Source organism: Pleurodeles waltl, chromosome 5 (assembly GCF_031143425.1).
Source record: "Pleurodeles waltl isolate 20211129_DDA chromosome 5, aPleWal1.hap1.20221129, whole genome shotgun sequence".
NCBI classification, from domain to species: domain Eukaryota; kingdom Metazoa; phylum Chordata; class Amphibia; order Caudata; family Salamandridae; genus Pleurodeles; species Pleurodeles waltl.
The window spans coordinates 1027977012-1028049100 of NC_090444.1; positions in this window are offsets into that span (position 1 = coordinate 1027977012).

The window sequence follows — 72089 nt, forward strand, 5'->3', positions numbered from 1 at the left end:
GTCATTGAGAGTGTTCTACCTCAGATCATCCAACTTTCTAATTGCTAGTTGCTGAGTCTTGCAATGTGTGACCCACAAAAACTGATCCTGCTACATATGGCCCTGCGTAACACATTTCTGGTGCAATGATAACACCGGTGCCCTTGCATTCTCTAAATGATGATCAGCTAAGACACTGTCAGCATACCATATTTCAATGTTTTGGGACAGGAAAGTGGGCTATCCATGTTTAGCGCTACATTGTCATCATTACACAAACACTACCAATGGGGCATTTGTTACCTACATACAACTGTGCCACATCTGTTAAGGACCACTGAATGCACACTAATTGCTGACTGAAAATTGACCCACATGTCCATCACACAGTTAATCATTGTCCCTTGATGCACAAGCCACAATACCTGAGTCACTAATATTGCAGTGCACCAGGGAAGTGCCATTGCAATTGTCACTCAATTACAAATCATGACATGGAGTACCATATGAAATGGATTAGCCACAAATCTTTGTAGTCAGGTTTAGCACCACATGGTTGTTAGGCCCAGTGCATGTGTGCATATCTGTGTCTATTACTCACTGGAGTGGCAGTGTCAATGCATGTTTGCAGTGGTATTTCTGTTAGAGTGTCTACATGCAGGATTGGCAGCTCACTCATATAAAATGTCACACACTGTGATATGTTGTCCACACGTTTGTACAGTGATGCATGTGCATCCATGTGTCCCAAACAACACTGACCCCTTATGATTAGCAACTGCATACCATCTTGCCAATTACATTTAGAAATCAATGGTCTTAGGTGCCTTGAAGTTGACTCATATGATAAAGATTAGTCGGCCTGGCCCATGTGAAGTACTTGCTGAATTTGCATTCTGACACATTGCACTACATAAATGCAAAGATCAGTTTATTTGGGACACACCTTGTTGTGCTTTGCTGTGCTGTTAAATACTTGATGTTTATGCCGCGTTGCCATGTCATTCCTCAGTCACAATGTATCATCTGTACTGTGAGTTGGATTGCATGTGCAGTTTGAGGGAGAGGGTTAGATTATCATTTGTATATGCATCACACAATGATGACACTAATGGTTGCCTGTCTAATTTTTACAGCTGCCAACATGAATGCCGCTGAGATAAGGGAGTTCCAGAGGCGGGCAGTGAGGTACAGGCACATCTTGAATGTGGAGTCTGGGTGCAGAAGGATGGCAAGACGCTATTGTAGAGAGAGAGCCAGAGGAGCATGGCAGCTTTCAGCCAAGGGGGACAGACATTGGCCACAACAGGTATACCCACCACCACGACTGCAGCCAGTGGCCACCAGTACATCAGCCCCATCTGCTGCACCCTCATCCTCGGGAACAACAGCCACAACAGCTGCTGCACCTTCAATTACAGCACCCCCAACCACGGCACCTGCAGGAGCAACTATGTCAGGAACACAGACCACCACAACAGCTGCTTTGGACATTGCCGCAATAACACAGCTACAGAGGGACATGAGAAAAGTCCTAAAGAAGATTGACATTCTCCAGCGAGACATGGGCAGGAATAGCCGGAGGGTAAAATCAATTAAAAAAAACTCTGAAGAGGGCAAACCTCTGAGCTCCTGCCTTACCTCACCGCTAATTCTGTCCCCTCCCTCCTTATGTGACATGGGCTGGTGCTACCAAGTACTCCTACTGGTGAAGTTGATCTATTCCACATCTTTATCCTCTGATGTATGTGTTGTCTCCTCTGCCCTTGATGGTGGTGGTGGTGGGGTTGAGGGGGGAACACACACTTCAGTGGTTGTAGAAGTGGACTCCAAATTCCCAGCAGCTGTCATCTGTGGAACTAGATATGGCATAACTGCAGCATGGAAGAGCTGCTGATTATTGAGTATGGCAGCAACATCCCTGTGGTAGGCAGCCATGTCTGCCCTGAGGGAGTCCAGCTTGTTGTCATGCATGCAGCTGGAAGATTGGGAGGGCAGGTGTTGTTGCAACTCCTTCACATCAGTGGTGAGGTCCCTCACACACTGTTGGACTCCTTGCAGTTGTGAGTGGGTGACTTGTATGGCTGCTGACTGTTCTGCGGATGTCATCATGCACATGCACATCCCCTCAAGGCTGGCTGCCGTAGTTTGCATCCCCACCCGCACCTTCTTGGCCAACTCCCGCTGTACTCCGACAACTGTCCTCTCAAAGGTGGTCCCAGTGTCATCAGAGTCCTCAGCTGTGTTTGAGCTGGCAGGTCATACAATTGAGGTGGTGGGTGGATCCTCTGGGATGGCTGCTACATGTGTGCTCCTCCTAGCGACTGGAGGTGGTATCTAGAGGGTTCCCAGGACATCTTGGAGGGTTTCCTGGCTGATGGTGGTCAGCTGGTCATCCATGTCATCAGGGTAGTCCAGGACAGACAGATCCACAAGAGAGCCATCGTCCTCTGCAATGAGATATTATACAATTACTGTGTCTGTGTTGTGGCAGTTGTAATGTGACGTCACTGGCTTCCTATTGGTGGTACATTGTAATCTGGGTTCCCATTCATTGTTCCTGTCATTAATGGTTGCAGTCTCTCAGGCCCATGCCCCACCTGCATGTCACATGTAGTGTTGGCAGTTGGGGGATTTATCTGCGTCACACCTTCTAGGTGTGGTTTCTGTCCAAATTGTGGCTTGCCACCTTCTTGTCCCAATCAACCCTCCCTCTGCTACCATTAGCATGGTGAGGCCTTGCAATGCTTATTGGTTTGCTGATGCCACATGCACCACACATAAAAATTTGTCTCTGTCCCAGTCTATCATTTTTCACATACACCTATACGGTGTGAGACCTAGCACCATACCATGTATTGCATTTCCACGAAACAATACAGGTGTCACCATTGGTAGTTTCTCATGTTGATGTTTGCGTATATGTGTGCTGCGTTGCATTGAACTGATGGGCCATGTCAGAGTTCCATTTTCTCTTATGACTGTGCGGGTGTGTTTTCCTAGCTACACACATATGTCCTCCCCCTCAATGCAGTTGTCTAAGCACTATGACACCTGAGATGTTGCATGGTGGCATTGCAGCTATTGTGACACAGGCACAGGGGTAGACCTGGGAATGGGCAGCATAGGTATGAGATTACTACTGTGTACTTCATTATGTTTGTAACAGTGCCTGATGTTTATTGAGCCTCTGGACATGAGCATTTGACAGGATTTGCACTTGGGTAGGGATTGATGGGGTTTGATCACATAGTCATACAGATCCCTCATTTTGGGTGTGTTTGTGCCATGGGAACCTAACTGCCATTTCCTATTTGACCAGCACACACAGCACAGGTAGTAGGTGCAAGTGTTGTCAATGGTAAATGCCGCTTGAGCAAACGGCCTGAGACTGGGCATTGTCCCCTAGCTTATATTCTGACAATACCAGCTGTCCTGTGACAGCAGCCCAGTTTTACGTTCTTCCCTGCCCTCCTGGTCTGCTCCAGCATTTCCAGCAGCCTTGGCATGGAGGTGTACCCCCATGCAAAGGTTGTTGGTGTTGTGTTGTGCTGTGCCACTGGATGCCCGTGCACAGCCCATGCACCTTGCCGTGCCGTTCCCCTTTGCCCTTTCCACTGCCTGATTTTCGGGGCAGACATGCATTGTGTAGTAGATATGTGTCTCCCCCTTCTTGCACTTGACATTTAGGCATTTTGGCCCCCATGCAACTTACCCTGCTTGTGTAGTTTCCTGGTAGCCTGCGCTGTCCTGCAATTCCTGTGACGATCTCCTCCAGGATGACAGCTGCAACCATCTCCTCCATCTCGTCCAGGTCCTCTTGCGGTGCTGGACTTCCACCTCCAGTCTGCAGTGCTGCCTTCCTGTTCCTTGCCATTTTCTCCTTTGCCCTGCGTTTGCAGTCATGCCAGCGTTTCTTACACTTGGTGACTGTTCTCCTGACCTTTGCCACACTGTTAATCTTGTCCACAATTTGTTGCCAAATTGCCTCTCTCCTCCCGATTGGCAATTTAGAGGTGATGAATAATTGATGCTGGTGCTCCGTCACCTCTGATCAGTATTTCATGCTCCTCTGCGCTGAAGCGACACTTTCTCTTCTTATCTCTCCCCTGGGTCGTGTCTGTGTCCTCCTGGCGGGTTCCTGGTTGATTGAGGTCTCCCTGGGGTCTCTCCTGGCTTCTGGGATCCATTTTGGTGCTCCTTTGCACTGTTTGCCTCGTTTGCGTCGCTTTTTGACTCTATTGCTGTGAAAAATGGCACATATCCGTTTTCCGACGTTTTTCCTTGTCACAAACCGGATTAGAGTCATTTTTCCTGCGTTAACGTCATTTTGCCGTACGACAAGGCACAATCGTTAGCGTCAGAAAAAATGATTCTAACCTGTTCTTAGCTCCACTGTGTGTCAAAGTATAAATTTGAATCCCGGGTAGCGTTAAGAAATGGTGCTAGCCAGCGCAAAAAAAAATTACGCAAAACTGAGTTAGCGCAGTTGTGCATCAAAAAGTAAAAATCTGGGCCTGAGTTTGTACGAACTCCAGCAAATAATATTTGTTCTTGAGCAGCCTAACTCTGGCATATTTTCCATTGCTTCAAAAATTCATATAAAGCAATGTACCAGCAACGTACCAATGAAGAACTAAAATGTGTAAGGGACCCGTCTTTCAAGAATAATTTGTATGGTCAGGAGCACTGAAGATTTTATTCAGAGTTGTTTTCTACATGAGCTCCTCTTTCACAAAATACCTACTGCTATGTGGTATTTTTATTTCTCAGCCAGTGTGCATACTTACAAGGACACAGCTTCAACAAACATTACATGTCTGGAGCCGTGGGGAATTGTGTAAGGTGAGATATATTCGTTGAGCGGTATCACACGAAAAGGTATGGGCCCTTATGGAGATGCAATGTCATCTCTCTGTAATGAGCCCTTCTAAGGCTTCATATGAGTGTAAACTAGGAGCGTATCATGGGTGACTCGTCGCCCTGACTGAAGAATGTGCCAACCATACTCCCTGTTATATCAGTATGTTTAGCTGTGCTGTATCCGAACAGTCTCTATGGCAACTGCAGTGATAGTCTGCGGGAAAGCAGATGGCGGTGGCACTTCGGACTCCATTTGTAAGGATCATAACTCATGATGCTGATTTCCTAAAAACATCTGCTGGGAGCTTTAATTGATATCTCTTAATTAGAATGTGTTGTCGGTTGTATAATTTTCTCTACTTAAGAAGGACGGCCTACAAGTGATTGAGCCTAACGATGGCAACGAGTACTTTCCTCTCCATGCATTGATGTATGAGATTGATGTATGAGTTTTTTTTAATTGAAAGAGACTTTTAGGCCTTTCCCTTGAAACTATACAACAGAATAATTATCCAAATGATACAATATTGTTTATACGTTTTTTTAGAAACTTATTGAAATGCATTCATTATTTGTTATTTATTTATGATGTCTCGAATTGAATTTCTGCAGAATGTCTGCAGAATTTGTATTGCTGTTCATCTCTTTTATGATAATGTGCCGTGCTTCCATTGATGACCTCGAATGCGGTCTATATCAATACATTGAAAATGCAATACAGTTACAAATTTCTGCTATTTTTGTAGGCTAAGCTACTGAAATGCCTACATATGGTTCTGTGGTAATTGTAAAATTGGGGTGCAAACATTGTGCTGTGATTTGGGGCTACATGTACGAAAGATTTTATTTGCGACTCGCATTTTGCGAGTCACAACACCTTATGTTGACAATGTCAATGACACTGTTCGCGACTCGCAAGGGGGTCGCAAATGCCCAACCTCATGAATATTCATAAGGAAGGTCGCAATTTGCGACCCCCTTGGGAATGGCCGCCCTCACAGGGATGGTGGCCTGCTGGAGACAGCAGACCACCATGTAGGTGACTGCTTTTAAATAAAGCAGTTTTTTTTAAATGCAGCCCGTTTTCCTCAAAGGAAAACGAGATGCATTTCAAAAACAAAAAATTAAAACTTTTCTTTTTATTTTTTCAGAGCAGGCAGTGGTCCGTAGGAACACTGCCTGCTCTGAAAAAATGTTTTTACTGCCATTCACAAAGGGGAAAGGGTCCCCTGGGGACCCCTTCCCGTTTGCGAATGGGTTAACACCAGTGTGACACTGGTGCTAACTGCAATTGTTTTGCGATCACAAAACAATCATACATGGGACTGCGACTTCCAATTAGGAAGGGAACAACCCTTCCTAATTGCGACTCGCAATCCCTTTTTTTGCGATTCAGTCAATAGTTTAACGAATTGCAAAAATGGGTCTAAACATACCAAAGTGCATTTTGCTCATAGCAAATGGCCCGATTCACTGTTTACAATGTGCGAAATGCAACGTACATGTGGCCCTTGAAATCATGGATCTCGTGCAAATTGCGCTCCCTCCCACCATGTACGAGTTGCAAAGATCATGTCAGCGCATTATTCTACACTGTAAGTGCCAAATATACCTGAATCGGGTGCAAAGACCAGCCCATTAATAGGCACAAATTGTATTTTCCGAATTCACAGAGGCACTGAAAACGTGGCTGATAGTCACTCAATCGGCAAACAATGCAGCAGTACCAGGCCCTTAAACTGGCACATAATTTTTATGTTGGTGTTGTCTAATTTATAATCATTCCTGTTCCAAAAAAATATAGGCCCATATTTAAAGGAAAATGACGGAGCACAACGCTGCGCCAAAATTGGCAGTGCACGCGCCGTCATTTTCACAATGCAGGGATGCGCCGTATTTAATTGAAAACGGCGCACCCCTGTGTTGTCCCCTGTGCTGGCAATACATTTAGCTGCCAGCACCAACACATGCATCTTTACATCATCGTGGAAGGATGTCTGTGTTGAGGGGTTTTATTGTTTATGTGCAGGAAGGTGTCCAACCCCAAACACCAATGGCGTTATGGCACTTCTGTGTGTAATGCAAAATGCAGCACACACAGAAGTGCCAAAGTGTAATTTTGAAATTGTTGTTTATGTGCAGGGAGGGACACCTTCCCGCACATAAACAATTATGTCTGGAATTTTGCTCTTTATATGTGTGCTGCAAAATGCAGCACACATGGAAAAAGTAAAAAAAATGAGGAGGAATAAAAGTATTCCTCCTTATTGCGCCTTGCAGCATTAGATTTTGGCGCTACCTCAGGCTTACGAAAAATCATAAATCTGAGGCAGCAACAAAATGCAATGGGTGTTGCAGTCGCACACCCACAACAACACCCACTGCATGCCCCTTCCACGCAAAGGCCTGCGTGTGAAGAAGCCGTATTTACAAGGTGGCGTTAAGCCACATAAAGTAGCTTATCGCCACCTTGTAAATAAGACTCAGGGCATTGTGCCACTGGAGCGTTATGAAAAGTGACGTTCTGGTGGCACTGTGGGATCATAAAGATGCCCACAGTATTTGCTGTGTTCATGAGTGGATTACCATTTCTCAAAACGTTGTTTATTGTGTGAGATTTCAAAACCCCCTATAACCTCAGTCATGAATATTTTCACATTAAACACCTTATTTTGCCAATTAATATGTATTTAATCTTAAATGTGTATGTATTTCTATTTTTTCATTTTATTCAATTGCCCGTAACTGGATGGTTGTCTATCTTAGATGTCTCCTCTTCATTTGAGTGGGTTCTTCTGTAATTGTTTTATTTTATTTTTTGTGTATGTCCTTCCAAGGAGCATTTAGCTCTTACAGAGTTCTGATTGGTTGACATGTGTGCTTCCATTGGTGATGTTTGCATTCTGGGACCTATATTTTCTTTCCCTGCAAACACTTGATGGGAGTGCATGTATTTTCTTGCCTGCCTATGCATGTGTGGTTCGCACAAAGAAATAGGTTTGTTTTATTTGAGCAAACCCTTTAAAAAATTACAGTCACAGATGTGCATGCATCCAAGGCCATATTTTAGTGGGTGTGTCAAATATTACAAATACAATTAACGCTGGCCAATATGGATGCACTGGGCAACTGCAGCTATCTATGAATGAGTTTGTTCAAGTAATACAAATGCATTCAAATATGGTTGCCATGGATGCACACATCCATGGTGGCCATCTTCAAATGCATTTCTAATCATAAAACAAACCCATTTAAAGATAGCTGCCACAGATGTGCACACACCAAACCTATATCTCACAAAAAATATATTGGGAACATATAGGTTTCACTGTTTTGACTTATTGCCTTTGCCAATGCCTGTTATTTCAGCTGCTGGTCTTTCAATTTTGCTGTTAGTGTTTGCTATGTTAGAAATGGTATCTCGAGTTGGCAGTCAGTTTACGCTCTGTCCAAGTAGGAACCCTCACTCTAGTCAGAGTAAGAGAGATACACAGCTCAGATAACCCCTGCTCACCTCCTTGGTAGCTTGGCACAAGCAGTCAGGCTTATCTCAGGGGCAATGTGTAAACTATTTGCACAAACACACACAGTAACACAGTGAAAACACCACAAAGGACTCCACACTAGTTTAGGAAAATATCCAATGTTTATCTAAATCAAAGAAGACCAAAACAACAAAACTCCAACATACACAAGCAAAGATATGAATTTTTTAAGTAAAATGAGTCTCAATCCATAGAATCCTTAGAAATCAATGGATACGTGGTTTTAGCACAATGTACTTGGTATGGGTAAAAAATAAAGACGCATGGGAGAAAAAGCGTCAGAAAAGCAAGTGATGCGTCGATTTCTACTCGCAAGTGAGGCAGTGCGTCAATTCTTTCTCCACTGGGCAAGCGATACGTAGATTCTTTCCTCACAGGGAAGGGATGCGTCAATTTCCAGACAAGGAACCTCAGGTCCGTGCGGTGATTTTGGCACCCCAGTTGGTGTGTGGAAAATTCTGATGCGCTGTGCGAAGAGTCCGCCTTGAAAACAGGTGCTGTGTTGATTCTCCAGCCATGAGGCATGCCCTGCGTCAGATTTTCAGCCATGGGAAAGGCGCTGCATCCACGGGCACACAGCAGATGTGGGTTTTCCCTCGCAGGCTATCAGCCTCCACTTCTAGGGGACTGGATTTGGCATCACATAGCAAGTCAGGGCTCCCAGCAGAAGAGCCGAGGCACTGGCAGATTAAAGCCCTCATTACGACTGTGGCGGTCTTTTTACAAGACCACCAAAGTTGCAGGCGTCAGAAAACCTCCAGTACAAGAGGTCTTCCAACCACCATATTACAAGTACTGCAAGATTTCCTCCACATTTTGGGTGGAAATCCTCCAGTAGTCGTGCTGGCGGTGGGGGGCACATGGGCTGTTCCACCACCGGACCTGCCCCGCAAAAAGGACTCTACCAGCCGTATTACGACCTGTAATACGGCCTGGCGGTGTCCTGTTGGCAGGGCACTGCCGGCGGTGGAAGTGCCCGTTCCCGGCCAGACGACCTTCTCGCCAGACAAGATAAGTCAGGTGTCCAATAGGGGAGGGAGGGTGGGGGTGTTGTGTGTGCATGTGTGAGTGGGTGTTGTCTGTGTGTGTGTATGCGTGTGTGTATGCATGCTTGTATGCATGTATGAATGGTGAAGTGAGTGCATGTATGAATGTTTGTGAGTGAATGCGTGTATGTCAGTGTTGGTGAATGAGTGTATGGTGGGTGTGTGACTGAGTGTATGCAGGGGTGGGAGGTGCTGCACTAAAAGGGGTTGGGGAAGGGGGTGCTGTACTAGAATGGGGGTAGGGGAGTGGGGGGCACCGTTCTGGTAGGGGGGTGGGTGTTCTTGTATGGAGAGGGGTGGGGGGTATTGGCCTTGCAGGGTGGGGTGGGGGAGTCGTCTGCTGGTGACAAGAAAGACATTTTGTGTTACCAGTAGCCTTTCTGCAAGGGTTTTCATGGCAGTGCTACCTCCCCAGAAACCCTGGTGGAAAGCTGACTCCTAATACCACCAACGGTGTTCATTGGAACATCGGGTCGGAGATGCTAATCTCCGGCCTGGCGGGTCCAATCTCCCTGCCGATACAGGTGGGGATGTGGCGGGTTGGCCACTCATAATTTGGCGGTCTTCACCGCTGGCCCGTCAGCGGTGAGACCCCCACAGTGGCCCTGGCGGACAGAAGACTACCAGGGTCATAATGAGGGCCTAAGTCTTTGATATCCCTGAGACTTCATAATAGGGGCAAGCTCAGTCCAATCCCTTCGAGAAACTTCACAGCAGGTTTTGAGACAGCAAAGACCAGTCCTTTCCCTCTTCAGGAAGAAGCAGCAGCAACAGGCCACCACAGCAAAGCAACAGGCAGAGTGGCAGGTCCACCTCAAGCATCAAGCTCTTCTCCTTGGCAGAGGTTCCTCTTGATCCAGAAGTAATCTAAAAGTCTAGGGTTTTGGGTCTACTACTTATACTCATTTCTACCTTTGAAGTAGTCAAACTTCCAAGGAATGTCTTTGTAGTGCACAAGACCCTGCCTCTTCATTGTCCTGCCCCAGACACACACTGGGGGGGTTGGAGACTATATTGTCTGAGGGCAGGCATAGCCCTTGCAAGCGCAGGTGTCAGCTCCTCCCTCCCACTCTAGCCCAGGAAGAGCAATCAGGATATGCAGGACACACCTCAGCTTCCTTTGTGTCAACATCTAGAGTGATTTCACAAACAGCCCAACTGTCAGTCTGACCCAGACGTATATTCAGCAGCCAAGCAGAGGCACAGAATAATTAAGCCAGAAATTGCCCACTTTTTAAAAGTGGCATTTTTAAACAGACAATCTGAAAAACAACTTTACCAAAACAAGTATTTTTAAATTGTGAGTTCAAAGACCCCAAACTCCACATCTCTATCTGACACTGCACTTAAAAGATACGTAAAGACAATCCCTATGTTAACCTATGGGAGAGAAAGGCCACACCAGTACATGTCCTACCTTTTAAATACATTCCGCCCTGCCCCTGGGGCTACCTGGGGCCTACCTTAGGGGAGACTTACATGTAGTAAAAGGGAAGGTTTGGGCCTGGCAACTTGGTATACATGCCAATCGAATTGGCATTGCAAAACTGTGCACACAGACCTGAGACATGTTTACAAGACTATTCATGTGGGTGGAACAATCAGTGCTGCAGGCCCACTAATCGCATTTGATTTACAGGTCCTGGGCACACATGGTGCACTATACTAGGGGCTTACCAGTAAATCAAATGTGCCAAACATGAAAAACCAATTACCAATATCCTGTAGACAGAGAGCACTTGCACTTTAGCACTAGTTAGTGGGGGAAAGTGCCCAGAGTATCAAAACCAGCAAAAACTATTTGCAGCAGAGGGTCAAAAACAATAGGTCAAAAGCAAAAAGTACAGGGACACACCGCCAAGAGCTGCCAGGTCTAACACTGTCCTTCTCACTTTGTTTTCTTTACTTTTAAACTGTATTTGAAGATGATAAGTATCAGTTTTATCTTGTTTCTAGAGCAGCCTATGGTGACATTTGGGCAGATTTTTTAAGGTTTTGTACTAGTGCTAAGTCCAGCGCAGCGGCACAAACTCTTGCTAGCATATTTATCATTTTCTCTAGGCACTGTAGCTCACACCAACCAAGATAAGTCTAGATAGACCTTAAATCAACCACGTGGTTCAAAGGGAAATGTACTGAGATGAAACACAATAGCTGAGATTTGGATCAAAATTGCATATGTCAAAGACCAAAGAAGGCAAAAATACCTTACAAGAGACAAAGCACTACTGCAACAACCCCAAGGAAAGTCAATAAGGCCTATTTTTCAAAATATATTCTTGAAGCAACTACCAGGAATTGTCTAGCACATGTGCCCTAAAAAAGTAACCCTTTTTCATAGCAACAGTACTGTGAAGGCCTCTTCATGTTTTCAAGACCAAGGTTGCCAAAATCCAGAAACTGAAGGCAAACTGAGATGGTGCAGGGACCGATTAAGAATAAGGGGGTACTCTGGCCCTGAGTAACATATGGAAACAAACAAAATCCCTCTATCAATAGAAAATCTAATTAGGCAATACAAACTCACCGGATATTTCAGAAGAGATGGCAATAATGGAACTCAGAAGCTAGATAAGTAGTTTGCAGACCAGCTGGTGTTATGGAACCAATACGCCCAATGTTCATGGAGAGTAGGACCCTAACTGCAAAAATTGGCAGTACTGCAACAGAACAAAGGACACACAAACCACACAAGAAAGAAAAGAACAAATGCAGAGGATACAGTACGGTGACAAACTGAGCGAGAGCCATACAACTGATAGAAAGTTGGCAGACTCCACCTTTCAAGTGGCATCCTTTTTATAAGAACCAGAAAGCACTTGGCTAACTGTACCAACCCTGACCAGGAACTGCAACTTTTTGACCATCTGTGTCTCTGGGTAGGCAAGTCATCAAGAGCCAGTCCTTCACATTCTCCAGTAGTTCCCAGCCTTTTGTGTGTTTGTCAGACATAATGAAGTCTTGCACTTGTGCCTCCTTTCCTGTATTCCCCTTGATAAAATCTAGACACTCCCTGGTCGAGAATAAAAAACTGCCCTTGTCTCTATTTTAATTTTATCTATTATGTGGCCCACACAGTTCTACATGATAGGTTTCAATAATAGGCAGTCAGTTTGAGGCTGCATTGAGTCCATAGATCTCTCTAGAATCAATCTTGAATTAAGGATTCAACCATTTAAATCATACATGTGCCCAGTGCTTATGGAATTCCTCAAGGCTCACCAGTGTAGTGCTTTCTCTGTAACATTGACATACAGGCCTTGGCACTGATCTTTAAGCAACACCAGGAAGCATTGCAAATACATGTTAATGACACACAAATCCACTCCTGATTAGATAACCGAACGGAGAACCTCACCAATATCACAGTTTGCATAGACCTTTTGCTCAATTGGATGAATGGGAGATTCCTGTGCACCTATTTTGCCAGGACCGAGAAACTAGTATTGGTGGTACAGACTTAATTCACCTATTTCAGCTGGTCATCAAGTCTTGGAACCCTGCCACCCACCTCAATAATTGTAAGGGACCTTGAGATTTTTATCCTGATCTTTTTTAGGATTTTGAGGTCAACCACAGAACTGAATTGACAAAAGCCCTCATCTTGGCATGTGTCAAGTACTGTTATGTCATCTACTCCAGACTGTCATCCTCAGCCTCCCACAGCCCTGCACACTCACAATCACACCTCACGCATCACTCCCTTGGCCAAAGCACAGCCCACATTGTCCTGCTTTCTTATCAAACATGCAGTTGTGATCTGAGTCCTACTGACAGACCTCTCAATGGACCTCCTTTTTGTAACTGCAGCCTTGCTCACCCAGATGTCGACCCCAACATCACTGGGCCTCCCCATCAGATTCAAGAAAAAAAGTCAAGATAGAACTTGCAAACCTGGAGGCGGACTCGCCATCATCCATAAAGATTACATCAGCTTCTCTACTACCTCTGCAAACTCTGACAGCAACCTGGCCTTTAAATTACAAATCACCAACAACATCACCCCAGACTGAGCTCTCCTCTAACGACCACCTGCACCATGGGCCAACTTTGGAAACACTATCATGGAACTCATCACCTCCTGGTACACAGCTCCAGCTCCTTCACCCGCCTACAAGCCTCAACTCACATCTGTAAGACTTCACAGACCTGAACACCCCAAAGCTCCTGGACATCCTCAACTCTCTTTGACTGAGCTCATCCACACCACAGGACATCTCCTCAACCGTATCTTTATGAACTTCAACAGCATCACAGTAGATTAACCCCCACACACACACCTGGCAGGATCAATCCCTGGTCTGCTTTAAAATGCACATCTCCCACCAATGTGGACCCAGAACATCCAAGACCACATGGAGAAACTGGAACAGACTATTAGAAGAAGCCTGGATCACAGAACTCCAAATCAACCATCCACAGCCACAAGAAGACCTCATGCAATCCATCACACAACTCAATGCCTGGATCACCTTCTTCTCTTGCTCCCTGGCCCCAATCAAATCTCCTCTTCTTTGATAACAACTTCACTAGCAAGTTGGTGTACAGAAGATCTTAGGCTCTACAAGAACTACTTCAAGCAGCTGGAAGCCTTTGAAGGCACACAAATGATGCTTATGACTGATGGACTTTCAAATTAGCCCTCCTAGACTCCCATCCTCAAATTTAAAGACACCAAGCACTCAACTCTGACTGACAGAATCACAAACAGCTCCAACAACAACTAAAAAATCTTCACAATTATCAAAGCTTCCCCGCCCATGCTGACTGTTGCATCATCCCATCACAGAATCTCTGAAACCAGCTTTCCTACTTCTTGCATGAAAAAATCACCAATATGTACATCAACTTTGCCAGCCAACTGGACCCATTCTCCCTCATTGTTAGAGAAGATGCAAGATATGATCTACCCTAGAACTGCCCTGAAATTTTGGCACATGATCTTGATTACAGAAACAACCTCAAGCATATGATCCATTGACTCTGGTGCCCTTTCAGACACCAGCCCTCACTTTACCTTCACCAGAGGACTCGACCTCATCTGCTGCATGTTCACCAAATACTCAACAACTCCCTCACCTGTGCCCCCTTGCCTGAAGTGTGGAAGCATGCCACCATTCTTCACCCCCTGAAGAAAGCCCTGGCTGATACTAAGATACTGTCTAATGACCGACCTATGTACCTGCTTCCCTGTCTAGCAAAATTCCTTGAAAATCACATAAACATATAGGCCCTCATTATGAGGCTGGCGGTCATGAGACTGCCAGGCTCTCTGTGTCAGTCCTTCTGCCATGGAGCCGGCAGTAAGGACTGCCACATTTCGAGTTGTGGGGTTTGGCAGACGCCAAGGCTCCACAAATCCACCTGACCTGCCGGTGCGGTTAAACCGCTGCAGCCGGTAATAAGCACCTCCAACCCAGTGGCAGGCCTCAGCCTGCCGGCCAGATTACGGGACTGCAAACTGCCAGGCTTTCCCTGGCGGCCCCCTGCATGAAAGCCCTGGCAGTCACGCACCCGGCAACAGGAATCTCCATTCCTGTAGCTGGCACACACATGCACACATGTCCCCACACATGCAGACATCCCCCCCACCTGTCCATACACTCATACACACCGCCAGCCCTTCACACATGCATGCATTCACATACACACCCATTCAGCATACGCATACATCAACACAGGCACCCCCACTCACTCGAAACATGCACTTAGCCATCCCCACTCACTCACAGACATGCACTCAGACACCCCCATTCACTCGCATTCATCCACACAGACACCCGCATACACACGCACATACATGCACACACGCATTCACATTCACTCGCATGCACACACACATTTACCACCCAACCCTCCGCAGACATACAAACACGTACCCAACCACACAGACACCCCCGGCCTTTTCGGACGTCCACTTACCTTCTCCATCAAGGAGGATGTCCAGGAGGGGAAGGGTCCTAGCGGTCTGGCATCACCAGCACCACCACGCCAGCAGGACTCAGTCAAGCCGTATTACGGCTTGTAATACCGCAGGCGGAGTCTTGCTGGCATGGCGGTGCTGGAGATGCACCTACCGCTTCAGAGTCGGACTTCCACCCAGAAATGTGCAGAAGTCCTCCAAGAACTCCTAATGTGGTGGACAAACGACCACCAGCACTGGTGGTCTTTTGCCTGCAGCGGCTTCAGCGGTCGTCGTAATGAGGGCCATAACTATTGGACCACCTCAGCAACAACCACCCCTCTCAATTGGACATTAGGGCCAACCACAGAACTGAAACCACCCTCAAAGCCACCACTGATGATATTCACATACTCATGGAAAGAAGGGACACAGCGGCACTCATCCTGTTTGACTTCTCTGTAGCCAACCCACCAACAACTCACACCGCATTTTCATTCAATACCACAACAACTCCAGAATAAGAGGACCTGTGCTCCAATTGATTTTCTTCTTCCTCACAGGACACATATAGTCAGTCAGCCTGGTACCTTATACCTCCACAGGGTCCATGAAGTCCCCCAGGGATCCTCGCTTAGCTCTACTCTCTTGAACATATACATGATATCACTTGTCGGCAACATCAGATTCCAATGGATCAACATCATCTCCTATGTGGAGGACGCCCAACTCATCTACTCGCTCTCCGACAACACGTCCCACATCGGGACCACCTTCCCTATTGCATGGCTGAAGTCACCAACTGGATGAAGGTCAACTGTTTTAAGCTCATCTCCCACAGAACAAAAGTGGTACTCTTCTGAAAGGACACCACTCTTTGGACTCCAGCCTGAAGGGCAACTGAACTTGATCAAGCACCTAACACCTCCAATCAAGAAAGGAACCTTGCTCATTCTGGTTGACAAACAACTCTTAATGACCGGCTAAGTCAACATTGTGACATCCTCTTGCTTACACACCCTCAGACTTCTCACGAAAGATCTTCAAGTGGCTCCCCCTCAACATCCAGAGAACAGTCACCCGGGCCCTGAGATGGAGGAATGGATCCATCCTTTAATAGTCAATTTAATCAAGCAAAGGGTTCTAGGTTTCATTATTAGTAGATGTAACACCACAATTCTCCTGATATGAAAGGTGTGGAAGACCAACATATATAGGTTCATACAGGATATTACGGTGATTATTAATGTGGCTATCGCAAGCCTCCCATTGGTCCCCATGCACACAGTATCCTCTGCTGCATGCTGCTAGTACCCGGGGCTTCACTGCTATTGACCTTTGCTCCAATATATATTCAATCCCTATACATAGAGAGAGCCAGTACCCCTTCTTTTTTATATTCTCTGGATCCCAACTTTCATGGACTTGTCTCCCACAAGGATTTAAAGAATCCCCTTTGTTGGAAATGGCCTTTCTGCAGGGTCATCCCCAGACTTTTTGCCTTCCTCCTTCTCTTTTTCTGACGTCATTTTTGCTGGCTTTAGGACTAATCTGTGCTAAAGTACATATGCTCTCTCCTTAACACATGGTAACATCGGATCATACCCAATTGGACTATTTAATTTACTTATAAGTCCCTGGTAGAGTGCACTATATGTGCCCAGGGCCTGTAGATTACATGCTACTGGTGGGCCTGCAGCACTGGTTGTGCCACCTACTTAAGTAGCCCCTTAACCCTGTCTCAGGCCTGCCATTGCAAGGCATGTGTGTGCAGTTTCACTGCCATTTCGACTTGGCATTTAAAAGTTCTTGTCAAGCCTAAAACTCCCCTTTTTCTACACATAAGACACCCCTAAGGTAGGCCCTAGGTAGCCCCTAGGGCAGGGTGCTGTGTAGACAAAAGGCAGGACATGTACCTGGGTAGTTTACATGTCCTGGCAGTGTAAAACTTCTAAATTCGTTTTTACACTGCTGTGAGACCTGCTCCCTTCATTGGCTAACATTGGGGCTGCCCTCATACATTGTTTGAGTGGTAGCTGCTGATCTGAAGGGAGAAGGAAGGTCATATTTAGTATGGCCAGAATGGTGACACAAACTTCTACTGACTGGTGAAGTTGGAATTTATCTTACTATTTTAGAAATGCTACTTTTAGAAAGTGTGCATTTCTCTACACTTAGGGGGTCATTTTGACCTCAGCGGTCTTTTGCCAAGACCCCTGAGGGACCCAGTGGTGGCGGTTTGCCGCTCGGCGTATTATGACCGTTGGCAGCTCTCCGTCCTTTTTCGGACGGAGAGCCGCCAACAGCCATACTGGCGGGCGGCGGGGAAGTGGAGGTTGCTCCACCTCCACGTCAACAGAACACCGCCCACCGAATCACGTCCTGGCGGTGTTCTGTTGACGGTGTGGTTTTGGCGGAGCAGCCCCCATGGATCCCGTCCCCTCCCGGAGGATCGACGGACCAGGTGAGTCGATCGTCCGTTAGGGGAAGGGGGTGGGGGGTGGGGGGGTGTTGTGTGTTGTGTGGGTGCATGGGGGTGTGCGTGTGTGTATGTACTGGGGGGGTGTGAGTGTGTGTATGCTTGCGGTGGTGTTGTGAGGTTGGGAATGAGTGCGTGTATGACTGTAGGTATGTCTATATGGTTGTGTGCATGTATGTTTGAATGTGGGTGTGGGTGTCTGACTGTGTGTGTGGATGTTGGCATGTATGTCGGTGTGTGTGCGTGTATGTGTGTTGGTGGTGCCTGCGTGCGTGTCGTGTGTGTATGAGTGATGTGATGTTGGGGGTCGGGGTGGGGAGGGGGGTCCTGCCACTTTGGGGGGTGGCAGGAGTGGTGGGGGGTGTGGGAGGTGGTCGGGCTGGGGGTGGGGGGTTGTGGAGACCCCTATCAGTGGCAGGGAAAGAATTCCCTTGCACTGATAGTGCTTACCGCCATGGATTTCATGGCGGTTCCAAACCGCATGAAATCCATGGCGGTCAGCTGGGTCAAAATACCGCCGGTGGTATAGTGACGACCGCCGGGCTGGAGACCCCGGTCTCCAGCCCAGCGGTCGTCTCCGCCATGGCGGGCGGAACGGAGAAGCGGCGGATGACCATGGCGGTAACCGCCATGGTCATAATTCCAAAAAAAAGACCGCCGGCCTGTTGGCGGTCTTACCGCCGCTTCTCTGCCTTCCGCCTGGGTCGTAATGACCCCCTTAAATCCTTCTATGCTTTCCAGTCCACGTCTGGCTGGGTTTAGTTGACAGCTCCCTTGTGCATTCGCTCAGACACACCCCAAACACAGGATACTCAGCCTCACTTGCATACATCTGCATTTTGAATGGGTCTTCCTGGGCTGGGAGGGTGGAGGGCTTGACACTTACATGTCAAAGGACAGTAGCCTGCCCTCACACAAAGGTCTGCCATGCCCCCCTACTGGGACCCTGGCAGACAGGATGGAACTGAAAGGGGACCTTGTACACATCTAAGCCACTCTTTGAAGTCTCCCCCACTTCAAAGGCACATTTGGGTATTTAAGCAGGGTCTCTGACCCTACCAACTTAGACACTTCTGTGGTAGACACTCTACCTCACAGACACTTCCTGGAGAAGAAACTTGAACCTGAACCTGCATCCTGCCAAGAAGAACTGCCTGGCTGCCCAAAGGACTCACCTGTCTGCTTTCTGTGAAGGACTGCTGCCTTGCTGTTGCCCTGCTGCCTTGCTACTCTCTGGCTGTGGTGAAGAAGTGCTCTCCAAGGGCTTGGATAGAGCTTACCACCTGTTCCCTGAAGTCTCAGGACCAAAAATACTTCATTCCTATAAGAAGGACTCCTTGTGCGGTAAAATGCAACGCACAGCCTGCCAGAAACAACACACACAGCCTGCACTGCCGAAACAGAACAACGCAGCCTGACTTCATAACAAGAAGATCAACGCAGCACCAGCATAGGGACCAGAAATGTGACGCATGGCCCACTGGATCGATGCACAGCTGAGCCGGAATGACACAGCCCGACTTCCAGAGAGGAGTCGATGCAGAGCCTGCCGTGTGGTAGAAAATTCAACGAAATGCCCACAGGATCGATGCAGCTCCTGTGACTTCATCCTGCCAGCGCAGGAAATCCACACATTGTCCCCAGGGCATCTGAAACCCCCGCAACCCGAAGAGGATCCACGACCGACCGACGGAAATTGATGCACAGCCGTCCCTGCGTGAAAACTAAATGACGCATCTCCGTGTGTGGCCAGAGAAATCGATGCACACGCCTTTGTTTCCACGCATCTCCTCCTCTGTGGTTCTTTGCAGAGATTTTTCATGCAAACCAGGTACTTTGTGCTTGAAAGAGACTTTGGCTGCTTTTAAAACGACTTAAGACACTTTGGAGGTCATTCTGACCCCGCGGGCGGCGGGAGCCACCCGCCTGGAGGGAGCCGCCATATGGCCGCTCCGCGGTCGAAAGACCGCGGAGGCCATTCTGGCTTTCCCGCTGGGCTGGCGGGCGACCGCCAGAAGGCCGCCCGCCAGCCCAGCGGGAATCCCCTCCCAACGAGGAAGCCGGCTCCGAATGGAGCCGGCGGAGTGGGTATGTGCGACGGGTGCAGTGGCACCCATCGCGTATTTCAGTGTCTGCAAAGCAGACACTGAAATACATAGTGGGGCCCTCTTACGGGGGCCCCTGCAGTGCCCATGCCATTGGCATGGGCACTGCAGGGGCCCCCAGGGGCCCCACAACACCCCATACCGCCATCCTGTTCCTGGCGGGCGACCCGCCAGGAACAGGATGGCGGTATGGGGTGTCAGAATCCCCATGGCGGTGCAGCAAGCTGCGCCACCATGGAGGATTCTGCAGGAAAGCGGAAAACCGGCGGTTTTCCTGTTCTGACCGCGGCTGAACCGCCACGGTCAGAATGTCCTGAGGGGCACCGCCAGCCTGTTGGCGGTGCTCCCGCCGACCCTGGCGCCGGGGTCAGAATGAGGGCCTTTATACCACTTTTCAGTGATATCTCAACATTTACTTATTGCATTTTAATTGTCTGACCTGCATCTCATCAGATAAATATTATCTATTTTTCTAAACACTGTGTGGTGTATTTTTGTGGTGCTATATGGTGTTATTGTATGATTTATTGCACAAATACTTTACACATTGCCTTCTAAGTTAAGCCTGACTGCTCAGTGCCAAGCTACCAGAGGGTGGGCACAGGATAATTTGGATTGTGTGTGATTTACCCTGACTAGAGTGAGGGTCCTTGCTTGGACAGGGGGTAACCTGACTGGCAACCAAAGACCCCATTTCTAACACCCTTCAATCTTCTCCGAGGCCCTAAAGAAGGACTTAGATATGGTGGTCCACCTCCTGAAGTTCACCCTAATTCAGTATGTGAGTGAGTTGCTATTGGACTCTGTTAAGCTAGACCAGTGCAAGGTTCTCTCAGTTTATCTCCTCACTGAATTGGCTAAGAAAGGACACACAATATCTGAAGAAAAAGTGCAGTTTACCACCCCCCAGATAAATACCTTGCCTATGAAATCTCAACAGAACGTCACTTATCTTCTAAAATAGTTTAAGCCATCTATACCTTTTAGTTTACATCTAAGTATTGCAGAGAATTAATTTTAGGATATGCTGAAAGAGATACACCTTTACAATATTTTGTCGGTTCAGACACTCCAAGCCCTTGTAAGGCAGAGAATGTATTTGTGAATATAAAACAGGGTCTGGCTTTGGCACCTGCTTTGAGGCTTCCTGATTATGTGAAACCTTTCATGCTTCTTTGTCATGAACATAATGGATTTGCACTTGCGTATTGGTACAAATGCATTGGATAGAAAAAAGATAGCCTACTATTCCTCTGCACTGGATCCAGATGTGGCTGGACGACCATCTTGTTTGAGATCTGTGGTGAAAGCCACCCGCCTTGTTGAAGCTTCCAAAAATATTGTATTAAACCCCCTCCCACTAATAGTTGCTGTACACCCTGGCTTTAGTTGCACTTCTCCTCACCACACAAATGCATCATTTGTCCACTGCCTGACTGGTAATTTATGAAACATTGTTATCTGCTTCTCATACAACTTTGATGTGCTGTCCTCCATTGAACCTTGCTTCTCTCCTGCCTACAGGTTAGGAGGGAGAACTAAATGATTGTATGTTAACCACTGCTCAACTCCAACACTGATCTAACACAGAGGTCTTTAATTTGTTTGCTCTAACCACTCAAATGAAATGTTTTGAAGTGAGGCCCCTCCTCCGAACCTTCATGGCATGGGTTGGGGAAGGGTAAGGGCTGAGGAAAGGAAGTGAGGCTTACAATGTTATTTAAGGGAGATGTTTTCTGTGGTGTATAATCCACAATAAAGGTGAGGCTTATAAAAGAGCAAATTCATCAAACAAAAACTTAAATTGACCAAAACACTCTACCCACCATAGCTGGAGTGTTGGAAGCCTGTTGCACCACTCAGCCTTAATGCAACTGCAACTGCTGCATAATGATAGATGTGACCGTAAGCACCAAGCAATCTCCTCTGCCTCTTTCACACCCTTTCCCACCATGCCTGAGCCAGAGAGCATTGAAGCACTTTATATGAGCATCAATTACATTTCACAAGGACATTTTTTTAAGGCTCAAGGAGATTAAGGCCCTCATTACAACTGTTTCGATGGTTGCACCGCCAACAGGCTGGCGGTGCAAACCTTGGTATTACGACCGCGGCGGAAGCGCCGCGGTCGCACTGCCGGGACCGCCGGTTTACCGCCACGTTGGTCCCGGCAGTTGTAATCACCCAGGGCAGCGCTGCTTGCAGCACTGCCCAGGGGATTACGAGTCCCCCTCCCGCCAGCCTTTTCATGGCAGTAAGAAGCGCCATGAAAAGGCTGGCGGAAAGGGGAGTCGCGGGGCCCCTGGGGGCCCCTGCACTGCCCATGGGCAGTGCAGGGGCTCCCTGCCGCGGCACCATGGAGCTTTTCACTGTCTGCATAGCAGACAGTGAAAAGCGCGACGGGTGCAACTGCACCCATCGTGCCGCCGCAACACCGCCGGCTCCATTTGGAGCCGGCTCCCGTGTTGCGGCCGACATCCCCGCTGGGCCGGCGGCCGGAAACTAGGTTTCCACCCGCCGGCCCAGCGGGGATGTCTTAATGGCCACCGCAGGAGTGCGGCCGCATTGACGGCCGCACAGCGGTTACAACTTGGCGGGCTGCAAATGTTGTAATGAGGGCCTAAGTGATTTACCCTGAATCACAGGACAACAGCAGGTTTAGGCATTTAGAATTTTTAGCAGCCAAGTCAGCAAGAGTACTTTTCCTAGACACAGTATTGTGGTTGTGCTGATGGGCTGAACACTCAGCAGCATATGTGGTCTGCAATGCACTGGGAATAGATGAACATTCTCACAATGTCTACCAGCGAAATCAGCCGGTAATATAGAAAGTAGTAACAGCCACCTTGAAGAATAATATTGCTAATATCTGCACTGTGACTCAGTTAAAGTGGCCAAATGTCTTATCCTTTGCCTTATGGTGCTTGGGAGCAATCCCCTCCAAGAAAACTAAACTGAACACTTACAAGATAATTATGGGACGACCTATGATGCTTTTCTCCAAGCCTCCCACCTCACAAGCAAAGCTAGACCTACAGTCGAGTGATGATGCAATGTTGCAGTATCCTAAAAAGCTCATACATTGTCTTTGCATTTTCCATACTCAGCTACAAGGTACCTGTTGGAAAATGGGTTATTGGTAAGGGCAGGTAGGTACCTACACTTGGCAATAGGCCACTAACCTCCACTAAGGTCCAGTTAGGTCTCAGTAAATTAACCCCAGCTCAACCCTTGGTAGCTTGGCAACGAGCGTCAAGGCTTAACTTAGGAGACAGAGGGAGTCATTCTGACCCTGGCTGTCCATGACCGCCATGGCGGAGGGCGGCGGAAGCACAGCCAACAGGCTGGCGGTGCTTCCTGGGCTATTCTGACCGCGGCGGTAAAGCCGCGGTCAGAAAAGGGGAACCGGCGGTTTCCCGCCGGTTTTCCCCTGGCCCAGGGAATCCTCCATGGCGGCACTGCTTGCAGCACCGCCATGGGGATTCCGACCCCCTTCCCGCCAGCCTGTTTCTGGCGGTGTCCACCGCCAGAACCAGGATGGCGGGAACGGGTGTCGTGGGGCCCCTGGGGGCCCCTGCACTGCCCATGCCACTGGCATGGGCAGTGCAGGGGCCCCCTAACAGGGCCCCACAAAGATTTTCACTGTCTGCTTTGCAGACAGTGAAAATCGCGACGGGTGCCACTGCACCCGTCGCACACCTGCAACTCCGCCGGCTCCATTCGGAGCCGGCTTCCTCGTTGCAGGGGCTTTCCTGCTGGGCCGGCGGACGGCCTTTTGGCGGTCGCCCGCCGGCCCAGCGGGAAAGTTGGAATGACCGCCGCGGTCTTTTGACCGCGGTGCGGTCATTCGGCGGTAACCGCATGGCGGGCGGCGACCGCCGCCCGCCGCGGTCAGAATGACCGCCAGAGTGTAAAGCATTAAAATATCACAAAACAGTAATTAAATAAAACACAGGAAACAGTTTAAAAATCCAAAACCAATTTATAAAAATAGATTATATTTTTATCTTTAAAATGACACCAAAACGAATAAAATCGGATAAGGGGAACCGGAGATATGAATTTTTAAAGATTCTTTTTTTTTTTAGCGCCTAGAAACAAAAAGCGCCAATCGGGTCATCTGGTTGCACCTCGACCGAGCCAAAGTCAAAGTTTAAGGCCGACCGCGATGGAGCCCTGCTCGGCTACAGGCCGCGGGAGGCCTCGGTTAAAAGTTTACCTTCACACTTAGGGGGTCATTCCAACCTCGGCGGTAAAAGGCGCTTACCGCCGTTCAGAAGACCGCCATAACACCGCCGCTGTAAACCGCCACGGTCATTCTGACCCACAACAGGCAAACCGCCAAAATACAGACATCCACAAAAATCCGCCACACCAAAGGGCAGTGAGAAACTGGCGATGACCAAACCTCCACCGTCACGCCAACAGAAATACGCCCACACTATCACGACACAGGAATCCACGCGGCGGTCTTTCAACCGCGGTATTCCATTGGCGGTACACACCGCCGCGCTCAAAATACACACACACTTACAAAATACAACCACATTGGACAATTCAAAATACACACACCTGAGACATATACACACACCACTCCCACACACCCAATTAAATATAAAACACACACCCACATCACCCACAAACCTCCACTCCTAGAGATTCGTGAACACGCACCGAGAAAAGACATCCGAGCACCCAGACGCCCAATTCACTGTCACCCATCAATATTTGCACGGACTTCACACAACACAACAATACACATCACCACACTTAGCACCACACAATCCACCCTACACATCACCCACACCACCCCATGACACGGCAAAGACACCCCAGGTTCTCTGATGATGAACTCAGGGTCATGGTGGAGGAAATTGTACGAGTAGAGCCACAGCTGTTTGAGGCACAGGTGCAGCACACCACCATTGCCAGGAAGATGGAGCTATGGAGCAGAATAGTCAACAGGGTCAACGCTGTGGGACAGCACCCAAGAAATCGGGATGACATCAGGAAGAGGTGGAACGACCTACGGGGGAAGGTGCGTTCCATGGTATCCAGGCACAACATCGCGGTGCAGAAGACTGGCGGCGGACCCCCACCTCCTCCCCCAGAATTCACAACATGGGAGGATCAAGTCTTGAACATCCTGCATCCTGAGGGCCTCGCAGGAGTAGGCGGAGGAATGGACTCTGGTAAGGCAAATCTTAACTACTTCTCCCCCCCACCCCACCTGCATGCCAACTCATACCCCCATCCTCACCCTCACCGCCATCACATCCTACTCCTTGCAACTGTCTCACCATCACAACCCACCCATCCCAACACCTAGCCCTGCATGCGTCCACAAAGCATGGACACCCATCACCTAAGCATGCCCACTGCACATACACATCCAAACCCCCCCCCACCCCCCAACCACCATCACAACAGCCCCCACAAAGGAATGCCAGCACTGGGGTACACGGGCACCCACCCATTGCACGCTATGACACACACAGAAGCAATAACTATGCCTTTATACCCCTGCAGGACCCGAACGCCACGTCACCGCGCAGGATGGTCCACAAATGTCCCCTCCACCCCCAGAAGAGGCCCACAGTGAGGACAGCAGCTCTGTCTCCCTGGATCTAGATGACCAGCCCGGTCCATCGGGGACCTCGGGACAGTCGGTTCCCCTCACACAGCCACTGGCCACAGAAGACCTTCCCCCCTCTGGGAACACCAGCACAGCACCCATCCAGCGGGCCCATACCTCTGTCCCCAGGACACGTCAATCAGCGGTGTGTCCACCACTACAGGGAACCTAGGCTAACCCACCACCCCAACAACAACAGGGACCTGGGGGCAGTGGTAGTGGGCACACGGTCCAGGGGACAGAGGCCCAGGGAAACAGGGGAACTGGGAGGGCTGCTGTGCGACAGGGGGGGGACAGGCCCAGGGAACCCACTCTCCACGAGGCCCTCTCCTCCATCATGGGAGCATACCACCGCTCCCAGGAGACGATGGCGACAGTCCTGGCCAGGTTTCAGGAGATCCAGCTTCTGCAGGAGGAACAGTATATGGGGTTCAGGCAGGAACTAAGAAACATCAGTTCCGCCATGGGTACCATCGTAGTGGCCCTGAATGAGGTAGTCACGACATTGCGGGACACTGTGGCACCTCAAAGGGTCCCTGACACTAGCATGCACCAAGAACTGCCTACCACCTCCGCCGGCGCTAGTGGACAGGAGGCCCGACACAAGACCAACAGGCCACCAGAACCCCACCTCATGCAGAAGGAGAACCACCCCGCAAGCGGGCCCTGAGATCCAGGAAGAAGACATAGTAAGATGTCAAGACCCCCGCCAGCAAAGGATACCGCCCTGATTGTCAACCCACTGTCCCACATTGTCACCCTGTCCAACCTTAAACTGCCCCTGCTCCACTTCCCACAGGCATTTGGACAATGCACCTGTGAAACTGATAGTCTGGACTCTGCCATGGACAATCCTCCACCATCACCCCTCACCGATTTGCAACCACCCATCCAATTTAGAGCACTTGAATAAAAACACTTATTGCACAAAACAATCTGGAGTCTGGCTGTGATTTAGAACAAATGTATTAGACATGACCGTGCCAAAATGTTCATTCACATTGTGATGGTAACAAACCGCTGTCACACAGCTGTAGTCCATGGGGAAACAAAGCAGATGTCACGCAGTGGGGCCCACAGCTCTGAAAACGGAAGGGAAAGTCACAACACAGTTACCATACACTGGGGGAAAAAGTCAGACAGTAGAGAGGTAGGAGTCTTTAAGTAAATGTAATATGCCGGTGTCTACTCTTACCTGTGTGTCACTGAAAATACTGCTGTATTACTGTGTTCCTGATCTCTATGTCGTCCTCTTCGGCTTCCTCCTCTTCACTCTCCACAGGCTCCACAGCTGCTACAACACCACCATCTGGACCATCCTCCTGCAGAAAAGGCACCTGGCGGCGCAAAGCCAGGTTGTGAAGCATACAGCAGGCCACGATGATCTGGCACACCTTCTTTGGTGAGTACATTAGGGATCCACCTGTCATATGGAGGCACCTGAACCTGGCATTCAGGAGGCCAAAGGTTCGCTCGATCACCCTCCTAGTCCGCCCATGGGCCTCATTGTACCGTTCCTCTGCCCTTGTCATGGGATTCCTCACGTGTCATGCACTGACCCAGGGAATTTGGCATTAACATGGGAGATGTACTGGTCAGCCAAACACACCATCTGTACATTCATCGAATGATAAATCTTCCAGTTCCTGTACACCTCTTCACTCCTGCTGGGGGGGGACCAAAGCAACATGTGTCCCATCAATGGCACCTATGATGTTGGGGATATCTCCAAGGGCATAGAAATCACCCTTCACTGTAGGCAAATCCCCCACCTCAGGGAAAACGATGTAGCTCTGCATGTGTTTGAGCAGGGCAGACAACACTCTGGACAACACCTTGGAAAACATAGGCTGGGACAACCCTGATGATATGGCCACTGTTGTTTGAAATGACCCACTTGCTAAGAAATGGAGTACTGACAGCACCTGCACTAGAGGGGGGATCCCTGTGGGTTGGCGGATGGGTGACATCAGGTCTGGCTCCAGCTGGGCACACAGTTCCTGTATAGTGGCTCAGTCAAGCCTGTATGTCAGTATGACATGTCGTTCCTCCATTGTCGACAGGTCCACCAGCGGTCTGTACACGGGAAGATTCCTCCATCTCCTCGCATGTCCCAGCGGACGGTGCCTATGAAGGACAACAGCGAGCACAGAGTCAAGCAACCCACAGGTACGTAACCACAGCTTGCACATAGCACGATTCCCAATGCATTGAATGGCTTGTATGAGTGTTGGTGCATGGCCTAGGTATGTGTGACGCAGTTGGTAATTAGGCCATGTGGGTCCTTGAAATGGCGGCTGTCTGACCTGTGAAGTGGGACAGTGGGATGTGAGGTCAATGCGCTGGCGTGGCACACCGCGGCGGTAGGCTGTCGAAGACCCCGGCGCTAAGCCGCATTGGTTAACATAGAACCCTATGGGTTTCAGAAGCCAATGACGATGTGCGCCGGCGGTCGCGGTACGCACCGCCGCGGTACGTACCGCCGCGGGCGTGACCGACATTTTCTATCTGCATAATCACTCGATACCTGATCTTCGACAGGAGAAGACCTACACTGCAAGTGCTGCTGTGACCTCGGTCTGGAAGAGACAATGGCTCATGCGACTGGGGAAAGGGCCCCTGCCTTCACTGCGGAGGAGTTGGAGAAACTTGTGGATGGGGTCCTCCCTCAGTATGCGCTACTCTACGGTCCTCCAGACCAACAGGTAAGTACACTGGGACCATGCTTAGTGGGCAATGTCTCGGTTGAGTCGGGTGGATGAAAGACGGTGGGGAGGGGAGCGATTGAGGCATGCATCAAACGACAGATGAGAGCATGTGCCACATGGCAAGAGTGGGGATGGGGGGCCACTCACATCGAGCATGCAGAAGGTGATGACAATTTTTCTCTCCCTGTACATGTCACATAGGTCAGCGCCCACCAGAAAGTCGCGATTTGGCGTGCCATCGCCAAGGACGTCCAGACCCTGGGGGTCCACAACAGACGGGGCACCCACTGCCGGAAGAGGTGGGAGGACATCCGATGCGGGAGCAGGAAGACGGCGGAGGCTCTGCTGGGATGGCCTCCCAATGTAGGAGGGGTGCCAGTCGTCAATTGACCCCCCTGATGTCCCGGATCCTGGCGGTGGCCTACCCCGATTTGGATGGGAGCGTGAGGACATCACAGCAGACACAAGGGGGTGAGTACAAATACATTCTGCTGACTTTGCGCGCAGTGGAGGTGTCTGGGTGGGGGAGGAGGGCTGTGGGTATCCCTAGGCCAGGGCGATTTCTGTAGGCTAGGCCCCTCCGTAAGGCATGGCCTTGTGCCCCCACCCCCCACCTCTGTAGGGTGCCAAGTACAGGTATCCATGGCCCTGTGTCATCTATGTGTGCAGTTGTCGTCCATAGGCTTGTAGGCCATGTCCCACGGATTGCGTAGTAGACCCCAAGTGCGCGGCGTAGTGCAGGGGGCTTCTGTGTCTGTCTTGTCCGCCAACGGTAGCGGTAATCCATGCACTCAACATGTCTTTATTTCTCCCCCCCCCTTTTTTGTGGTCTTCCTGTTCATGTGTGCATTAGCATTATCAGGCGGAGGAGAAGTGGCATCGGAGCACGAGGGAGCTGCATCTCACATGGCCATGGCGGGCTATGCAACTGACTCGGATTTCACCAGTGAGACGGAGGGCGAGGGGAGCTCCACAGTGGGGACTCGTGCTGATGTCAGTGACAGCGACTCGTCCTCTGAAGGGAGCTCCCTTGTGGTGGCGGCAACATCCGCGCCCCCGCAACAACAGGTACAGCCGCCACCCAGCTCACCAGCACCGCCCTCCCAGCAGCCCCTCAGCGTTTGCCCGTGCCCGCTCACCCAGGAATGTGGGCATCTCCTTCGCCCCAGGCACCTCAGGCCCTGCCCCTGTCACCCCTGCTGCCCTCAGTGAGGAGGTCATTGACCTCCTAAGGACCATCATTGTTGGGCAGTCTACCCTTTTGAATGCCATCCAGGGTGTACAAAGAGAGGTGCACCAGAGTAATGCATACCTGGAGGGCATTCATTCGGGTCAGGCTGCCCATCAGCGATCGTTCAACACTCTGGCCTCAGCACTGACGGCAGCAATTGTCCCTGTCTCTTGCTTCCCCCTCCAACTTCCTCCACCCAGACCCAATCCCCTGTACCTCTGCCTATCCCAGACACACCTACAGACCAGCCTGCACACACCTCAACACCCAAGGGAAGCTCATCCAGACATAAGCACCACACATCACACAAGCATTCACACAAGCAACATCCACATGCAGACATACCAACACCCACTGCCTCCACTGTGTCCCCCTCCTCCTCGTCTCCCTCCTCCCTCCCTGTGACTTCTCCACTCACACTTGCATGCACAACATCTTCAGCCACTACGTCCATCACCAGCACACCCACCAGAACACTCCGCACACGTGCAGTCACCACCCCCACTACCATTTACACGTCCCCTGTGTCCTCTCCAAGTGTGTCTGTCACCCCCTCCTCCAAACTACACAAACGCAGGCAGCCACCCACCCAACAGCCATCCACCTCAGGACAGCCTCCAGCCCAAGCACCTGCACCCAAAGACACCAGACTTCACACTCCTACAACCACATCCTCTTCCTCCACTCCCATACCCACTACACCTACCCGTCCCTCTCTTTCCAAATTGCTTTTCCTTTCCAAACTTGACCTCTTTCCTACAACTCCCCCACCCCGTCCATCTCATAAGACTCCAATCAGCACCTCAGCCACCACAAAACCAGGACCAGTGAAGACTGTTGTCCATGGACTGTGGAGTCCCCCACCCTCAAGGGCATCCAGTTCAGCTAGGAGCCAAGGCACAGCCAGCCCACCACCGGAAAAGCATCCTAAGATTGCCAGTGCCCGGCGCGAGCGATCAAAGACCCCAGGGACCAAAATCCCTACATTGGCTCCGTCAGGAAGTGGGGTGCCACCTGACACACCGCCAAAGGTGGGAAAGGGCCAGAAGCGTACAGGGAAGGGTGGGAAGGGCAGCACGCCCGACAAGTCCGGCAGCAGGCCAGTTGGCCAGGAGGGCCCCACCAGCCCCATCCCAGGTGTGCAGGAGGACACACACAGGCCCGGAACTGCAGCCCAGGAGGGCCCCGCAAGCCACGTCCCAGGTGGGCAGGAGGACACCCACAGGCCGAGAACTGCAGCCCAGGAGGGCCCCGCAAGCCACCAGACAGATGAGCAGGAAGGCCCCGCCAGCCACATGTCAGGTGGCGAGTGACATCTATGCCTGGGACGGATCCGCTGACCAGGACACTCATATCAAGCACCGCTCCGCTGGGCACCGCCGTCTCAAGAACCGCTGAACTGGGCCCTTCATCTCAAGCACCGCTCCGCTGGGCACCGGCGTCTCAAGAACCGCTGAACTGGGCCCTTCATCTCAAGCACCGCTGAACTGGGCCCTTCATCTCAAGCACTGCTCCGCTGGGCACCGCCGTCTCAAGTACCGCTGCACTGGGCCCTTCATCTCAAGCACCGCTGAACTGGGCCCTTCATCTCAAGCACCGCTCCGCTGGGCACCGCCGTCTCAAGAACCGCTGCACTGGGCCCTTCATCTCAAGCACCACTTCGCTGGGCACCGCCGTCTCAAGAACCGCTGAACTGGGCCCTTCATCTCAAGCACCGCTGAACTGGGCCCTTCATCTCAAGCACCGCTCCGCTGGGCACCGCCGTCTCAAGTACTGCTGCACTGGGCCCTTCATCTCAAGCACCGCTGAACTGGGCCCTTCATCTCAAGCACCGCTCCGCTGGGCACCGCCGTCTCAAGAACCGCTGAACTGGGCCCTTCATCTCAAGCACCGCTCCGCTGGGCACCGCCGTCTCAAGAACCGCTGAACTGGGCCCTTCATCTCAAGCACCGCTGAACTGGGCCCTTCATCTCAAGCACCGCTCCGCTGGGCACCGCGTCTCAAGAACCGATGAACTGGGCCCTTCATCTCAAGCACCGCTCCGCTGGGCACCGCCGTCTCAAGAACCGCTGAACTGGGCCCTTCATCTCAAGCACAGCTCCGCTGGGCACCGCCGTCTCAAGAACCGCTGCACTGGGCCCTTCATCTCAAGCACCGCTCCGCTGGGCACCGCCGTCTCAAGAACCGCTGAACTGGGCCCTTCATCTCAAGCACCGCTGAACTGGGCCCTTCATCTCAAGCACCGCTCCGCTGGGCACCGCCGTCTCAAGAACCGCTGCACTGGGCCCTTCATCTCAAGCACCGCTGAACTGGGCCCTTCATCACAAGCACCGCTCCGCTGGGCACCGCCGTCTCAAGAACCGCTGAACTGGGCCCTTCATCTCAAGCACCGCTGAACTGGGCCCTTCATCTCAAGCACCGCTCCGCTGGACACCGCGTCTCAAGAACCGCTGAACTGGGCCAGTGGAGAAGTGTGGCTCAATGGTTAGAGCGACAGACCCTGAAGCAGAGATCTGGCTCAAGACCAGGGTTCAAGTCCCGCTTCGGCAGGTCTTGGGCTCAATTCCCCTTGACCAGATAATTCTCGCCTCGGTGCCTAATCTAATTCATGGGTCCCACTCTGCAACTCTGGGCAATAGCTTGCTTAATCTCCACAACGGCCCCAACAGCGCTTGGATGCCTGGCTTCACCCTGGGGGTGCTCAGGAGTGGGCGCCTCACAGGGAAAAAGCCAGGAGGGGTTCCATAGCGGTATGAGTACAGCGCCTTGAGACCCTAACGGGTGAGTAGTGCGCTATGCAAGTGCTAATTTACATTTACATCTCAAGCACCGCTCCGCTGGGCACCGCCGTCTCAAGCACCGCTGAACTGGGCCCTTCATCTCAAGCACAGCTGAACTGGGCCCTTCATCTCAAGCACCGCTGGCCCATTGGCGGAAGGGGCAGGCCTGCATCTGTGTCGGGCAGGGCTGCACAAAGCACTCTGGGCACTAGTCCCCCTCCAGTACCAGTGGAGACTGTTATCCACTTGAGAGACTGTGGCTTTGCACTCCCCAGGATTGAACAGTGGGCAAACCACCCACTGTAGAGACTTGAGAGATTGTTGCTTTGCACTTCCCAGGATGGCACAGTGGGCAAGCCACCCACTGTAGAGACTTGAGAGACTGTGGCTTTGCACTCCCCAGGATGGCACAGTGGGCAACCCACCCACTGTAAAGACTTGAGAGACTGTGGCTTTGCACTCCCCAGGATATGGCAGTGGGCAAGCCACCCACTGTAGAGACTTAAGAGACTGTGGCTTTGCACTCCCCAGGATGGCACAGTGGGCAACCCACCCACTGTAGAGACTTGTGAGACTGTGGCTTTGCACTCCCCAGGATGGCACATTGGCCATGGAGGCCCCTCGTGGATCTGGCGTCGTGGACTTATCTGGCTGAGGTGCCCCCCCCTTCCCTTCCCCCTGAGGTGCCTGTAGTTTTCCTATCTGATGCCCCTGCAGTGTTCTCTCCGTTGGAGGCAGGTATCCTGTGTGGGCTTTGCCCATGTCCTTTGGCCCAGTGGCCCACGAACAATGGCTGATAGACATATCGGACTGGACAATTTATGTATATAAAGTTATAGATGTGTGATATATTTTATACTCAGTCTTACAATATAATTCTATATTTATAATCATTTCCATTTGCCTTTGCATTCTTCCGAGGGGTTTGGGGGTGTAACTGTGATGTGTTGCTATGCATTGATGTGTGTGTTGTAGTGGTTGAGGGTGAGGGTGGGTGTGTCGCAAATGTGTGTCCCCGTAGTTTTTTCCCTCCCCTGTGTCGTAGGTGCAGTACTCACGTTGTCTTCTGCGCCGGCGTTCGTGCTCCTGGTAGAGGAGCAGGAAGACAATGGCTGGTAGGATGTGTAGTTCGGGTTCCATGCTGTCCAGATTCCTCGTGGGGTGTATGGAGGTGAGCGTTTTCCGTTTGAAATGTCTGTTTCCGCAGTGTTTTTATCGGCGGGGCTACCGCCCCGGAAAGGTGGCGGATTGGTGGGTTGTGATAGTGTGGGCGGTACATTGTCTCCCGCCTGTCTGTTGGCGGTGACCGCCGCGCTGTTTGTTTGTCCCGCCGTGGCGGGCGGTGTGTTAAAGTGGCGGTCTCTGTTGGCGGTTTCCGCCAGGGTCGGAATTGCATTTTTTTTACCGCCAGCCTGTTGGCGGTTTGACCGCCGCTTTAGCACAGACCGCCAGGGTTGGAATGACCACCTTAGTCTTTTTTTTCGAAGATTTTCTTCAGCGGGACGAACCTGACAGTCCAATCCGACCTCCTGGAGCTCTTCCCCGGTAAGCGATGCTGGAATCCTCGGTGGAGATTTTTACCTTCGGACTTAGTCGTTTTTTTCGAGGTGAAAATCCTTCGACCGGGGTAAACCTGGATCTTGATCCGACGTCCATGGAGCCCTCCTCGGATGCGCTGGCTGGGAGGTCCCGGTCAACTTTTTACCTTCGGACTTGGGGCCATATGTACAAACACATTTTCCCATAGACATAGAATGGGTAAAACCCTTTGCTACATCTGGCCCTTAGTCTTTTTTTTGGAGATTTTCTTTACCGGGACGAACCAGCAAATCAGGCCGGGTCGCGGTTGAGGCAAGCCAGCTAGAGTTGCCGCGGCGGGTCGGTCCCTCTATGGAGCTTTTTTACAAAAGTTGTCCAAACTTCTCCAAACTTCTGGGGCTTCTCCCAGATGTCCTTTTAAGGTTCTTTTGGGGTCCACAGCTCACCCCAAGGGTCCAGAAGTTCTGAGATGGTCCTTGGGGGGTGCGGACTACAACTACCAGAATGCACCTGGTGCAAACTCCTTTTTGGCCACTGTACAGTGGTCAGCTGGTCGCTTTCTTCTGGGGACTCTGGTTAGCAGTTCAGGGGACTCTGGTTAGCAGTTTTTCACCTGTAGCAAACAGGGAGTCCCTCCTTGAACCAGTTGAAGCCAGGCAAAGTCCTTCTTGTGGTAAAGCCCAAGTGTGCAGCTGGTGCAGTCCTTCTGAGTGCAGGTTCCAGGTGCAGGCCAGGGGTCCAGCAGGGCAGTCCTTCTTCTTCTGTTGTTCTTCCTTGTTGGATGTGGTAGGGAACTGAGGTGTGGGTGCAGGTCTGCCAGTTTTATCCTTGCTCCTGGGTTAAAAGCAGGGGGGTCCTGGTTCTCCAATCAGGTGCAGGGTCCTTCCCCCTGTGATGACCACTTCCTGGGAAGTGTGGCAAAAATCAATCCCAGGAGGCAACATTCTCTAAAAATCCATCATGGCTGAATCTGATTTTTGGAGGTTACATCTGGCTGAGCCCACCCACTGGTGTGGCTAAAAAACATAAACGCACCCCTCTCCTGCCCTCTACTAATCTAATCAAGGGGGCACCTAGTTGTCTGGGGTTGAAGGATGTGGGGGTGTTACTGGTTGCTCCAAATGTCCTTCTCTGCCTTTGAAGACCAGTTTGGCAGCCCTCCCCCTTCCTGCCTCACCATCTGCTGAGGGGAGATTCCCTCCCACAGGCACACTCCTTTGTGTGAAGCCAGGCCACTTCACACCTCATCAAGGTAGCCTGGCCAGACTGCTAGAGGCTGGCCAATCAGAGCACAGCAGCAAAAACAATGCAGGGCTGAAATTGGCAACTTTTCAGGTAAAGTCTAAAACTCTTTACCTGAACAAGTTATATTAAATCCCACAACTGGAAGTTGTGGGATTTATTACAACAATTAATTTGATACCAAATTCTTGGTATGCATCATTTAAGGAGACTTTAAAAATTAAAATAAAGTCTCCCCATTCTAGCCTATGAAGGCCATTTACTACAATGAGGGAAAAACAAATTTGGCTGTTTTTACCTCACCAGGGCTTATAAAGCTATTTTTATAAAGTCCCTGCTTATAGTTACATGGCACCCAGCCCTAGGGGCACATAGGGCAATTTGCATATAACTTTAATTTAAAAGCAGCCAGCAAGGCAGGCCTGCCTTTAAAATGACACTGGGCACCTCAGCAGTGCACCTATGGGTGCACTACCTATGCTGTGGTCCCTAGACCTACATGCCCTACCATATACTAGGGACTTATAGGTAGGTTAACTTAGCCAATTAGAATTAGCCTAATTTGCATATCCATTTTACACAGAGCACAGGCCCTGGGACTGGTTAGCAGTACCCAGGGCACCATCAGTGTCAGGAAAACACCAGCAAAAAGTGGAAAATGGGGGCATAAAGTTAGGGGGCCTCTGCAATCAGCCCTGTTTTCTCACAGTACCTTACCTGAGTGTCCAGATGAGGCATGAGACTCCCTCCTGCCTGGTGATATGGTGTATGTGCAAGTATACCAAAGAAAGACAGCTCTCCAGCCATGCTGGCATGTCCCATACCAAGTATTGCTCATCATGAACATCACTGTTAAATGCAGAGGCCTGGAGACATGGATTCATTCCTCTCACTGCAAGTGAGTTGGCCTCCTAGGGGAACCAGTGCTTCTGTGATCAATCCTGGGCCTGGGATCCCCCCGCTACTGTGTCCTTGACCATTGGTGGGACAAAGTCTTTGGAACCTGATACTTTGCCTTTGTCTGCATTGCAGGATGCTGTCCCGACAGCCTCTCATTATTACTGTGTCCGCCCGCCATAGGCAGTCTTCTTACCCTGGACACTAGATTCTGCTATAGGTCTGAACTGCTGTCATTGCTGCTGCTTTGACCATCTTGCTGGTGGTGAGGTAATGTTGCAGCAGAACTAGATCAAACTGTGCCAAGACTCTCCTGGTACCAAATTCCTGCTCATCCTGCAAGGGTTACTCCTATGTGCTGCTAGTGGAAAAAAAACACAAGCAGACAAATGACTCTTCTTTCCTGCTGGGGTGTACAAACATGTCTGTTGATGTAAGATATAGGCCCTCATTATGAACATGACGGGAAAGACCGCACCGCCGGTGGTGGCGGTAATTACCGCCAACAGTCAGGAGGTCTGGGCCATCAAATAATGAAGTACATGAAAAACAGGCAGCCTGAAAAACACTTACCGCCAGCAGAGGAGTGCCGACAACGGCGGAATAGGCTGCCCACGGGCCGACGGAAAGGCCCTACCCGCCCAACAAATAATGAAGCACTAGACCGCACTCAGTTCTGGGGCGGGAACCACCCCCACGCAAAGCCAGGTAGAAACGAACCAAATAAAATGAAACACTCACCGGAGGCACACACAACACGCCGAAGCAGACATGGAGAGAGAGTTGCAAATCATGCCAGTCCTGCACCTTGTCATACACCTCCACGACCAAGACCACTGATGAAGACGACGACGTAAGTACCGCAACCTACTAACCAAGGGAAGAAAGGGCACAGTTACATACCCACCCACTCCACCCACCCCGCAACACACTCACAACCCCTCACAACAGCACAAGCTATACACCCCACACCAAGAGGTACTTACTTGACACAGGCAAATTAACCCTGCCCAAAGTACACACATGTGCACAACACCCCCCCACAATGGAACGAGGAACCACGGATCCAGAGTGTGCCAACACCAACACTGGCCACACAAACTTTATTAATGCTCCAGGAGCAACAGAATGTCCACATTAGGCCAAAGGCCAGTCCATAGCTAAAAGGCTGATGGGCCCAAAAGGCCCCAACTTGACTCCCACATGTACACATGGTACTCCACCATAAAGGGGCATGAATGGGGAAGCCGGGCACCTCAGGAAACAGGGGCAGGGTGTAGCGGGGGTGGTGACTTACGTCTGGGAGGGGGGGTTTGGGCTTACGGTTGGGAGGTGGAGGGGGTTTGGTTTTTGTCTTGGAAGGTGGGGGAGTGGCCTTGGACTGGGGTGCTGCAGATGTACCTGGGCCAGCATGGGGTCGTTTGCTCACAGAAAACAGTGCATGGGAATGTGAAGGGCGGACAGGAACGGACTTGGACATGGGAGGAGTGGACAGGGCAAGGAGGTGGGCACGTTTAGGGACAAAACGGGGTGGGAAGGTGGGTTCAAAAAGGTCTACACAGTATAGGAAACGTTTCCTAGGGGCAATCAGGGTGGACCTGGAGGAAGGTGTGGGAGTGGTCGTAACAGGTGTAGGTGTGCGTGACATGGATGCAGGTGACTGTACAGTATGCGGAGGTGTGGTGGATGTGTGTTGGGTGGGTGTCTGGGAATGTTTGAGTGTCTTAGGAGGAGTGGGGGTGGACACAGTGGGACAAGACAGGCTGCCAGTGTAAGTGGATGTTGTCTGGGTGTCTGCAAGTTTGGTGAGTGTGCTGCAAGTGGAACTCAGAGAAGTTGTGGTGAGTGCAGTTGTGGTGTCCGGGGTGCATGACTGGATGTCTGATGTTGTGGTGACTGCAAGAACAGGGCCAGAAAGAGTGAATGAAGGTGCAGTGCCTGTGAGTGTGCATGTAGATGTGACAGACAGGGAGGCAGAAGAGGTGGACACACTGGGGGTAGTGGATGTTGTTGTGTGTGCCTTTGTATGTTGGCTGTGTATATGCCTGTAGTGGGAAGTGTGGTGCTTGTGTTTCTCTGTGTGCTTCTTGTGTGTTGAGGTGTGTGCATGGCTGTCAGAATGTGTGCTTTGGACGGGTGAAGGGAGTAGGGTACTGGAAGGGGTGGAGGTGCTGGGCGGGGGGAGGGAAAAACCAGGGACACTGGCTGCCGTCAAAGAGGAGGCCAGAGGCTGAAAGGATCTCTGTAGGCCAGACACGGCACCGTGAATGCCATCCAGGTAGGCATTGGTCTGCTGCACCTGTGATGCTACCCCCTGGATGGCATTGACTATGGTTGTCTGCTCTACAGAGATGGTCCTCAGGGAGTCAATATCCTCCTCTGTGAGGGCAGCAGGGCTGACTGGGGCAGGGGATGAGGTGTCTGGGGCGAAGAAGGCACCCACCCTTCTGGGTGAGCGGGCACGGGCAACTGGGTGGGGAGCAACTGCGAGGGTGGTGATGATATGGGGGTGGCGGATGATGACAAAGAATGGGTGGGCCCACTAGGGTCTTCCACCATCAGGGAGCTCCCATCGGAGGAGGTGTCAGAATCACTACCTCCAGTGGTAGTGGCCTCCCCTGTGGTACTCCCCTCGCCCTCCAACCCACTGGTCCCCTTGGCGCCGCTCAACTCTGACTCCTTGGAACTGTGGGCCGCTGCATCCCCACTTGCTGGTGCTACTGCTTCCTTGCCAGATGATGCTGATGTACACAGACAACACAGGAGAACAGGGGTGGGGAGACAAAACAGGAGAGACATTTGTAAATAGCTGAATGGATGTACATAACTGGTTCACACATACTCCCAACCAGCAAATCTACCACCGTCCAGCACCTACAGCTATACTCATGGCTATGCCCCTGACCATTGGCCACAACCCTGGTATACATCCATCTCCAACATCACAGAAGGACCTGAAGAACTACAGACCTGTCCCTTATCATCTAACTGCCCATGGGGGCCAATATGCCAAATGACATCTGTCAGAGTCCTTGCCACTAGACAGCATACCTACTACAGCACCCTCAGACATCCATCAAGGAGGCATACAATGGTCTCTGTACTCACCCCCTTGTGTCTGCTGTGCAGCCTTCAAGCGCCCATCCAAGTCTGTACAGTATACGCCACTGCCAGAATGCGGCGCATTAGGGAGGTCAGTGCTTGACGGGCACTCCTTCATCGTTGGGAGGACTTCCGCAGCTGTGCCTCGCAGGTCTTCCTGGCCCAGCGCCGCAGGTCCCCCCACCGCTTCCTGCAGTGGGTGCCCACCTCCCTGGCAATGGCCTGCCATAGTCCCCTCTTCTGATGGGCGCTGACCTGTAGGGGACACACAGAAAAGTAACACAGAGTTCAGACAATACCCATTTGATCCAGCTGGCTAGATGTCCGCTATGGGATGGACACTTAAACAGCATTACAGCACATCACACATGCAGTATGTCATGCATTCCACGGCTGTACAGTGTCAAATTGTGCACTCGTGTTTACAGCCATCTACCACCATTACACACATCCATGCACCCCAATCCGCTTACTCATATGTACCTCTGGTTGACGATATAGCTTGGCGTACAGGGGTAGGACCCCATCCACCAGCTTCTCCAGTTCCTCGGTGGTGAAGGCCGGGGCACTTTCCCCTGTCACTTTCCAGGACCAGAGTCAGGACACAACAGCACACTCAGTGGAGTACTTGCATGCACGTAATCTGGGAGTCAAGTGAATCTGGGGTGACGAGATAGCACACGCTCCGCGGCGGTGTGCACCGTCACCGCCGGCGGCGATCATGAGAGGCCCATGTTCCCCATTGACAACCATGTTGACCAATGAATGGTTGTCCGGCGGTGAACACCGCCTTACGCCATTATGACAATCACTAGTGGAATGAGGTCACTTCCACTTCTGCATATCTGGATTACTGGGGGCAGACATTTTGCACACTGCTACGCAGTTATTAATTTTTCATTGGCCCCATGCAGGCCCTATAGACCCCATCCCCCAAACGCATAGCTAAAAAAACATTTACTCACCACAACAGTTCAGATGTATCAGTGAGGACATGCCTCTCCAGTTTAACATCCTACAATGCATAGGTGTCATTGACTTGTTTGCCAGCAGTGCTGAATACTTAACATGTTGGGAAGATGAATATGTGTCCCTCACATGTGTTCTCCACTCTTCCTAGGTACAGATCCATGTGACGAGGGAGGGCCCCATCGGTGTACAGACCACTTGTTGATTTGGAGACCATGGTGGAGCGTAACATCATCATCAGTCGTGCAACTATTCATGAACTTTGTGCATTACTCGATCCAGCACTGAGACCGGCTAATCGGAATCAGCATGCCATCCCTACAAAAGTGCAAGTGCTCTCTGCACTCCATTTCCTGGCCATGGGCACATTTCAGGTGACAGTGGGCATGGGTGCTGGTGTTTCACAGCCATTGTTTTGCCTCATATTGTCCAGATTCCTGAATGCATTTGTATGACACCTATAGTCATATGTGAGGTTTCCCCAAAGTGCTGAAGTCCCTGCTATCAAGTCAGACTTTTATGCCTTTGCCAACATCCCTCATGTGATAGGTGCCATCGATGTCACCCACATCACTCTCATCCCCCCAAGAGTAAGTGAAAAGGTGTACAGAAACAGGAAGAACTTTCACTCTATGAACATTCAATTGGTGTGTACTGCAGATCAGTACATCTCATATGTGAATGCCATGTTCCCTGGATCAGTCCATGATTCATTTGTGCTGAGGAACAGCAGTGTGCCACTGATGGAAAAACTACAAGGGGACAGAGGATGGGTCATAGGTAAGTGTGTCTGACACATTGTCTACACATAGCTGACAGCCAGGCTGTCTGCAACGGAAGGTTGTTAGTTACAGACCTGTTTTGCCCACTTTTGCAGGTGATTCTGGCTACCCCAAGATGCATTGGCTCCTGACACCAGTGAGGAATCCTAGGACAGATGCTGAGAGGAATTACAATGAGGCCTATGGACGTACTAGGAGGGTGATAGAGCGCACTATAAGTCTCCTAAAATCTAGATTCTGTTGCCTCCATATTTCTGGGGGATCCCCGGCCTATGAACCTGAAAAGATCTGTTGAATAGTTGTGGCCTGCTGCATGCTGCACAACATGGCTGTGAGGAAATCTATTCCCCTCTTGGAGGAGGAGGGTGCTGTATATCCAGACCAGCTTCCTCTAAGAGGAGATGAGAGTGATGGTGATGATGAAGAGAGGGAAAATGTACACTCCAGGAACCAACTGACCTAACTATACTTCCAGTGACTAAGATGTACTATTTGCTGCTGTGGTTGTCTGTGCTGCATACTGTCAACATGACTTATCCCCTATGTGAGTGTTGGGTCTATAGACATTTTCATTGTAACAAGGTTTGCAGGTGACGTGACATGATGAACAACTTGTTCGACATTTCTGTTGACACCAACCCATGTTGTGCATGGGGTGCCATTCCTGCAATAAAGGTATCATTATATGATTACAATGACAATTGCATGCACACTTCAATTCGATTCAACATACTGACAGGGGACATTGATATTGGTGTACATGTGTTTTATTAGGTGTCAAGGATGCCATGGTGTTCTTTACAGTGATGGGAGTGGGCTGCTGATGGATGTCCATACTGGCTACATGGTCTCAGCGATTGTTGGCAGTGGTAATATGTCCATCTGTATTTTACATGTTGTTGAGTTGATATTGCACGGTGGGGATGACGGATGAGTGGCACACTTGGGGGACAGTTCGTGTCACAGTCACCTCTTTGACAGTGCCTTGGTCTCGGCAGGTGTTCCAGTGCCATATCTGAGCCTGAGGGACCGTTGGGTGCCTGGTGTTGGCCTGTACAGGTAGAGGTGCTGGTATCCTGTGTGTCCTTAGATAGTGGCACCAGTCCAGTTGCTGCTGCTGCTGTTGATGGCTGGTCTGTATCTTGTTCTGTGGTAGGGGATTTCTGGTCTGTTAGGGTCTCAGGTTGGGTTGGGAAGTGGTGCAGCAGCACCCCTAAAATAGTGGCCATGGTGGCATTGAGCTGTTTCCACTGCTCCATGGCCTCCTGGTGGTATGCTATCTGCAGCCTTTCATTCTGCTCCAGGGTGGCCACAATCTGGCCCATCCTGTCCTGGGTATGGTGGTATGCTCCCAGGACCTCAGAGATCACCTCCTGGGCTGCAGCATCCATCCTTTGGCCTCCCTCCTGGGCCATTGATGCCCTCCCACTGGGCCTAGCCCCCTGTGCCTGTGTCCCCTGCACAGGTCTGGCAGTACCACTTGTACTGTGGCCATTGACTTCCTGCCTGTTGGTAGGTTGTGACTGTGGCCTATGTCCTTGTGTTCCACCAGTCTGTGGCCTGGATCCACAGGTGTGGGGCTGGTTGCCCGGAGCTGATGTTGGTGACTGGGTGGTAGGGGTGTCAGTTGTGTCCTGGGTGAGGCTGCTGTATGTTGACAGGCCAAGACTGTGTGAAGGGCCACGGTATTCCTCACTGTCCAGAGTTCCCTCTACAGTGTCCTGAGTAGTGCCTCTGTCTCCATGTGGGCCACTGCCACTCCTTGCCTTGTCCGTCTGGGTGGCATGGGTGGTGGTGCCTGTTGGGGGGAATGGACATGTACGTTACAATAGCAAAATTGGATGGGGTGCACAGAGCAGGCCTATTTTGTGCAGGTCTTCCACTGGTGGGCCATGCAGGGTGCTTTTGTGAGGTTGCCATTGCATTTTGCTTGGGATGTGGAGGTGCATTGTGGTTGCCTTAGTGCCATTCTGATTCCTTGTAGGGGTAGGTGGCTGTGCATAGGGGGAGGGATGTGGGCCTGTTAGTGGGTTTGTGGGCATGCAGGGTGACTGGATGTAGTGATTGTGGCCTGGGTGGGGTAGTGGTCCTGGTGGTAGTTGGAGGGGTGGGGTGGTGCATGCATTACATGTGTGGTGGATATGTGTTAATTTTGTAGATGACTTACCCGAGTCCATTCCTCTAGTGAGTCCAGTGAGGCCCTCAGGGTGCAGGATGGCCAGTACCTTTTCCTCTCAGTCAGTGTAGTCGGGGGTGTTGGTGGAGGTCCTCCCCAGTCTTCTGGACCGCAATGTTGTGCCGGGATGTCATGGACCTCACCTTCCCGCACAGGTCGTTCCATCTCTTGCGAATGTCGTCCCTCGTGCATGGATGGTTTCCCACTGCGTTGACCTTGTTGGCAATGGTCTGCCATAACTCCATCTTCCTGGCGATGGGTGTGTGCTGGACCTGTGCCCCGAATATTTGTGGCTCGACCTTGAGTATCTTGTCCACCATGGTACTTAGCTCCCTTTCTGTAAAGTGTGGGTGCTTGGGGGGTGCCATTGTGTGTGTTGTGTGTGGTGTGTTGTATGGGTATTGGTGAGGGTGCTGTTGTGTGTTTGGGTGTGTGAGCTGTGTGATGTAGTGTTCAGTGTATGCCTGTAGTGTTGTCCGTCTGGCTTCTCCAATTGGCAATGCAAAGGATTGTTGGGTGTGTCTGTGTGTGTTTTATGGTGTTGTGGATGTGTGTCAGGTGTGTGGGTTTCAAACTTGCCAATGTGTGCATTTCTTACTGTTGGGTCCACTTGCTAGCCGTGGCGGTCTGTACTGCCAATGGTCGTTCGACATCCACTGACCGCCACGGTGATTTGTGCATCATTATTTGGAAGGCAGGTGATTTGTGTGCTTGGCGGTGGCCGGTGTGGGATGTGCAGCTTTTTCACCGACAGGGCCCTGGCGATGACTGGTGGTAGGAATATTTTTGGCGGATTCTGTTTTTTGCATCATTCTATGGTGGGTTTCTGTTCACCACCAATGGCGGGATACTGTTCGCCGTCGCCACTGCAGGAGATGGTGTTTACCGCAATGTTCATACTGACCACCATAGTATCACTTTGATTGGACTACTAAGCAGTTTTATTGAAACTTGCCCGCCACTTTATCATTTGGGACACTGACTGCTGGAAAGTGCTGGGATCTCCCTCTTTTTTTCTAGGAAGTTTAACAACCCTTTCATTCCTAACATGCCATACACCACTCACTTTGCAATGACTGAACAAGGGTTCATTTGGAAGCAACGAGGAGCAAATACATTTATTATTCCTGTCAGGCAGAGTAAATGTGATTTAACAGTTTAGAACATTTCTTTTGATGAGCTTCTATTGGATTTACATCTTCCTCATTGAATGCTGTGTCTTCCATGGCACTCTCAACAGGGTGACACATATTTTATTTTTGAGTCATAGAATTATTCTTGGCTGCCTTTGGACTGGACAGTAACTTGTATCTTGGGTACATTGTGCCTGCTATAAGACATTTTGATGATCACTAGCTATAAAGAAGAAGGGTCAGATAGTAGTTCCAACCACCTCCAGATTCTTTTCTTTTCCAAGCACTATGCATGGTATGAACATTGCTCTAAGTCAGATAAAAAGGGATATGGATGTCCTGGAAGATGGCACAACGTCCACCCCAATAGCTTTGGGATTAGTAGCAGAACAAGTAGATGTCCATGCAAAGTTTCTAGTCCAGAAAAGAATGGCTTTAGATTATCTTCTGGTGATAAAAAGTTGGGTGTTGTGCCATTGTATGGACCTGATAGATCATATTTAAGAGAGTATGAAGAAACTACATGAAATGGAAACAGGCCTGACTTGAGCCCAAGGGACAAACTGTGAGTACCTTAGTATGGTTTTGGCCTTTTTGGAACTAAGATTTTAGAACATGCATTGGCATTATTTTGATTGCAATTGCTCTCTCTGTTGCTATTAAATTAGTGTTTTGCATCATTTGACACTCATGCAAAATAAAGGCAATGACAATACATTTATATTTGCTACCTCTCAGGATGATGAAGAGGGGATTGTACTGAAATAAGCAAAAATATGGTGACATTATATTCTATTGTCTGTAGATTGGATTTTTCCCTTATGGAGAAGAGAAGGGCTGTGAAGACATATGCTTTTATACTATATTATATCCAATATATCCATAAAGAGAAATTATTATATTCAATATATTCATTAGGAGAAATATGTGAAAATATAGTACACAACTATGCATGTTTTTAGTGTGTGCAAATTAGAAAATAATTGTTTAGTTAAAATATGAATCTTTGCACTTTATTGTATTTACTGACGGATTTGTTAGGCCCATCAGCTATATTGATGCCATCTTTCCTTTCAGGCTTTTTCAGTACTTCCTGCGAGTGAAAGATCTGGACACCTGCATGTTAAACATGTTTCTTCTGAATTGTCCCCACATGACCCTCTCACACTGACTAATATTAAGCAAACAAAGGTAGTCGCCAGTAGGTAGTTATAGTTAGGACCATGTTTCCATAGAAAAATTGGTTTTCAACTTGCCTATATCTTTGGCACTATTTGACGAATCTTCCTGAAATAAAAAAAAAGTGTGCCATGATTCTTGTTGAGCACAGAAAGTTTTGGGTGATCCATCAAGCAGGGGCCAAATAAAGGGGGGGGTATCAAGAAAACTGTGTTTCCCATATTAATTACCATAGGAGATTTGAACACGACTACAGCCCGAACTGCTGGACGGAATTACACCAAATTTGGCAGAAAGGTAACTTTTGGTCCACATATAGGGGGTCATTCTGACCTCGGCGGTAAAAGGCTCTTACCGCCGGTCAGAAGTCCGCCATTCTACCGCCGCGGCCACGGTAAACCGCCACGGTCATTCTGACCCACAACTGCCAAACCGCCAAAAACCCGACATCCACGGAAGGCCGCCTCATCAGCGGACAGCGATAAACTGGAGATGACCAAACCTCCACCGTCACGCCAACACAAACACGCCCATGCCATTACGACCCACGAATCCACGCGGCGGTCTTTCAACTGCGGTATTCCATTGGCGGTACACACCGCTGCGCTCAAAATACGCACACCTTTACAAAACACAGCCACATTGGACAATTCGAAATACACACACCTGATACACATACACACACCACACCCACACATCCAATCAACTATAAAACACACACCCACATCACCCACAAACCCCCACTACTAGAAATTCGGAGAGAAGGCGAGAGAGAGAGAGAGAGAGAGCACAGCTATCGAAAACCCCAACACACAGAGGAACACAACATCATCACCCACACTACATCCACGCACAAAACACCACACACCACCACACACACCACACTCATCACCACAAACACCACCCCACACCACCCCATGCCACCCCAAAGACACCCCAGGTTCTCGGACCAAGAACTCAGGGTCATGGTGGAGGAAATAATTAGGGTAGAGCCCCAGCTATTCGGCACACAGGTGCAGCACACCACAATAGCCAGGAAGGCGGAGCTATGGCAAAGGATCGTCGAGAGGGTCAACGCTGTGGGACAGCATCCCAGAAACCGGGAAGACATCCGAAAGCGCTGGAACGACCTACGGGGGAAGGTGCGGTCGATGGTGTCAAGACACAACATCGCTGTGCAGAAGACTGGCGGCGGACCCCCACCCACTCCACCCGAATTCACAGCATGGGAGCAAGAGGTCTTGAACATCCTGCATCCTGAGGGCCTCGCTGGAGTAGGCGGAGGAATGGACTCTGGTAAGTCGAATCCCAACTACTTCACCCCCCCCCAACCACCAGCATGCCAACCCACACACCCACCCTCACCCCCAAACCCCCAGCACACATCCTCCCTGCCAATGTCTCACCAGCACAACCCACCCAACACAACACCAATCCCTGAATGCCAACACAAACCATGGACACCCATCACCCAAGCATGACCACTGCACATACCCATCCCCCCCCCACAAACCACCCTCACAACTCCTCCCACAAGGGAATGCCAGCACTGGGGGACAAGGGCACCCACAAATCGCACGCCATGGCACACACAGAAGCAATAACCATACTCTTTTACCCCTGCAGGGCCCGAACGCCAACACACCGCCCAGGAGGGTCCAGATTTGTCCATCCCGCCCCCAGAACAGGCCCCCAGTGATGACAGCAGCTCTGTTGACCTAGAACCTGATGACCAGTCCGGACCATCGGGGACCTCTGGACAGTCGTTTCCCCACACACAGACACAGGCCACAGCAGACCCAACCCCCTCTGGGAATACCAGCACAGCTCCCACCCAGCGGGCCCATGCCTCTGTCTCCAGGACGCGTCAATCAGCGGTGTGTCCGCCACTACAGGGCACCCAGGCTGACCCACCACCCCAACAACAATAGGGACCTGGGGGCAGTGGTAGTGGGCACACTGTCCAGGGGACAGAGGCCCGGGGAAACAGGGCAACTGGGAGGGCTGCTGTGCGAGAGGGGGTTGACCGGCCCAGGGAACCCACTCTACAAGAGGCCCTCACCACCATCATGGGAGCATACCACCGCTCCCAGGAGACGATGGCGACGGTACTGGCCAGGTTCCAGGAGATCCAGGCACAGCAGGAGGAACGGTACATGGGGTTCAGAGACGAACTCAGGAGCATCGGTACCGCAATGGGGACCATCGTCCTGGCCCTCAACCAGATAGTCACCACATTGCGGGACCATGTGGCACCCCAAAGGGCCCCTGTCACCAGCCCGGACGACGAACAGCCTACCACCTCCGCCGGCGCAAGTGGACAGGAGGCCCCCACACCACGACAGGCCACCAGAACCCCACCTCCTGCTGAAGATCAACCACCCCACAAGCGGAACCTGAGATCACACAAGAAGACAGAGTAGGATGCCAAGACCCCCGCCAGCCTAAGATACCCCCTGATGCCATCCCACTGTCCCACATTGTCACCCTGTCCAACCTTGAACTGCCCCTGCTCCATCCTTCCACAGGCATATGGGCAATGCACCTGTGCTACTGAGAACTGGACTCTGCCATGGACATTACTCCACCCCCACCCATCACCGTTTTACTATCATGGACCTATACGCAGCACTGAAAATAAATCACCAATTGCACTTCAAATGTCAGGAGTCTGCTTGTATTCTTTACAAATGTATTACACATAACGGTGCAATAATGTTCATTTACATTGTGATGACAACATACCAGTGTCAATAAGCATTAGTCCATGGGCAAACAAAGCAGAAGTCACGCTGTGGGTCATACAGCTCTGAAAAGGGAAGGGAAAGTCAAAAATCAGTGAAAAGGAACTGGGGGGAAACACAGAAAGTAGAGATGCAGGAGGCCAGAAGTAAATGTAAAATGGCGTGGGTGATTCTTACCTGGGTGCTACTGAAAATACTGTTGTATAACTGTGTCCCTGTTGTCCGTGTCGTCCCCGTCGTCTTCCTCCTCTTCACTCTCCACAGGCTCCACAGCTGCTACAACACCACCATCTGGACCATCCTCCTGCAGGAAAGGCACCTGGCGTCGCAATGCAAGATTGTGAAGCATACAGCAGGCCACGATGATATGACACACCTTCTTTGGTGAGTACATGAGGGATCCCCCTGTCATATGCAGGCACCTAAACCTGGCCTTCAGGACCCCGAAGGTCCGTTCTATAATCCTCCTAGTTCGCCCATGTGCCTCATTGTACCGTTCCTCTGCCCTGGTCCGGGGATTCCTCACTGGGGTCAATAGCCAAGGCAGGTTGTGGTAACCAGAGTCACCTATTAGCCACACACGGTGTCTCTGTAGCTGTTCCATCACATAAGGGATGCTGCTATTTCGCATGACATACGCGTCATGCACTGACCCAGGGAGCTTGGCATTTACATGGGAGATGTACTGGTCAGCCAAACAGACCACCTGGACATTCATCGAATGGTAATTTTTTCTATTTCTATATACCTGCTCATTGTCTTTTGGGGGTACTAAAGCCACATGGGTCCCATCAATGGCATCAATGATGTTGGGGATATGTCCAAGGGCATAGAAATCACCCTTCACAGTGGCCAAATCACCCTCCTCAGGGAAAACAATGTATCTCCACATGTATTTCATCAGGGCAGACAACACTCTGGACAAAACCTTAGAAAACATAGGCTGAGACATCCCTGATGACATGGCCACTGTTGTCTGAAAAGACCCACTTGCCAAAAAATGGAGTACTGACAGAACCTGCACCAGAGGGGGAATCCCTGTGGGTTGGCGGATGGGGGACATCAGGTCTGGCTCCAGCTGGGCACACAGTTCATGTATAGTGGCTTGGTCAAGTCGGTATCGAAGTATAATATGTCGTTCTTCCATTGTCGACAGGTCCACCAGCGGGCGGTACACAGGAGGATTCATCCTTCTCCTTGCAAGTCCCAGCGGACGGTGCCTAGGAAGGACAACATGGAGCACAGAGTCAAGCAACCCACAGGTTCGTTCACACAGCTTGCACAGATCACGATTCGCTATGCATTGAATGGCTTGTATGAGTGGCAATGCAAGGCCTAGGCCTGTGTGACGCAGTAGAAATTAAGCCATGTGGGCCCTTGAAATGGCGTCTGCCTGACCTGTGAAGTGTGACAGTGGGATGTGAGGTCACTGCGCTGGCGTGGCACACCGTGGCGGTAGGCGGTCGAAGACCGAGGCGCAAAGCAGCATTGGTTAACATTGAACCCTATGGGTCTCAGGAGCCAATGACGATGTGCGCCGGCTGTCGCGGTACGCACCGCCGCGGGCGTGACCGCCATTTTCTATCTGCTTAATCACTCGAGACCTGATCATCCACAGGAGAGGACCTATACTGCAAGTGCTGCTGTGACCTCGGTCTGGAAGAGACAATGGCTGCTGCGACTGGGGAAAGGGCCCCTGCCTTCACTTCAGAAGAGTTGGAGAAACTTGTGGATGGGGTCCTGCCCCAGTATGCGCTACTCTACGGTCCTCTAGACCAACAGGTTAGTACACAGGGTGCACGTTGAATGGGCTATGCCTGGGTTGTGTATGGTGGATGTAAGATGGTGGGGTGGGGAGCGAATGAGGAGTGCAAGGCACGACAGATGAGAGCATGTGCCACATGGCAGGGTTGGGGAGGGGGGGGCAATCACATCTAACATGCACAAAAATGTTGAAAATTCCTTTCCAACCCTGTACATGTCAAATAGGTCAGCGCCCATCAGAAAGTCGACATTTGGCGTGCCATCGCCAAGGACGTCCGGGCCATGGGGGTCCACACAAGACGGGGCACCCACTGCCGAAAGAGGTGGGAGGACATCCCCCGCGGGACCAGGAAGACCGCCGAGTCACTGCTGGGGATGGCCTCCCAACGTAGAAGGGGTGCCAGTCGTACCTTGACCCCCCTGATGTCCCGGATCCTGGCGGTGGCCTACCCCGATTTGGATGGGCGCGTGAGGACATCACTGAAGACACAAGGGGGTGAGTACCAGCACATTCTGCTATCTTTACACGCAGTGGAGGCGTCTGGGTGGGGGAGGAGGGCTGTGGGTGACTTTAGGCCAGGGCGCTTTCTGTAGTGTAGTCCCCTCCTTTAGGCATGGCCCTGTGCCCCCGCCCCCCACCTCTGTAGGGTGCCAAGTACAGCAATCCATGGTCCAGCATCACCCATGTGCGCATATGTTGTCCATAGACCTGTTGGCCTAGTCACAAGTACTGAGAAGTGTACCCCGATTGCGCGGCGTAGTGCATGAGCCTCCTGTGTCTGTCCTCTCCGCCAACGGTGTTGACAATGCATGCACTCAACCTGTTTTTATTTCTCCCCCCACCCTTTTTCTTTATCTTCTTGTGCATGTGTGCATTAGCATCATCAGGCGGAGGAGAATTGGCATCGGAGCACGAGGGAGCTGCAACTCACAAGGCCCCGGTGGGCCATGGTACAGACACCAAGGTCACCAGTGATACGGAGGGCGAGGGGAGCACCACAACGGGGACCCATGGTGACACCAGCGACACTGACACGTCCTCGGAAGGGAGCTCCCTAGCGGTGGCAGCAACATCCGGGCCCCCCGCCTCTACAGGTACAGCCGCCACCCAGCACACCAGCTCCGCCCTCCCAGCAGCCCCTCAGCCTTCGCTCTGTGCCCGCTCGCCCAAGAAGGCGGGCATCTCCTTCGCCCCAGGCACCTTAGGCCCTGCCCATGTTAGCCCTGCTGCCCTCAGTGAGGAGGTCATTGACCTCCTACAGACCATCATTGTTGGGCAGTCTACCCTTTTGAATGCCATCCAGGGGGTAGAGAGGGAGGTGCATCGGAGCAATGCATACCTGGAGGGCATTCATTCGGGTCAGGCTGCCCATCAACGATCGTTCAATGCTCTGGCCTCAGCACTGACGGCAGCCATTGTCCCTGTTTCCAGCCTCCCTCTTCTAACTGCCTCCACCCTGTCTCTGTCTCCTGTTCCTCAGACTATCCCATCCACACCATCAGACCAGCCTGCACACACCTCAACACCCAAGGGCAGCTCATCCAGACATAAGCACCACAGATCACACAAGCATTCACCCAAGCAACACCCAGATGCAGACATGCCAACAGTCACTATCACCCCTGTGTCCCCCTCCTCCTCGTCTCCCGCCTCCCTCCCTGTGACGTCTCCACTCACACCTGCATGCACACCACCATCAACCAGTACTTCCATCACCAGCACACCCTCCAGTACAGTCCGCACACGTGCAGTCACCACCCCCACTGCCATTTACACGTCCCCTGTGTCCTCTCCCACTGTGTCTGTCACCCCCTCTTCCAAGACACACAAACGCAGGCAGCCACCCACCCAACAGCCAACCACCTCACGACAGCCTACGTCACAAGCACCTGCACCCAAAGACAGCACACCTGACTCTCCTACAACCACATCCTCTTCCTCCACTCCCATACCCACTACACCTACCCTTTACATTGGTCCTAAAAAACTTTACCTCTCCAAACTTAACCTCTTTGCCCCACCTGACCCACCCCCTCCATCTGCTAAGAGTCCCAAGAGCACCTCAGCCACCACCAGCCCTGCTTCAAGTGTCACCATTGTGCACGGGTTTTGGAGTCCACCCTTTTTCCAGCACTGATACATCGGCCAGCAGCAAGGGGACAGCCAGCCCCCCCCCCGGAAAGAGGACCCGTAAAATCAGGGGCCGCCGCAAGAAGACTGACACGGCTGCCCCCAAAGAGCAAAGTCCTGGGCCGTCACCTGCCACAACATCCAGGGGAGGCAAGGGCCAGAGAGCCTCATCGAAGGAGGGCAAGGGCAGCAGGGCGGAGAAGTCAGCCAGCAGGGGCGCGGACCAGGAGGGCCCCACAAGCCCCATCCCGGGTGTGAGGGAGGACACCCACGGGCCCAGGACTCCGTCACAGAAGGGTCCAGCAACTGCACGGTCGGAGGGCGACTAAGCAGGGAGTCCTGGCCAGCTCTGGCTCCCTTGAATGACTGGACAAGCACCGCTGAAGAGGGCCCCGCCGTGCAGAAAGACACCGCTGAAGAGGGCCCGCCGTGTAGAAAGACACCGATGAAGAGGGCCCCGCGGTGCAGAAAGACACCGCTGAAGAGGGCCCCGCCGTGCAGAAAGACACCGTTGAAGAGGGCCCCGCCGTGCAGAAAGGCACCGCTGAAGAGGGCCCCGCCGTGCAGAAAGACACCGCTGAAGAGGTCCCCGCCGTGCAGAAAGACACCGCTGAAGAGGGCCCCGCCGTGCAGAAAGGCACCGCTGAAGAGGGCCCCGCCGTGCAGAAAGACACCGCTGAAGAGGGCCCCACCGTGCAGAAAGACACCGCTGAAGAGGGCCCCGCCGCGCAGAAAGACACCGATGAAGAGGGCCCCGCTGTGCAGAAAGGCACCGCTCCGCTGGGCCCCGCCGTCTCAAGCACCGCTCCGCTGGGCCCTTCCTGTCAAGCACCGCTCCGCTGGGCCCTTCCTGTCATGCACCGCTCCGCTGGGCCCCGCCGTCTCAAGCACCGCTCCGATGGACCCTTCTTGTCAAGCACCGCTCCGCTGGGCCCCGCCGTCTCAAGCACCGCTCCGCTGGGCCCTTCCTGTCAAGCACCGCTCCGCTGGGCCCCGCCGTCTCAAGCACCGCTCCGCTGGGCCCCTTCCTGTCAAGCACCGCTCCGCTGGGCCCCGCCGTCTCAAGCACCGCTCCGCTGGGCCATTCCTGTCAAGCACCGCTCCGCTGGGCCCCGCCGTCTCAAGCACCGCTCCGCTGGGCCCCTTCCTGTCAAGCACCGCTCCGCTGGGCCCCGCCGTCTCAAGCACCGCTCCGCTGGGCCCTTCCTGTCAAGCACCGCTCCGCTGGGCCCCGCCGTCTCAAGCACCGCTCCGCTGGGCCCCGCCGTCTCAAGCACCACTCCGCTGGGCCCTTCCTGTCAAGCACCGCTCCACTGGGCCCCGCCGTCTCAAGCACCGCTCTGCTGGGCCCTTCCTGTCAAGCACCGCTCCGCTGGGCCCGCCGTCTCAAGCACCGCTCCGCTGGGCCCTTCCTGTCAAGCACCGCTCCGCTGGGCCCCGCCGTCTCAAGCACCGCTCCGCTGGGCCCCTTCCTGTCAAGCACCGCTCCGCTGGGCCCTTCCTGTCATGCACCGCTCCGCTGGGCCCCGCCGTCTCAAGCACCGCTCCGCTGGGCCCTTCCTGTCAAGCACCGTTCCGCTGGGCCCCGCCGTCTCAAGCACCGCTCCGCTGGGCCCTTCCTGTCAAGCACCGCTCCGCTGGGCCCCGCCGTCTCAAGCACCGCTCTGCTGGGCCCTTCCTGTCAAGCACCGCTCCGCTGGGCCCCGCCGTCTCAAGCACCGCTCCGCTGGGCCCCGCCCTCTCCAGCACCGCTCCGCTGGGCCCTTCCTGTCAAGCACCGCTGGCCCATTGGCAGTCCCGGTTCTGTGTCGGGCAGGCCTTCACGACGCACTCTGCCCACCATGCCTCCTCCATGACCAGTGGTCTCTGTAATCCACCTGATGGACTGTGGCTTTGCACTACCCAGGATGTAACAGTGGGCAATCCACCCACTGTAGAGACTTGTGAGACTGTGGCTTTGCACTCCCCAGGATGGCAGAGTGGGCAACCCACCCACTGTAGAGACTTGTGAGACTGTGGCTTTGCACTGCCCAGGATGGCACAGTGGGCAATCCACCCACTGTAGAGACTTGTGAGACTGTGGCTTTGCACTCCCCAGGATGGCACAGTGGGCATGGTGGACCCTTCGTGGATCTGGCGTCGTGGACTCATGTGGCTGAGGTGCCCCCCCTTCCCTTCCCCCTGAGGTGCCTGTAGTTTTGTCATCTGATGCCCCAGCAGTGTTCTCTCCAACGGACTCAGGTCTCCTGTGTGGGCTTTGCCCATGTGTTGATACACTTTGGCCCACGGACAGTGGAAATTTAAGTGACTGTGCAGGACTTGTTGCCTAAGTTTATCGGTTTCGCAATGTTCTTACTTGATTTTTTAAAATTAATTTTGCTATTTTACCATGACTTCAAAGAACCTCTTATATACATAAATGTTGATTCTCACTTTAATTATGTCTTTGCATTATTCCGGGGGGTTTGGGTGGTGTCACTGTGACTTGTTGCTCTGCATTGGTGTGTAGATAGTTGGGGGGGGGTCGCATATGTGTGTGCCCGTAAGCTTTCCTCCTCCCCCCTCCCCTGTGTCGTAGGTGCAGTACTCACCGTTGTCATCTGCGCCGGCGTTCGTACTCGTGGTAGATGAGCAGGTAGACAATAGCTGGTAGGATGTGTAATTCGGGCTCCATGCTGTCCTCCTTCCTCGTGGAGTGTGTATAGGTGAGCGTTTTCCCGTTCGTAGTCTGTTGCCGCCGTGTTTTTATCGGCGGGGCTCCTGCCCCGGAAAAGGTGGCGGATTGGTGAGTTGTGATAGGGTGGGTGGTACATTGTCTGCCGCCTGGCTGTTGGCGGTGACCGCCGTGCTGTTTGTCTGTCCCGCCGTGGCGGTCGGAGTGTTAAAGTGGCGGCCTGTGTTGGCGGTTCCCGCCAGGGTCAGAATACCTTTTTTTTGACCGCCTGCCTGTTGGCGGGTTGGCCGCCGCTTTATCACCGACCGCCAGGGTTGGAATGACCCCCATAATGTTTTTTGTTTTGGTGTAAATCTGTTCAGTAGTTTAAGAGAAATAAAGGAAAGCCAAATGTGTATACCTAGGGCAGCAATTCCTCCCTGACGTCTTCATGAACAATAAGAGCTCATGCAGAGATCTGCAGAGCTCTGATTGGCTGCCAACACTTCAACCAGGAAGTGTTGGCAGCCATCTTGGAACTTGGCTTCAGGCAAGTCCCAGAAAAAGAGTGAAAAAAAGAAAAGGGGCAAGGGTAGGGACACCCTGACCCTTAAGCTTTGGTGCCAGGGGGGCCCAGAGGGATGTGCCCCACCAGGGCCAAAAAGCACTTTTTAAAAATTCGTTTCACCACAAATTCGCTGCAATGTCTCCTGTGCTTGTGTTAATAAAGCCCCTGGGTGGGCCAGGTCCTGAGGGCATATGAAAAATCAAGGAGGAGGGGTGAATAGGGCCCACCTCCTATGGCAATTTTATGCCCTAGGTAGCACAACCTCCCCGGGGCTTATAAATATAACAATGCAGGGTCCGCCCAGGCCCAGGAGACTGCCACCTCCCCGATACAAATGAACAAATAATGTGGGGGCCTGCATGGCCCCCAGCAGCCCCTGGGTCCAGCACATCCCCAGGGAAAATGATGAAATTAACCCAAAGTGGCCTTGTGCCCAACCCCCCCGGAAGCCCTGGAGACCCCCACCTCCCCAGGGCAATTAATTTCATTTTAAGGGGGGACTGTGCAGCCTACCCACAGCCCCAGGGACCACCACCTTCTCAGGGTTGAAAAAAGATAATAAAGAAGGTCCATTACGGACTCCCAGCCCCGGGGACCACCATCTCCCTGGGCAAAGTTTAATGTGGAGCCAATAATAGCCCTGGGGACCGCCACCCTCAACCCAGGATATCATTGTTTGCTGTGACTTGGCAGGATCTGTAAAAAGCTCCTGCCAAGTCACAGCAAACACTCTGGTTACAGCAAGCGAGATCTGTCAAATAGCTCTCACTTGCTGGGAGTGGAGGTTTTCTCTGTTTCCCTGCCTGTAGACATGCCCTGCAAGGCACCCAAGACAGGTGGCTGGGCCCTAGGATATGGAGTCCATGGGACAGAGATCAGCTGGGGGAGGCAGACCACGCTGCCCCCTTTCCCCAAACAAAAACTATATTAAAAGGCCGGGACCAGGAGGATGGGGTCCCCAGGCCTGAGATCGGACTGGGGAGGGGGGCTACAGAGCCCACCCATTGAATTCTAGTGGGCCCAGGGGGATGGAGTCCCTGGGGCCAAAATCAGCCCAGGTAGGTGGGAAATGCACCTCCCCCCATTGAATAGTAATGGGCCCAGGGGATGGGATCCCCGGGGGCGAAATTTACTGAAAAAAAACAAAGGTTACAGAGTTGTTCTAGTTAGGAAATATAATTAAAAAACCAAAGAAATTCACTTAAAAAACCAAAGGCTACAGGGACGTTATAGTTTGGTTCTGAACTTACACAAAACAAGAGAAATTCAGCAGTTATAGTTAGACTTATTTCAATTAACTATAACTTGTGGCCCAGGGTTACTATAACTCACGCCCTCGCCATGCACTGCTACTTCCCCCAAGTACTACAGCACTCATGACAACTTTTACAATGTCAATAAAAATATCAATGAAATATTAGAAGTCAAATTATCGAATAAAAAACTGTGTACGGTGGGAGGACGAGTTATAGTTAATTGAAGCAACTCTAACTGCTGAATGTCTTTTGTGCGAGTAAATTAAGAAATTCAGAACCTAACTATAACATCCCTGTAACCTTTGTTTTTTTTAAGTGACTATGGGGGTTATTCCAACTTTGGAGGAGGTGGTAATCTGTCCCAAATGTGACGGATTTACCACCAGCCGTATTACGAGTTCCATAGGATATAATGGACTCGTAATACGGCTGGTGGTATATCCGTCACTTTACCGTCACTTTTGGGACGGATTACCACTTCCTCCAAAGTTGGAATAACCCCCTATATATCTATATCTATTTCTATCTAGGTCTATCTATCTCTCTCTCTCTCTCTCTCTCTCTATATATATATATATATAAATATAGCTTTAGATATAAATCCACCTCAGCTCCTTCCTGGAAAGTTTTGGGGTGATCCGTCAAGCCGGGGCCAAGAAAAGATGAGGATCTTAAAACATAACGTCCCCATGCATTTTCAATAGACTTCTTTAGACATGGCTACAGCAAAAACTGCTGAAGGGAATTACACCAAATTTGGCAGGAAGCTAGATCTTGGTCCGCAGATTGTGCTTTTTTGTTATTTGGTGTAAATACATTCAGTAGTTTTTAAAAAATTAATGGTAAAAATAATTGTATGTTTAGGTGGTCGGGCTCGAGGGAGCCCCATTGGCATCCCGTGAGAGCACAAATTTAAAAATGGAGTCCTGTAATTGGTTGAGAGGGCTGTTTTCCTGTGATTCTTCATTCTCTCATGGGAGCCAGAGACTTCCGCAAGTCTCACGGGAACAAGCCCTCTGATGAGCTGGCTGTTGGAATGTTAGAAGTGAAATGGCAGCCATCAATGTTTACTGTGAAAAATTAAGGTGTTGTGGAAATGAAGTAAAGAGCTATATAAGGGGTAAGCAGAAAGGCATGCTGTCCCCCTAGATCTGGAAAGGAAGTGTCTAAGGGATAACTACTGTGATTAAAATAAATGTATATTGTTTTTAACTAATCTTTATGATCTCTTATGACTCTTGCTGGATAATGAATAGTAAAAAGGGGTAGATGAGTTCTGAATACACTCCATTAGTAGGATGCATATTGTGGTCATTGTTTTTGAGAGGAAGTGTGTAAGAGAAGTACTGTGATAAGTAGATGGTTAAACAATATTTGGAGGGCAAAGGTGGCTGAAACAAAGGAAAAGAAGATGTACGTACATCAAAATACAGTAGCCAAGTGAAGCAAAACAGGAAGGAGTGTTGATTGCTGGAGTGAGGAAATCTTTGTATAGATTAGTGTAATTTGTTATTTTGTTTGTTTTACAGTTGTTAATGTAGTTTGTTACTGGAGTTGTTTTTGTTTATAATGTTGCTAATTTGCTTTTTGTAATAAAAAGTTTAAAGTTACTACTGATTTATTTTCTTAATAGCTTTTAACAATTTTAATATTATTACCATCCTGCATTTTTTACTTAAAGTGGCAGTTCCATCTTAAAGATCTGTAACTGTGCTGCTTGATGGAAATGTATCTACATATAAACAGGTGGGAAAATGTGTATTCTGCTCTGGGGAGGTGTAATATATATGTATATTGACCTTTTGTGCAAACATAAAAAAATGTAAACTGCATGAAAGAATCTGGTGTAAATCTTACTGTGCATCAGACAAAGTCGAATATAAATTGGCTCTAAAAGACTATCTTGAAGAATGTAGAGCTGCTAGAGCCTCTTTCTTTGAGACAAACTTAGCTTGGCCCAAAACTGCTCAAAACCCCCCTTTTAGGCTGTTCAGACACTCTCTGATCCCACAAACACGATGCCTGTATTTTCTCTATCACAACTGAGGAGTTAGCCACTTTCTTTTTTTTTAAATGGCAGATATCCAAGCTTCTTGAACCCCCTCATCAGAATTTATTCCTCAACAGGCTTGTCCGGATATGCCCTGTGGATTGAGTACATTTCAGCTTCTGGGCCTGCCAACTTTTTCTTCTCTCTTGGCCGCTACTAAGTCAGGTTCACCTCTCGGCCTGTGTCCTCCTTTGATGTTTTGTAAATTTGAATCATAATCAATGAACTTACTCAGCTTTTAATTAATTTGTGGTCTTACTTTTCTGTAATATGCAGATGATACTCAGATTGTGGTATCTCTGTCATCCCAAGATATTATTAGTACAGAGGCCTTGAACAGCTGTCTAACACAAGTATTTGCACGAAAGAACACTAACTCCTTCAAATTAAATGGGGATAAGACTGAGGTGTTTTTGGTGGGCAACGTTCCTCATGACTGGTGTCCCTATATATGGCCAGAGGTGGTGGGTACTATTCCTAACCCTTTCCCTGTGGTTAAGAAAATGGAAAGAAGTGTTGATGCTGGAGTGAGGAGTTCTTTTTATAGATTAGTGTAGTTTGTTATTTTGTTTGTTTTACAGTTGTTAGTGTAGGGGAGTGTGGTTGGACAATGTGGTTGTGGGAGTGTGGTTGGACAATGAATTAACCATGAGCCACCACATCAAAAAGGTGGCTGCTACCTGTTTTGGCATCCTAAGATGGCTTACAAAATGTCTGGGCTGTCTTCCCAGCCCTGTCCAAAGAATGGCCATCCAGGTTTTAGGTATTCTAAGCTACATTATGGAAATATCCTCTAATAAGGTGTCAAGAAGAGCTTAATCAGGCAACTTCAGATTGTGCAAAACACAGCAGCTAGACTGCTTCTGTATCCGCCAAAGCTCTATCTGACTACAAGTCTGCTCTGTGAACTTCATTGACTCCTAATTGAGCACTGCATCCAATTCAAAGCTCTGTGCTATGTGCAGAAATGTTTATCCATTTCTGGCCCTATTTATCTCAGATCTATGGTGTCACCATAGACATCCAGTCAGCCCTTGCGTTCAAGTAACCTTGACCTTTCTTTAGTTCCTAGAATCAGCAGTCCAGCAGTCTTTCTGGGACCAAAGCTTTGTAATTCCCTCCCGACTGATCTGAGTGCTTGTCGATCCCTTCTGAACTTTCCGGTAGAGGAAGAAAACTTGGTTGTTCGAAGCCTACTGGAATAGGAATAGTTTTCTGATATATTTGCTGGGCTCGTTTGGCTCCTGAGTAGCCATGCCCTGTACAAATCCCAATAAAAATATGTATGTTTGGCTGGTAGAGATGGCAATTCTTTGGCACATGTTAGTATATATGCTTGCCACTATGGAGATAAGTTTTAACACAGAGGTCTGTCTCTGTGTACACCTTATTAGGCATGCCTGTCCCCATGAGGGGGTGTCTGAGAGAGAGGTGAGTGTGTCCTTACATTCAAATATACCCACTGGGTGTCGAAGGCACAGCTGTCAACAGTTGTCAACAGACAAGATACTCCATGTTATACTCAACTAATGACATTCCTTATCATAAAGTGAGGTATGAACAGAGAGAGCAGTCTCTATCAACATCCTATTTTGCACATGTGTTACTCTGGGGAGATGTCTGAGCTGACCCGGCAGTCTATCTATACCTTAGTCTGTACACTTGTCATCCAAGAGAACCTTCTCTGTATACAGCTTAGTTTCTCTCTGCGCCGTAGTTGTACATCTGTCATTCAACAGAGATGTCTCAGCAGAGATGGCTCACAAGAAAGGCCAGTCTCTACCAACACCCTACTATGTATACCTTTCCTCAAAGAGGGAGATCTAATGATAGGGGCCAGTCGCTCTCCACACCTTAATTCATGCACCTGTCTTCCCAGAGAGAACTCTCATTGGAGAGGCCAGTACCTCCCCACACCCTACCATGTACACCTGTGATCTGAGAGAGGTCTCAGTGTTGAGGCCATTTTGATTCTACACCCTAGTACACACTGTATTAATCTAAGAGAGAGTTCTCAGTGTTGAGGTCAGTCCTTCCCCACACTGTATTGCACTTCCTTGTTGTCCTGGGTAGAGGTCTTAGTGGAATGGCCAATCCCTATTATAAACTACTATGTAGAGTGGTTATTCTGTGGTGAGGTATTTTTGAAGAGTGCAATCTCTCCCACTCCCTACTATATACTTTGGCAATAGTGTGGACAGATGGGAATGGAGTTGTCTCTTTTTCCTAAAATCCTAAGAGAAGGAAGTGAAAGTTGTGAGAACTGTAATTAAGTAGAGTGGACATTATGTAACTTTAAAAAACGTTTTAAAAGGTTAGCGAAAATATGGTGCATATACATTATACCTATTCCAATAGGATATGTTCAGTGGAAATGCAAATTCAATGATATAAGTCCGGTCTTGTGAGATGCTCCAAATACAAATCAGCAAACACTGCCCCTTCGCAGTAAACGCTGAGGACTGTGCTCTTGACTCTCGCAAGAGGTTCACAAGAATCGCCCATGCTAGGTATGGGAGCATCATGGCTCTCAAGAGTGTCTCACAAGAGTCATTAAAAAGGGAAAAAAAAGGAATACATATAATAAACAACATACATAGTGAAAGTATAGGTTAATTTAAAAAAAGAACTTTTTCACAGAACATTTTGAACAACTAGAATTTTTTGTGTTTTTTAACATTTTTAACTTTTTTTGTACAATTTTTTAAAAAGGATACAACAAAAACATGAAACTGGGAGTAAAAAAAACACATCTCCTTCAAAACAAAGAGGAGAAAAATGTAGAAAAAATGTTTTAAAAAACTACTGCCTAAATGGGCATTTATTATCTTGAACGCATCTGTCCCAAGCACCCGCTTGTCTCAGAAGAAAAAATGATCTCCATGAATAGCAACAAAAAAGAGGTTTGTTCAGATATGCCGGGTTGTTATCTGCTTGTGCCGTGAATACCTGGTCAGGCACATGGTCACCATATTTAATGAGGAGGGTGACATGAGGCCCCCTTCTCGGGCTGACTTTGGCCCTGGGGACACAAGCCCTCAGCATCTAGAACATTCTGTGGAGGAGGGGTGCACGTGTCCCCCTCCTTGGGCCAATTTCTGACTCTGGGACCACATTTCTGGGTCCCTGCTGCACATTTTTAAGGGAGGAGGTACATGGTACCCCTCCCCGGTCTGTTTGTTGCCTCATGGACCCCATCCCCCAGGGCCTACCGCTATAATAATGGCAATGGGGGCATGCAACCCCCCTCCCGGACCAATTTCAGCCAGGGGTCCCCATCTACTGGGGCCTGGCCATATCCCAAAGGGAGAAGGGGCATGCAGACCCCTCTCCAGGCCGGTTTTAGCCCTGGGGACCCCATCCCCAGGAGCCCAGTCGACAAAGTGAAGGTGCACTTATGGCCGCCCAGGGCACTCACCACACAATGGGCCTCATTACAACATTGGCGGTAAGTGCCGCTTTCCGCCATGCTGACTGCCGCCAACATACCGCAACCACGGCGGTATACCGCTACGGGTATTATGACCCACACATAGAAATCGACCACTATACACACACACACACACAAGTTTGCCAGCCGAAAGGTCAGTGATAAACGGGCGGTACCAAAACCCACACCATTACGCCAACAGAAATACGCCTACAGCATCATGACCCATGAACCACCGTGGCGGTCATTCAACCATGGTAATCCATTGGCGGTACACACCGCCGCGCTCATAATACACACACACTAACAAAACAACACCACATTGGACAATTAAAAATACACACACATGTCACACATAAACACACCACACCCACAACACTATAAAACACACACCCACAATACCCACAACCCTTTATGATCCAAAGATTTTGGCAAGTGAGAGAGAGACAAGCCAGGAGCACCCACTGAATCTGAGCCACAAAACACCATCACCCATACACCATCCACGTACCTCACAGCGCACACCCCAACACATCACCCCACACACCCTCACACATATCACTCACACTACACCCATGGCACCACAAAGACACCACAGGTTCCTCAGAGGAGGAGCTAAGGGTCATGGTGGATGAAATCATGTGGGTAGAGCCACAGCTATTCGGATCACAGGTGCAGCAGACGTCCATTGCTAGGAAGATGGAGCTATGGCGGAGAGTCGTGGACAGGGTCAACGCCGTGGGACAGCACCCCAGAACAAGGGATGACATCAGGAAGAGGTGGAACGACCTACGGGGGAAGGTGCGTTCCGTGGTTGCAAGACACCAGATAGCTGTACTGAGGACCCCACAACTAACAACATGGGAGGAGCAAGTATTAGCGATCATGCATCCTGAGGGCCTGGTAGGAGTAGCAGGAGGACTGGACTCTGGTAAGTCAAATCTTTACTACTTTATCCCCCCTACCTGCATGCCATCACAAACTACTACCCCTACCCTCACCCCATCACTCCACCACCTCACATACACCCCACCACCACAACCCACCCATCCCAATACCAAGACCTGCATGCTACACCAGTGCATGGACCCCCATCACAGACCTGCATGGACACCCATCACCACAGCATGCACACTAGTGACAATCACTTAGCCAAACCAAGCACAACTCACACAAGCCAAAGCTGCCTTGCAAATAACAACCATAGAGGGAAACATATCCATGCACAAGATGGCACACGCAGATACAATAACACTGCATTTACATCCCCACAGGACCCCCACTCAACGTCAACCGGAGAGGAGGTTCCAGACACATTCAGTCCCCCCCTAGAAGAGGTCCTCAGTGATGACAGCAGCTCTGCACGCCTGGATCACGACGACCCACTCTGTCAACCTGTCCACCTTGAACTGCCATTGCTCCCCTTCCTATGCCCCCTTGGACAATGCACCTGTGATACAAATAGACTGGACTTTACACTGGACTTTCCTCCATCAGCAACCCAGCATATTGCAATACCCACTCCACTTAGTAGCACCAAAATAAACACCCTTGGAACAAGATCAAATATGGATTCTGTCATTTGTTTGACAAATATATTAGTTTCACAAACTGTAAACATTGCAACTCAAATGGACTGTAATATTTACATAGATATGACCTGTAGTGGGCAGCAGTTAACACACCAAGAGCCAGAGTGGGGCACAGAGATCTGAAAATAGAGATGCCAAAGGGTACAGTAAGTAGCCATAGAAATAGGGAATTCTGGCTGCCATGTTCAATGTCAAACACAAAACTACAATGGAAGGTGAAGTTACAGTGTCTTACCTGTGTGTCACTGGAAATACTGTTGAATTAGTGTAGTTATGTTGTCCACATCTTCTTTCTCTGCCTCCTTTTCATCACTGTCCACAGGCTCCACCACTGCCACACAACCGTCCCCAGGCTCATCCTCCTGCAGAAAAGGCACCTGGCGTCTCAAGGCCAGGTTGTGCAACATGCAACATACAACGATGATCTGGCACACCTTCTTGGGTGAGTAGTACAGGGATCCACCTCTCAGATGGAGGCACCGGAATCTGGCCTGCAGGAGGCCAAAGGTTCACTCAATTATCCTCCTTGTTCGCCCATGTGCCTCATTGTAACATTCCTCTGCCCTTGTCCTGGCATTACTCACTGGGGTCAGTAGCCATGAGAGGTTGGGGTAACCAGAGTCACCTGCAAATATTGAGGGATACCTGTTAGCCACACACTCACTCTTAGGGCCAAACCCACACCCATATACCTACATCAACTGGGTGGGGACCATGGGCTCACCTATTAGCCACACCTACTGCCTCTGGAGTTGAGACATCACATATGGGATGCTGCTATTCCTCAGGATAAAGGCATCATGCACAGAGCCAGGATACTTTGCATTGACATGGGAGATGTACTCTTCCGCCAAACACACCATCTGCACATTCAGAGAGTGAAAGCTTTTTCTATTTCTGAACACTTGTTCTTTTCTCTGGGGAGGGACAAATGCAATATGTGTACTATCAATGGCACCAATGATGTTGGGGATATGTCCCAGTGCATAGCACTCAGCCTTCACTGTGGCCAAATCCTCCAACTGGGGGAATATGATGTAGCTGTGCATTTTTTTTCAGCAGGTCAGCACGTTTGAGAACATAGGCTGTGACATCCCTGATGCCATGGTCACTGTTGCTTGGAAGGAACCACTTGCCAGGAAATGGAGTACTGACAGGACCTGCACTAGAGGGGTGGCGGATAGCTGAGATCAGGTCTGGCTCCAATTGGGCACACAGTTCTTGGATTGTAGCCCTATCAAGTCTGTAGGTCAGAATAATGTGCCTGTCCTCCACTGTCGCCAGGTCGACCAGGGGTCTGTACACGGGGGGATGTCTCCATCTCCTACTCATCCTCAGTGGTTGAACTCTAGGGTGAAAAACGGTGAGCAGAAGGTCATATACACACATATTTCAACATTAATATGCCATTTCTTCTTTACAGAAACAGTATGTGAAGTCGTAAGTCAGTTGATGTGCCAATTTCTGCTGTGACGCAGTTAGGTGCAATGGCCTGTGCCCCCCTGAAATGACGGCTGCCTGACCTGTGAGGAGGGACAAGGGGAAATTAGGTAATTCACTGGCGTTGTGCACCGTCGCGGACTTCGGTCGATGACCGCCGCGCAACACCGCATTGGTTATCATTGGGCCCTTATGGGTTCCAGGAGCCAATGGCAATGTATGCCGGCGGTGATGGTACGCACCGCCGCGGACGTGACCGCCATTTTCTATCTGTTCACTCACTTGCTACCTGACCTTCAACAGGAGAGGATCTACACTGCAAGTGCTGCTGTGACCTGCGTCTGGAAGCGACAATGGCTCGAGTGTCTGGGGAAAGGGCCCCTGTCTTCACTTTGAAGGAGTTGGAGAGACTGGTGGATGGAGTCCTACCCCAGTACACTTTACTCTATGGTCCTTAAGACAAACAGGTGAGTACACTGTGAGCATGATGCGTGGGCCATGAATGTATGGATTGCTGTGTGTGTCGGCCTTGTGTAGGGGGGGGGGTCTGAGGGGTCCTGGGCAGAGTGCTGCATGTATGGTGGGCAATGTATGTGCGTAAGGGGATGGGGGGGCATATGGTGGGCCATGAGCATAACAATCCGGACGGTATGACTAATACCTTTTCTGCAGAGTGCATCAGAAAAAGGGTATTTGGCATGCCATTGCCAAGGAGGTGCGGACCCTGGGAGTCTTTGACAGGTAGAGCAACCACTGCCATAAACAGTGGGAGGACCTGCACCGCTGGACAAGAAGATGGCGGAGGCCCAGCTGGAGCTGGCCTCCCAACGAGGTCATACCCTGACCCCCCTGATGTTCCGCATCCTGGTGGTGGCCTATCTGGAGTTGGATGAGCGCTTGAAAGCATCACAGCAGCCACAAGGGGATGAGTACAGATTCTGAATCATAACTTTGCAAGGGTTAAGGTGTTACTTGGGTGGGGGATGTGGGCTGTGGGTGCCCCTAGGCCAGGGCAAACATAGCAGGGAATGTTCAATGATGGGCAAGCTCAGATGTGCTCCCACCCCAATAATGTTAGTGGGCATCTACTACTGGGCAGGGCCCTGTGGGTTCCAGGTGTGCAGCTAATGGTGTTAGGCATTGTACCCGATGGGCTGGTGACTAGCATTGTAACAGGTAGTACATGGCCTAGTGCATAGGGCTGTTCCCTGTGAGTTGTGTATGCCAACAGTAGTGTTGTTGCTGGCATTGACTAAGTGTATCCGCTGTCTCTCCCTCCCTTTTTGTTTTGTCACCCTGTCCTTGTGTGCATTAGCATCATCTGGCGGAGGAGCAGAGGCACCGGCGACGGAGGAAGCTGCATCCCACATGGGCATGGAGGCCGAATCCTCCAACGGTGAGGGCACCAGTGGGACGGAGGGCGAGGGGAGCACCACGCCAGAGACAGGAGAGGACAGTACCAACAGCGACACCTCCTCCGATGGCAGCTCCCTGACGGTGGCGGACACCTCTGTGGCCACCCCAACTACAGTTTCATCCGCCACCCCCTGTACCAGCACCGCCCTCCCAGCAGCCCCTCAGCGAGTTTCCCATGCCCGCTCACTCAGGAGAGTGGGCATCTCCTTTGCCCCAGGCACCTCAGGCCCTGCCCCAGTCAGACCTGCTGCCCTCAGTGAGGAGGCTATTGACCTCCTGAGATCCCTCTCTGTTGGGCAGTCAACCATACTGAATGCCATCCAGGGTGTAGCAGGGCATTTGCAACAAACAAATGCATTCCTGGAGGGCATTCACTCTGGCGTGGTGGCCCAAAAGGGAGCATTCCAGGCTCTGGCCAACGCACTGATGGCAGCCATTGTCCCTGTCTCCAGCCTTCCCCCTCCACCTTCCTTTAAGCAGTCCCATTCCCCTCAACCTCAGCCTATCCCAAGCACACCTTCAGACCACCAATCACCCAAATCAACACACAGAAGTGACTCAGGCAAACACAGGCACCACACTTCATCTCACAAGCACTCACACAAGCACCATCCACATGCAGACACACCAACATCCACTGCCTCCACTGTGTTCCCCTCCTCCTCCTCGTCCACCTCCATCCCAGTAGCGTCTGCACTCACACCTGCATGCACTGCATCCTCACCCACTACCTTCTTCACTAGCACGCCTATCACTACACGCCCCTCAAAGGCAGTCACCACCCCCACATCCATGCACACGTCCCCTGTGCCCTCCTCCCAAAGTACACAAATGCAAGCACTCAGACATCCAACAACCATCCACCTCATGACAGCATCCAGCCCATGCACCTGCACCCAAACACAGCAGACTGATACCTCCTTCAACCACTCCCTCTTCCTCCACACCCAAACATTCACCCTTTTCCAACCCCAGTGTCCCTAAGAAGCTTTTCCTTGCCACCGATGACCTATTCCCCACCCCCCAGCCCAGCACCTCAGCTACCCAGTCCACGGCCACTGTGGTTTCTGCAGCAACTGCATGTGTGAGAGGCTCCAAGGAGTCACCCGTCAGCCCAGCCAGTGTGCCAGCACCACCTGCCAAGGCCAAGAAGGGTCCGCCACCTAGCAAGGGCAAGAAGGGGATACCAGCTAGCAAGGGGAAGGAGGCACCACCATCCAGCAAGAAAAAGACACCAGCTGGCAGAGGCAAGGAGGCACCACCATCTGCCACGGGCAGGAAGGGGCACACAACACCAGGCGTGGCACTTCAGCCGTCAGAGGCTGCAGGTGATGGGCTGGAGGCTACCACCACCACTACCAGCACCGCCACCTGCACTGCGGCCAGCACTGCCACATGCACCGCCGCCAGCAGCACCACTGCCAGCAACAGCAGCCCCAGTGGGCAGCCGTCCGAGGCTACAGCTGAAGACCTGGAGGCTACCACCACCACTGCCAGCACGGCCACCTGCACCGCGGCCAGCACGGCCACCTGCACCGCGGCCAGCACTGCCACATGCACCGCTGGCAGCAGCACCACTGCCATCAGCAGCAGCCCCAGTGAGCAGCCGTCCAAGGCTGCAGGTGAAGGCCTGGAGGCAACCACCACCACTGCCAACACCGCCACCTGCAGTGCAACTGGCATCCACTGAGCAGCTGTCACCGCCGGCGAGCAGTGTGTAGTGGTGACTACATAGGTTGCAGTGCGTCCTGGCCCCTGCAACACCTGTCGGTGTGACACACAGGTGAGAGACTGTGACCTTGCACCATCCAGGATGAAGCACACTGGGCAAAAGGCCCCCTCAAGAACCAGTGGAAGAAAACATCCGCTCAGCCTCTCCTTGCCAGGATGAAGCACACTGGATACAAGGCCCCCTCCAGAACCAGTGGAAGAAAACATCCTCTCAACCCCTCCTTGCCAGGATGAAGCACACTGGGCACAAGGCCCCCTACAGAACCAGTGGAAGAACACATCCACTCAGCCCCTCCTTGCCAGGATGAAGCACACTGGGCACAAGGCCCCCTCCAGAACCAGTGGAAGAAAACATCCACTAGAGAGGCTGTGGCTTTGCACTCCCCAGGACCAAGCAGGGGATAAACCACCCACTTGAGAGACTGTGGCTTTGCACTCCCCAGGACCAAGCAGTGGGCAACCCATCCACTAGAGAGACTGTGGCTTTGCACTCCCCAGCACCAAGCAGTGGGCAACCCACCCACTAGAGAGACTGTGGCTTTGCACTCCCCAGGACCAAGCAGTGGGAAATCCACCCACTAGTGAGACTATGGCTTTGCACTCCCCAAGACCAAGCAGTGGGCAAGGATGCCCCCTCCAGGCCAGTGGCGTTGTACCATCTTCTGGCTGAGGTGCCCCACTTTCCTGTCCCCCTGAGGTGCCTTTGTGTTTTCGACCTGAAGCCCCTGCAGTGTTCTCTCCGTATTGAGGCCTGAGTCAAGTGCGGCTTTGGCCTATGTGTTATGGCCCAGTGGGCCATGGACATTTTGGAGTGGGCATTGTCCCTCCTTTTGTATATATTGTACATACTGTTTATTGTTTAAGAACGTATTTTTCTATATTTATAATATTACACTCAATTTAATCCATTCCTATTGTCCTTGCGTTATTCCTGAGGGTTACGAGGTGTATATGTAATGTTGTTGCATCTGTTTGAGTGTATGGTGTTGGGGGTGGGGGTGTTGCGTATGTGTGTCACTCTCTTTTTCCTCCCCCTCCCTTGTGTGCTAGGTGCAGTACTCACTGTGGTCGTCTTCGCCGGCGTTCATGCTCCTGGAGTATGAGAAGGTACACCAGCATTGGGAAAAAGTGCAGCTCGGGCTCCATGGCGTTGTGGTTCTTCCTTGAGTGTCAAGAGGTGAGTCGTTTCCCTTCAGAGTACTGTTTCTGCCGTGCTTTTGATGGCGTTGGTACCGCCCCAGAAGAGCTGGAGCATAGGTGTGTTGTTATGCAGTGGGTGGTACATTGTCTTCCGCCTGGCTGTTGGCAGTTACCGCTGCGGTGTTTGTTGCTACCGCCGTGGCGGTCTGTGTGTTAAAGTGGCTGTTTGTGTTGCCCGTTTCCACCGTGGTCATGATTCCAAATTTTTTACCGCAGGCCGGTTGGTGGTGTTACTGCCGCTTTATCACCGACTGCCAGGGTAGTAATGAGGGTCTATGTTTGGGGGCCGTGTGGAGCCTCAAATGCACCGTTGCTCCAGCTGGTTCCCCACCTCCAGTCTTTCACATGTTTCTCTGCTCCTACCATCAGGGAGCAGACTTAGGGCCTCATTACGAGTTTGGCAGAGGAGACTACTCCGTCACAAACATGATGGATATCCCGTTCAATGTATTACAAGTTCCATAGGATATTATGGAATTTGTAACATGGTGGGTGAGATATCAGTCACGTTTGTGACAGAGTAATCCCCTCTGGACAACTCATAATGAAGCCTTTAGTGTTTGCTTCTACTTGACTGGAGTTTTGAAATGGCTCCCACTATTGAGAGCAAATGCAGGTTTCCCTGCGCACAACAGTGGGAAGGGAAACCGCTATGTCCTGGGGGTGGGCTCTCCGGGGCATAGCCTGAGCCAACACTGAGTGATGGGCTGCCCAGGGCCATTAATGATTCTGGGTGGGGGGCCATGAAGCCACCTTACCCCTTTACATGTCTGGCCAGGCCCAGGGGGAGATTGGGTCTCTGGGAAATGAAATTGGTTGGAAGAGGAGAGCCAGGCACACCCCTGCCCCTAAATATATCTGTCCCCCCAGGGATCTGGTCCACCCAAGTTCATAAAAAAAATCAAGCGCCGGAAACCATGCTTGCTGCTTTTTAAAATTTTGCTGCCGGTCTGCTGATCCTCAAATAATTTGTAGCAACATTTAAAAAAATCTTTACACATAGAGAGAGAGACAAGGAAGGTTCTAACCCCCATACTACCTCTGAATCAAAAGCCATATTCACAAAAGGTATGGGGGGATCTAGTGAACGAACCGACAGGGACTGTTGAACTTGTAGTAGGATCACTCTTTTCCGTGATCTAGTGTAGGAGGCTGGCCTGGCATGTAGTGGGTACCAGAGGTGCTTACACCTTGTGCCAGGTACAGTTATCCCTTATTAGTGTAGAAGAGGTGTTTCTAGCAGCTTAGGCTGATAGAAGGTAGCTATGGCAAAGCAGCATAGGCTGAACTAGGAGACATGTAAAGCTCCTACTATACCACTGGTGTCATAGGCACAATATCATAAGAAAACACAATACACAGAGTTACTAAAAATAAAGGTACTTTCTTTTTATGACAATATGCCAAATGTATCTCAGTGAGTACCCTCAGTATTAGGATAAGATATATACACAAGATATATGTACACAAACCACAATTAGGTAAGTAATAGCAAGAAAAGTAATGCAAACAGTGTAGAATTACAATAGATTGCAATAGGAGCACATAGGTATAGGGGCAACACAAACCATATACTCCAAAAGTGGAATGCGAACCACGAACAGACCCCAAACCTATGTTAGCTTGTAGAGGGTAGCTGGGACTGTAAGAAAACAGTGAGGGTTAGAAAAATAGCCCACCCCAAGACCCTGAAAAGTAGGTGTAAAGTGCACCTACTACCCCCAGAGAGCACAGAAGTCGTGATAGGGGGATTCTGCAGGAAGAACAACCACCAGCAATGCAACAACAGTGGATTTCTGGACCTGAGTACCTGTAAGACAAGGGAACCAAGTCCAATAGTCACGAGAGTGTCGAGAGTGGGCAGGAGCCCAGGAAATGCCAGCTGAGGGTGCAAGGAAGCTGCCACTGGGTAGAAGAAGCTTGGAGTTCTGCAAGAAAGAAGAGGACTAGGGACTTCTCCTTTAGAAGACAGATCTCTCATACCGCGATGTAGCTTGCAGAGGTGTTCCCACGCAGAAAGACTGCAAACAAGCCTTGCTAGCTGCAAGGGTCACAGTAGAGGTTTTTGGGTGCTGCTGTGGTCCAGAAGGGACCAGGATGTCGCCACTTGGAGGAGGAGACAGAGGGGGTGGCCATCAACTCAGGGAGCCCTCACAGAAGCAGGCAGCACCCACAGAAGTACCTGAACAGGCACTTGGAAGAAGAGTGAACCGGAGCCCATGCGAAATTACAAAAGGGAGTCCCACGATGCTGGAGGACAACTCAGAAGGTTGTGCACTGCAGGAAGGAGTGTCGGGGACCCAGGCTTGGCTGTGCACAAAGGAAATCCTGGAAGAGTGCACAGGAGCCGGAGCAGCTGCAAATCACACGGTACCCAGCAATGCAGTCTAGCGTGGGGAGGCAAGGACTTACCTCCACCAAACTTGGACTGAAGAGTCACTGGACTGTGGGAGTCACTTGGACGGAGTTGCTGAGTTCCAGGGACCATGCTCGTCAGGATGAGAGGGGACCCAGAAGACCAGTGTTGCAGTCTTTTGGTGCCTGCGTTAGCAGGGGGAAGATTCCGTCGACCCACAGGAGATTTCTTCGGAGCTTCTGGTGCAGGGTGAAGGAAGGCCACCCCCAGAGGATGCACCACCTGGAAACAGTCGAGAAAGCCTGCAGGATGAGGCGATACAAGGTTGCTAGTAGTCGCCTTTCTACTTTGTTGCGGTTTTGCAGGTGTCCTGATCAGTCAGCGGTCGATCCTTTGGTAGAAGGTGAAGAAGGAGATGCAGAGGAACTCTGATGAGCTCTTGCATTCATTATCTAAAGAATTCCCC